Source organism: Phocoena sinus, chromosome 2 (assembly GCF_008692025.1).
Source record: "Phocoena sinus isolate mPhoSin1 chromosome 2, mPhoSin1.pri, whole genome shotgun sequence".
In the NCBI taxonomy this organism is placed as follows: Eukaryota; Metazoa; Chordata; class Mammalia; order Artiodactyla; family Phocoenidae; genus Phocoena; species Phocoena sinus.
This window is the reverse complement of record NC_045764.1, coordinates 89,285,174-89,357,262: the sequence shown is the minus strand read 5'-3', so window position 1 is coordinate 89,357,262 and position 72,089 is coordinate 89,285,174. Positions and strand designations below refer to the sequence as shown.

General features: G+C 39.5%; 1 protein-coding gene across 2 annotated transcripts; it reads right to left on the bottom strand.

Moving 5' to 3' along the window:
* Window positions 1-26,964: 26,964 nt before the first annotated feature.
* SLC30A4 (solute carrier family 30 member 4) lies at window positions 26,965-57,899 on the bottom strand. 2 transcript variants are annotated; one of them, XM_032621271.1, is made up of 8 exons: window positions 57,517-57,899; window positions 56,517-57,021; window positions 48,426-48,572; window positions 35,713-35,866; window positions 34,041-34,242; window positions 33,220-33,325; window positions 32,303-32,437; window positions 26,965-31,686 (listed from the first exon to the last, which is right to left on the bottom strand). In XM_032621271.1, the coding sequence occupies exons 2-8, from the start codon at window positions 56,905-56,907 to the stop codon at window positions 31,532-31,534; spliced, it is 1,290 nt and encodes a 429-aa protein (XP_032477162.1). In that variant the 5' UTR covers window positions 56,908-57,021; window positions 57,517-57,899; the 3' UTR covers window positions 26,965-31,531. The 2 variants fall into 2 exon arrangements, with proteins under 2 accessions (XP_032477162.1, XP_032477161.1); XM_032621270.1 differs by lacking the exon at window positions 57,517-57,899 and adding an exon at window positions 57,132-57,329.
* Between the last annotated feature and the right edge of the window lie 14,190 nt (window positions 57,900-72,089).

The window sequence follows — 72,089 nt, the reverse complement described above, 5'->3', positions numbered from 1 at the left end:
GATTTTGTAATTTAATTGTTAAAATAATGGCTGTCTTAACAACTGCTTTGCAAAATTCCTGAAAACTTAACAATTGGCTCTTGCAAGCAGTACAAACCAGCTCCAGCAAACCACTGAGTGCCACCTGGGCCAGGAGAAAAGGGGGAGATTCCAAGCCCCAAACTTCAGTGCACTCTTGCCTGGCATCCTCTCCCTGCCCAGGCCGTGTGGGTGGCATGTGACAGGTACCAAGCCTCTGAATCCCCAGTTAAAGTCAGACCCAGGAGGAGCAGAGCTGGGCCCTGGGCACCTCTCCCACCCACAGATGTGTGCTTTCTGTGCCCGCCCAGGCCCCAGCCTCTGGACACCCACCCTGGCAGCCCCCAGAGCCAGGAAGTTCGAGTGGCACAATTTCCTTCACCCTGAAAAGTGTGAAATCCTGTGAGGTTTGGAACTTCCATATTTCTCAGAAAGCAAGCTTGCCCAATCACCTGCAATGAAGAAAACAAAAGAAGACAAAGCCTCTCTTTCTGAGCCTCTCTTTATATCCATGGGCTGCAAGGCAGGTCATGCTGGGTCTGAACAGATGTGGGACAGAGAGAGCTTCGGGGGTGCAACTCAACCTTCGGGCATTTCTGAACAGTGAGAATGAAAACCACCAGAGACATGTTCTAAATGGGCCAGTCTTTGTTCCCCTTTGTGGGGACATCAGACGTGGTGACCCACTGTGGTGGAAACCTTGTGTTGGCTACTGCAGGAAGTAAGCTGAATCTCTGGTTTGATGTTCCTGTGTTCTTGCCAATCACCATTGTGAAAGTTGGAGAAAAGGGTTCACCTTCTCACCACACCCCAGATATGCCTCGGTCCTCGGTTTATGTCTTCCCGTAACTAAAGGTGCCTTCCCCTTGCTCATAATCACAGCCCACCACAAGTCAACCCATCGCACCCGCCCCCTCCAGCTCTTGGAGTTGCACCTCTATTTGTAGCGTTTCCACATTCTCCCTTGGGGTCCTCCTTTGAGTGTAGGTTTATGTGCTCTGATTTCTAAGCTCAGGAAAGCCAGGACCTTGTCATTCACTCACTCGTTCATTACTTCATTCAGTGGGGAGCAGGCATAGGGAGGAGGGAGGAGGACGGAAAGTCTGTCCACCTCTGAGTGGGGCGCAGCTCAGGGAAGCCTGCACCCTGAGTGGAGGCGGAAGGAGGGGCAGAGGGAGGCAGGAACTGAGACCAAACCCCTGTTCCCCTCTCAGACCTTGTGCTAGTGGGTACCTGCCTTTTGTAAACAGTAAAACAGTAAAATGCTAGGCGTGGCAGTTATTCGTTTTCTTCCGCCTGCAGGTTGCTCTCAGAAGGTGTTTCCATGGATTCCACTTGGTGCCCCGCCCATCACCGGACAGCCTCGCCAGTCTTTCCTGCCTTGTGGTAAAGACATTTTTATTCCTTTATTCAGAACAAAAAACATTAATGTATTGTTCCCACCAAAATACCCAGTTCCAGCTGTATTCCATCTAGCTGTATGATGGTTTAAAGTTTGATTTCTCGTTCTTTAATACTTGCTAAATTTTGGGAAATTTAGTTGAAAGTCAGGCACAGCCGGTGGAAGGCTCAGGAGCAAGGCTAGGGCGCCATCTACTGGTAACTTCTAAGTATGACAAAATGGAACTTGCATTGAGCCTCTTGCACAGGTGAAAATGAGTTATTTTTTATTTTATTTTTTAAATTGAAGTATAGTTGATTTACAATGTTGTGTTGGAAATGAGTTGATTTAAAGGTTTAAAACGGAAAAGGTGTGGGCAACAACACATGCAAATAACAAAGAGTTTGTGCCAGAATCTGTAAATAACTCTTACAAGTTAATATAAAAAAACCTCAATAGAAAAATGAGCATAAGACTTAAAGGGGCACTTTATAAAAGAGAATATCCAGTGCATGATGAATTTATGAAAGGTGGTCGACTTTTCATTCTTGGAGACTCTTGGAAGAGGAAGAGTGGTGAAGGAGGGCCTAGATATAGAGGAAGCCTGAATACTTAGACCAAAAAAACCCCAACTTCCCAGGTAATTCAGATTTTAACCACGAGGGGGCGTACTTTCACTTTAATTTAATCAGGGAAATGCAAATTGAAACCACAATGAGGTATCATCACCATTTACCCTCCAGAATGGCTAAAATTAAAAGACTAACAACGCCAAGCTGGCAAAAATGTGGGGCAATGGATATTCTCATACACTGCTATGGGGAGTGCAAACTGATACAATTTTGAAAAATTGTTCTGCATTATCTAAAAAAGTTGAACAATGGCTTACTCTGTAACCTAGCAACCTGACTCCTTGGTATACACCACAAAAAATGTGTGCCCATGTACACCAAGAAGCATACAGGATTGTTAACAGCATAACTGGTAATAGCCAAGAACTGGAAACAGTGCAAATGCCCATGAAAATAGGCTGGATAAATAAATCGTAGTATATTGATGCAATGGAATATCTAACAGCAAAACAAACAAAAGCAAATAAAAAACTGCAGCTACACACAGTAACAACATAAATAAATTTTACAAACATTATGTTGAGTAAAAGAAGTTAGAGATAAAACAATGCCTACTATGTGATAATCATTATACAAAAGTCAAACAGGCAAATCATTTTATAGTGTTAGGTGTCAGGATGATGGTGTGTGGAGGATGCAGCCACAAGCTGCCTGCACCACTTGACCTGGTGGTTATATGGGTGTGTTCACATTGTGATCATTTATCTTTGATTTGAGCACTTAAAAAATACACTTAACACTTCAGTTATAAAAATAAAAAATAAAAAAGTGAAACGTGGAAGGGTAGAGTGGGATTCCTAACCAGGAGAATATAGGCAAGAATAGGGAAGGAAGGTATAAGAAACTCAAGAAAGGGGAAAAGCAGGTGCTGACTACAAAAAATCTCCAGGTAATTTAGATTCATCCCACTGGGGGTCTGCCTTTCTGTCTTCCCCCCTGAGAATTCTTGCCCTATGCAAACATTTTGTTTGGGCTTTTTTTTTTTCTCTTGAATTATTTCCAGAGGGAAAATTTCCACGAGTAGAATAATTTGGTCAAAGGGTACGGCTATTTTAATGTTTTATAAACTTTGCCAGATTGTCCTCCAGAAAGACAGTACCAACCCATAGCAACTCAAGAATGCTTCAAAGTGTGTGTTTTCTAAAACAGGGTTTTAAGAGCTTATTGATTTAACATTTGCAAAATGGTATGGGGGCTTCCCTGGTGGCACAGTGATTAAGAATCCGCCTGCCAATGCAGGGGACACGGGGTTCAAGCCCTGGTCCGGGAAGACCCCACATGCCGCAGAGCAACTAAGCCCATGCACCACAACTACTGAGCCAGCGTGCTAGAGCCCGTGAGCCACAACGACTGAAGCCCCTGTGCCACAACTACTGAAGCCCACGTGCCACAACTACTGAAGCCCATGGTCCTAGAGCCTGTGCTCCGAAACAAAGAGGAGCCTCCACGATGAGAAGCCCCTGCCCGTAACCAAGAGTAGCCCCCACTCGCCACAACTAGAGAAAGCCCGCGCTTAGCAGTGAAGACCCAACACAACCAAAGATAAATAAATAAATAAATAAATAATTTTTAAAAAATGGTATGGAAGTGGACTAATTTACATTTCCTTAATTATTAGCGAAACTAAGCACTTTCCTTTAAAATGCTGATAATAATTCCCTCTTATACACACTGCCTGGTCAGTGTGTTCTCTACCTATTTAGGAGTTTGTATTCTTTATGGGTCTGTATTTAATCTTTTTTATGTTTTATTAGCAAATTTTTATCTGTCATAGTTGTCACAATTTCTCCAATTCTAATGGTTACTCTTAAACAAAAGAAAATAATTTACTTGAATGCTTCTGTTGTTACACCTGTCCATTTTTTCCTCGATTTTTTTTTATTACCTCAATAGTAAGTAATAAATATGTCACCAGCGGAAGGGCGATTTCCTCGGTTCTTGCCCTCTCGAGGGAAAGAATTCAGTTGAGAGACATAGAGGAGCTTTTAGGAGTTTTAAGAGTTTTATTCGGCAAAAGTGAAAAGTATACTCTTGAGAAAGGATGAGAGCATGCTGTCTGGAAACCAGAAGCAGCACTGCAGTAGAGTAGGGTTGGGTTTTTTAGATTGGTGGTCCCTCCCCGTGTCCTGCATCATTTGACTGACAAGTTGATTGACAGCTTTAGGTTATATAACTTTTCTCCCGGTGTGCAGGTGCTTACCCATAAGCACCCACTCGAAACCCATGGCGGGTGGAGGGGCAAAAACCGAAATGCTAATTTATTACAAATACGGCATAATGAACCCCTGGTTACCTTGAGCCACCTTTTAGGTCTTGGTGCGCCTGCACCAACCTGTGCTGGCAGTTTTTATCTTGTTTGGTCCTGATATAACTGGAAACCTAGCAGTGGTCCTTGGCGACAAGAGGGAGGATCTCTGGGTGTGTTCTGATACCAGTGTCCAGGTTGGGGAGGGAAAGATGACCCCTTCCAGGATGGGGTGTGGACCTGCTCATGTCTGACTAACTACCTAACGTATATATATTTCTTCCTAAATTCAGGTAAATTTCTTCTAAGCAGTGTTTCCCACGCCAGTTTCCTCTCTTTTTTTTTCTTTCTTTTTTTTTTGGCGGTACACGCGCCTCTCACTGTTGTGGCCTCTCCCATTGCGGAGCACAGGCTCCGGACGCGCAGGCTCAGCAGCCGTGGCTCACAGGCCCAGCCGCTCCGTGGCATGTGGGATCTTCCCGGACCGGGGCACGAACGCGTGTCCCCTGATTGGCAGGTGGACTCTCAACCACTGCGCCACCAGGGAAGCCCGCCAGCTTCCTATCTCTTTGCGTGTTAATGCATTTTCTCAAGGGGTTCTATAGTCAAATAATATTGGAAAATAATGAATTAGACAAAAACTAAACAGCTCCGTTATTATAGTACTTATCAGATCATAAATATGGTACTTTATTCATTGAGCAAAATATTTGTTGAGCATCTATTATGAGGCACTCTAGTGGCTGGGAATACAGCAGTGAACAACGAGACAAATGTATGTTGTGTATTTCCAGGAGAAGGACACAGTAGACAGATTTTCTCCAATGCATTTGAGCAACACTCTTTCTTACATCACCTATTAATCTTTTACATGATTCCACGGAATATCCTGATCTAGAATTTTTGTGGCATGAAATGAAAGACATGAATCAACTTTCATTTTTCCTAAGAGATTCATCCACATTACTTAGCAGAATTTGTTAAATGTGGTTCTTCTTTGTGTGTTTTTACTGTCCACTCACTGATTATAAATTTCCCATAATTTGGGGATTGTGACATAATTATTTTGTTTCATTGGTTCATATTTCTGAACTGTGTATTTATGACGAAGGCAATAACTGTATCCCAAAAAGGAGAAGAACTGTCACTTTTCCCACCTTTAATTGTTGCTAAGATGAAGTGGTGCCCTTGAGCCTCAGTTTCCCTAGGCATCTGCCAGCAAGAGCCTGGCATCTCTCAGCAGAAGCATGAGAGAAGAGGGTTGTAAAGTCCCTGGAGCCTCCCCAGCCCCTCTGGCCACCAGGATGGAGGAGTATTTGGGGGTTGGAGGGGGTGAGGAGTGGAGGAGAAATTGATAGTTATTGAGTGCTTACTATGTGCCAGTCACATTGCATTTAAGGAATATTTAAGGAGGAGGTGAGGAAGCCAGAGGAAGCATGAGAGAGGTGAAAGGAGAAAGAAAGGGAATAAAGTTTTGGACAGAGAAGTTAATTATAGGGACTATCCTGGCATGGCCAAAAATTTAAAAAAAAGAGGTTAATCATAAACTCAGCCAGGGAGCTCAGTTACTTTGTTTCACACACTGCCCAGGGGCTAAGGATGGTGCCGCACGAGGCTGGTGTGCATGTGAGGCCACAGGGGCAGTCCAGGATTTTTGGAGCAAATTTATGCTTTGGTGGAGAGTTGTACAGACGCCTTCTGAGGCCCTTGAAAATCTGGTTTTTCTTATTCTAGAGCAGCACTGTGCAATAGCCTTTCTACCATGATGGAAAAGTTCTGTATCTTTGCTGTCCAATATGATAGCCAGCAGCCACATGAAGCTACTGAGTGCTTGCAATGTAGTCAGAATGACTTAGGAACTGAATTTTAAATTCCACTGAATTTTTTTACTCTTGCTTTTTTTTGTTTTGTAAATTTTTGAATTTTATTTATTTTTTTATACAGCAGGTTCTTATTAGTCATCAATTTTATACACATCAGTGTATAAATCGCCCAATTCATCACCATCAACACCACCCCGCCCCCCGCTGCTTTCCCCACTTGGTGTCCATACGTTTGTTCTCTACATCTGTGTTTCAATTTCTGTCCTGCAAACTGGTTCATCTGTACCATTTTTCTAGGTTCCACATATATGCGTTAATATACGATATTTGTTTTTCTCTTTCTGACGTCCTTCACTCTGTATGACTGTCTCTAGATCCATCCACGTCTCCACAAACACAAATGACCCAATTTCGTTCCTTTTTATGGTTGAGTAATATTCCATTGTATGTATGTACCACATATTCTTTATCCATTCGTCTGTCGATGGGCATTTAGGTTGCTTCCATGACATGGTTATTGTAAATAGTGCTGCAATGAACATTGGGGTGCATGTGTCTTTCTGAATTATGGTTTTTTCTGGGTATATGGGCAGTAGTGGGATTGCTGGGTCATATGGTAGTTTTTTAAGGAACCTCCATACTGTTCTCCATAGTGGCTGTATCAATTTACATTCCCACCAACAGTGCAAGAGGGTTCCCTTTTCTCCACAACCTCTCCATCATTTGTTGTTTGTAGATTTTCTGATGATGCCCATTCTAACTGGTGTGAGGGGACACCTCATTGTAGTTTTGATTTGCATTTCTCTAATAATTAGTGATGTTGAGCGGCTTTTTGTGTGCTTCTTGGCAATCTGTATGTCTTCTTTGGAGAAATGTCTGTTTAGGTCCTGTGCCCATTTTTGGATTGGGTTGTTTGTTTTTTTTTAATATTGAGCTGCATGAGCTGATAATATATTTTGGAGATTAATCCTTTGTCAGTTGCTTCATTTGCAAATATTTTCTCCCATTCTGAGGGTTGTCTTTTCTTCTTGTTTACGGTTTCCTTTGTTATGCAAGAGCTTTGAAGTTTCATTAGGTCCCATTTGTTTATTTTTATTTCCATTACTCTAGGAGGTGGATTAAAACAGATCTTGCTGTGATTTATGTCAAAGAGTGTTCTTCCTATGTTTTCCTCTAAGAGTTTTATAGTGTCTGGTCTTACATTTAGGTCTCAAATCCATTTTGAGTTTATTTTTGTGTATGGTATTAGGAGTGTTCTAATTTCATTCTTTTACATGTAACTGTCCAGTTTTCCCAGCACCACTTATTGAAGAGACTGTCTTTTCTCCATTGTATATCCTTGCCCCCTTTGTCATAGATTAGTTGACCATAGGTGCGTGGGTTTATCTCTGGGCTTTCTATCTTGTTCCATTGATCTATGTTTCTGTTTTTGTGCCAGTACCATATTGTCTTGATTACTATAGCTTTGTAGTATAGTCTGAAGTCAGGGAGTCTGATTCCTCCAACTCCGTTTTTTTCCCTCAAGACTGCTTTGGCTATTCGGGGTCTTTTGTGTCTCCATATAAATTTTAAGGTTTTTTTGTTCTAGTTCCGTAAAAAATGCCATTGGTAATTTGATAGGGATTGCATTGAATCTGTAGATTGCTTTGGGTAGTAGAGTCATTTTCACAGTATTGATTTTTCCAATCTAAGAACATGGTATATCTCTCCATCTGTTGGTATCATCTTTAATTTCTTTCATCAGTGTCTTATAGTTTTCTGCATACAGGTCTTTTGTCTCCCTTTGTAGGTTTATTCCTAGGTATTTTATTCTTTTTGTTGCAATGGTAAGTGGGAGTGTTTCCTTAATTTCTCTTTCAGATTTTTCATCATTAGTGTATAGGAATTCAAGAGATTTCTGTGCATTAATTTTGTATCCTGCTACTTTACCAAATTCATTGATTAGCTCTAGTAGTTTTCTGGTGGCATCTTTAGGATTCTCTATGTATAGTATCATGTCATCTGCAAACAGTGACAGTTTTACTTCTTCTTTTCCAATTTGTATTCCTTTTATTTCTGTTTCTTCTCTGATTGCCCTGGCTAGGACTCCCAAAACTATGTTGAATAATAGTGGTGAGAGTGGACATCCTTGTATTGTTCCTGATCTTAGAGGAAATGCTTTCAGTTTTTCACCATTGAGAATGATGTTTGCTGTAGGTTTGTCATATATGGCCTTTATTATGTTGAGGTAGGTTCCCTCTATGCCCTTTATGGAGAGTTTTTATCATAAACGAATGTTGAATTTTGTCAAAAGCTTTTTCTGCATCTATTGAGATGATCATATGGTTTTTATTTTTCAATTTGTTAATATACTGTATCACATTGATTGATTTGCGTATATTGAAGAATCCTTGCATACCTGGGATAAATCCCACTTGATCATGGTGTATGATCCTTTTAATGTGTTGTTGGATTCTGTTTGCTCATATTTTGTTGAGGATTTTTGCATCTATATTCATCAGTGATATTGGTCTGTAATTTTCTTTTTTGTAGTATCTTTGTCTGGTTTTGGTATCAGGGTGATGGTGGCCTCATAAAATGAGTTTGGGAATGTCCCTTTCTCCGCAAGTTTTTGGAAGACTTTGAGAAGAATGGGTGTTAGCTCTCCTCTAAATGTTTGATAGAATTCACCTGTGAAGCCATCTGGTCCTGGACTTTTGTTTGTTAGAAGATTTTTAATCACAGTTTCAATTTCATTACTTGTGATTGGTCTGTTCATATTTTCTATTCCTTCCTGGTTCCGCCTTGGAAGGTATACCTTTCTAAGAATTTGTCCATTTCTTCCAGTTTGTCCATTTTATTAGCATAGAGTTGCTTGTAGTAGTCTCTTAGGATGCTTTGTATTTCTGTGGTGTCTGTTGTAACTTCTCCTTTTTCATTTCTAATTTTATTGATTTGAGTCCCCTCTCTCTTTTTCTTGATGAGTCTGTCTAGTGGTTTATCAATTTTGTTTATCTTCTCAAAGAACCAGCTTTTAGTTTTATTGAGCTTTGCTATTGTTTTCTTTGTTTCTATTGCATTTATTTCTGCTCTGATCTTTATGATTTCTTTCCTTCTGCTGACTTTGGGTTTTGTTTGTTCTTCTTTCTCTAGTTCCTTTAGGTGTAAGGTTAGATTGTTTATTTGAGATGTTTCTTGAGGTAAGCTTGTATAGCTATAAACTTCCCTCTTAGAACTGCTTTTGCTGCATCCCATAGGTTTTGGATCATCATGTTTTCATTGTCATTTGTCTCTAGGTATTTTTTGATTTCCTCTTTGATTTCTTCAGTGATCTCTTGGTTATTTAGTAGAGTATTGTTTAGCCTCCATGTGCTTGTGTTTTTCTACGTTTTTTCCCCTGTAATTCATTTCTAATCTCATAGCATTGTGGTCAGAAAAGATGCTTGATATGATTTCAGTTTTCTTAAATTTACTGAGGCTTGATTTGTGACCCAAGATGTGATCTATCTTGGAGAATGTTCTGTGCGCACTGGAGAAGAAAGTGTAATCTGCTGTTTTTGGATGGAATGTCTTATAAATATCAATTAAATCTATCTGGTCTATTGTGTCATTTAAAGCTTGTGTTTCCTTATTTATTTTCATTTTGGATAATCTGTCCATTGGTGTAAGTGAGATGTTAAAGTCCCCTACTATTATTGTGTTGCTGTCAATTTCCTCTTTTATAGCTATTAGCAGTTGCCTTATGTTGAGGTACTCCTATGTTGGGTGCATATATATTTATAATTGTTATATCTTCTTCTTGGATTGATCCCTTGATCGTTATGTAGTGTCCTTCCTTGTCTCTTGTAACATTCTTTATTTTAAAGTCTATTTTATCTGATATGAGTATTGCTACTCCAGCTTTCTTTTGATTTCCATTTGCATGGAATATCTTTTTCCATCCCCTCACTTTCAGTCTGTATGTGTCCCTAGGTCTGAAGTGGGTCTCTTGTAGACAGCATATAGATGGGTCTTGTTTTTGTATCCATTCAGCAAGCCTGTGTCTTTTGGTTGGAGCATTTAATCCATTCATGTTTAAGGCAATTATCAATATGTGTGTTCCTATGACCATTTTCTTAATTGTTTTCGGTTTGTTTTTGTAGGTCCTTTTCTTCTCTTGTGTTTTCCACTTAGAGAAGTTCCTTTAGCATTTGTTGTAGAGCTGGTTTGGTGGTGCTAAATTCTCTTAGCTTTTGCTTGTCTGTAAAGCTTTTGATTTCTCCATCGAATCTGAATGAGATCCTTGCAGGGTAGAGTAATCTTGGTTGTAGCTTCTTTCCTTTCATCACTTTAAGTATATTCATTCCACGCCCCTTCTGGCTTGTAGAGGTTTCTGCTGAGAAATCAGCTGTTAACCTTATGGGAGTTCCCTGTATGTCATTCTTCTCTTGCTGCTTTCAATAATTTTTCTTTGTCTTTGATCTTTTCCAATTTGATTACTGTGTGTGTTGGTGTGTTTCTCCTTGGGTTTATCCTGTATGGGACTTGCTGTGCTTCCTGAACTTGGGTGGCTATTTCCTTTGCCATGTTAAGGAAGTTTTTGACTATAATCTCTTCAAATATTTTCTTGGTTCCTTTCTCTCTCTCTTCTCCATCTGGGACCCTTATAATGTGAATGTTGTGGCGTTTAATGTTGTCCCAGAAGTCTCTTAGGCTGTCTTCATTTCTTTTCATTCTTTTTTCTTTATGCTGTTCCACAGCAGTGACTTCCACCATTCTGTCTTCCAGGTCACTTATCCGTTCTTCTGCCTCAGTTATTCTGCTATTGATTCCTTCTAGTGTAGTTTTCATTTCAGTTATTGTATTGTTCATCTCTGTTTGTTTGTTCTTTAATTCTTCTAAGTCTTTGTTAAATATTTCTTGCATCTTCTCGATCTTTGCCTCCATTCTTTTTCCAAGGTCTTGGATCATCTTCACTATCATTATTCCGAGTTGTTTTACTGGAAGGTTGCTCTTTGCCTCCATTCTTTTTCGGAGGTCCTGGATCATCTTCACTATCATTATTCTGATTTCTTTTTCTGGAAGGTTGCCTATCTCCACTTCATTTAGTTGTTTTTCTGGGATTTTATCTTGTTTCTTCAACTGGTACATAGCCCTCTGCCTTGTCATCTTGTCTATCTTTCTGTGAATGTGGTTTTTGTTCCATAGGCTGCAGGATTGTAGTTCTTGCTTCTGCTGTCTGCCCTCTGGTGGATTAGGCTATCTAAGAGGTTTGTGCAAATTTCCTGATGGGAGGGACTGGTGGTGGGTAGAGCTGACTGTTGCTCTGGTGGGCAGAGCTCAGTAAAACTTTAATCCGTTTGACTGCTGATGGGTAGGGCCAGGTACCCTCCCTGTTGGTTGTTTGGCCTGAGGCAACCCAACACTGGAGCCTACCTGGGCTCTTTGGTGGGGCTAATGGCACACTCTGGGAGGGCTCACACCAAGGAGTACTTCCCAGAACTTCTGCTGCCAGTGTCCTTGTCCCCACGGTGAGCCACAGCCATACCCCGCCTCTGCAGGAGACCCTCCAACACTAGCAGGTAGGTTTGGTTCAGTCTTCCCTAGGGTTACTGCTCCTTCCCCTGGGTCCCAATGCACACACTACTTTGTGTGTGCCCTCCAAGTGTGGAGTCTCTGTTTCCCCCAGTCCTGTCGAAATCCTGCAGTCAAATCCCACTAGCCTTCAATGTCTGATTCTCTAGGAATTCCTCCTCCTGTTGCCAGATCCCCAGGTTGGGAAGCCTGATGTGGGGCTCAGAGCCTTCACTCCAGTGGGTGGACTTCCGTGGTATAAGTGTTCTCCAGTTTGTGAGTCACCCACCCAGCATTTATGGGATTTGATTTTACTATGATTGCGCCCCTCCTACTGTCTCATTGTGGCTTCCCCTTTGTCTTTCGATGTGGGGTGTCTTTTTTGGTTAGTTCCATTGTCTTCCTGTTGATGATTGTCCAGCAGCTAGTTGTGATTCTGGTGTTCTCACAAGAGGGAGTGAGAGGACATCCTTGTACTCCGCGATCTTGGTTCAGGGCCTTTACTCTTGTTTTTGATTGAGATACAATAGACATACAATACCCTGCACATATTTAAAGGGTATAATTTTATAATATTTGTATATGTATATGCCTGTGAAACAGTCACCACCATCAAGATGGTAAACATATCCATCACCCCTAAAAGTTTCCTTGTGTGCCTTTGTAATCCCTCCCCTTCATGCTTCACTGACCCCACCCATCCCCAGACAACCACTGACCTACTTTCTGTCAGTATAGATTAGTTCAACTTTTATATAAATGGAATTATACAATATTTATTTTTGCCCACTTCTTTTGCTCAGCATAATTATTTTGAGACTCATCCACGTTGTTGTGTGTATGAATAGTTGATATACTTCTTGACTGCTCCTCCTTTGTTTCTGCGTCTCCTCCCTTCCCTGATTAGCAACTGTTTGAATTTTCCCTTTGGAACTCAGGGAAGATCAAGGAGGCTGAATGAAGCCTATTTCCCATAAACAAGAAACAGGGGACACAGAAAGGACCTGTACCCATGAGGGCCCCACAGGGTCCTGCTTGGTTTCAAGACTTCTGCTCCTTCTCTAAAATCTGAATTTAATCATTCATCATTTATTCAGCAAAGATCTTTTGAGATCGACTTTGTGCCACTCATCGTGCTGGACACTAAGGATGGGATGGGGCAAGATAGATGTGGACCCTGTCCTCAAGGCACTCACAGTCTAGTGGACTCAGTTTGGTTGGGCTATGGGTGTATTCAACATTGAAGTCCACTGAGGAAGGGGAGGAAGAATCCAATGTGATGATCAAGTAGAGTAGTTCAGGTCTGTTTAGATGCTCTTAACTTGGCCCCAGGAAGGGTGTGGGGTTAGGGTGAGGGATGGAGGCCCTCCCTGTCTTACTGATGAAATAAGTCCTACTGTCCTACTATGAAAATAAGAATGAGGGATAGGGACAGATGGTATGTTTGGAGGATGCGGGTATAGTTGGCGAACTTGATGTTTCAGGTAGGGGGATGTGTTGTTGGGGGGAGAGATGAGGACACATGCTGTCCTAGTACTAATTGCGCTTGTCTGAGGGACATGGTGGGGCACAGTAGGGGGACTCCCCATAATCTGAGCTCTCATTCTGTCACTAGGACATGATATACACACATCTCTACTTGGGTCTCCCTCTAGAGAAAAACTATTTTGGGTCCATGAGTTAGAAGGTGTGTGTTTGTTGAACCAAGAGGCTTCCTAAAAACTTTTATGTCCTTGTGTTCATGGCTTATCAGAGTCTGCTGTGGCTACTTCCCCCAGAAGCAGCCCTAAGCACAGGATTTTGGTGGAAGGAAGAGGAAGGGGCTGAGATATGTCATCCTTGACCTGACGGTGTGATCTGTGCTGGGATGGTTATGAGTGACTTCCTTGTGAAGCAGATCCTGCACCTTAATTGCATATTTAAGTCTGTGACTTTGAACCTGTTTTTAGGGTGTCAGGAAAGCTTCTGTGGGGCCAAGGAAGATCGGGAAACCAAAATAGGAATAATGAAAGCTGCAGCCTCCACTGAGTGAGCACGAAGCATTTGCATGCATCATCTCATTTAATTCTCACAACAGTCCTATGAGGTCAGGTAATATTATGACCACCACTTTACCAATGAAAAAACTGAGCCTGAAGTGGTCAAATAATTTACCTAAGGTCTCACTGAGTGAACCTGGATATAAAGTCAGAGTCAGTTTTGCCCCAGTTAGGAGAAGCTGGTATGTATGAAATGACCTGACATAAAACCTCTGATAACCGTTAGTTTCTTTCCATCTTTACATTGATCCCTTGATGAGAGAATCTGCCTGAGTTAGACTAAGTTGATTATATGTGTCCAGCAGGGACACTTGCAACTTCTCAACCCCGGAGCTGGGAGTGGAAGAAACAGATGGCATTTTACTGAGCATCAAGCACCATGTAGACGTTTTATGTACAGTGCTTTAGTTCATCCCTAAAGCAAGCCTGTGAGGCCCAGGGTGTTATCCTCTTGCACAGCTGAGACTTTTAGGCCCTTGCTAAGATCACATAGCTATTAAGTTCACAGAGCTGAATTTGAACTGACTGCAGGCTGGATCCAAACCCTCTCCTTTCCACTGCACCATGCTGTCTGTCCTTAGTGTCTCACCAACAAAGTATACAAGAGAAGAGGCAGTAAGAGCATAGCCCCTTGGGGTCTTTATTTGCAAAACGTGTTAGAAAGCCTCAGGCAATCCTGGGAGACATGGGGGCAGAGTTAAGGTAACCTGTCCATCCAGTTGGACAATCACTGATGAAGCAGGTACGTTCCTGCTGTGCCCCTCTTCACCCACATCCATCCCACCCACACAGCCGCCCACAGAGGCAGGTTCTTGCTGTGGCCCAGGGAGCCACCCAGGGCCCTCAGAGAGCATAGCACAATACTGTACTAGATAACCCATGAGGCCAGTCACAGCTCTAATCACATCATAAAGGGTAACAGCATGGACACTGGAGCCTGACCACCTGGATTTGAATCCCAGCTCAAGGTTACTAGTCAATCTTAGGTGAATTTCTTAACCTCTCTCTGCCTCAGTTTCCTCACCTGTAAAACTGGGGTTATGATAACTCATAGGACTATTTGGTAGGATTCTCAAAAACTTGAAAAGCTTTTAGAACTGTTAATTACTCCAAATGAAAAATCTTTTAGAACAATGCCTGGTGTGTACAGCATTAAGCACTCAATGTTTTAAAAAATAATAAGTATTATTATTAAGTATAATATAATAATTATTGTTAATAATAATAAGTATTATTAAGTATTAATAATAATAAGTATTGTTATTATTGGCTATGCCACGTGGCATGTGGGATCTTAGTTCCCCAGCCAGGGATCAAACCCCCCTCCCCTGCAGTGGAAGTGCAGAGTCCCAACCACTGGACCACCAGAGAAGTCCCCACTATTATTATTATTATTCAGAGAGCCAGACTGAGGCCCAGAAAAACAGAGTAACTTGTCCGATGAGACACACATAGCAAAGCTGGGATCAGAACCCGTTCTCTGGCCTCTTAATCCAGAGCAGTTGTGAATACTTGGCTACATGCTTTAACGCTAAGATTATTGATTTAAAATCCATCGATACTTTGAAAGTAGCCTGAACTGTTCCCCCATGTTGAAAATAATCACTATATTCATTCATCTTTCAAAAAGAAAGGGTCCTTTATAAAAACAAAGAAGCTGTCATCAAGAAGACTAGAACTGATAGGAACCAGCTCAGTCCTACCACTGGGCTCCAAGAGAGATCATCAGGCCCTGTAAGTGATAAAAACTGCTGGCTGTTAACACCAATTTAGTTGCAGTTAATTGCATACTTGTCTTGGGTGTTTCAGAAAAGTGTCTAATTTCTGTTGCAATCTTAAAAAGATAAAGAAAACCATAAATACTTGCATGGCTGCAGTATAATTACACATATCATAAGTAGAAAAAACCAATTTGTCATTGGGAGATGGCCAATCTGGAACATTTTTCCAGAAGAGTAATTTTACAATAGGGTTTCAGTTACATTGCAGGGAAGAGGTTAGAGCATTGACAGTGGGGGTTCTTAGAGCTCCTTAAAAACTTTCTGTGCATAAATAGATATTTAATGACTGTATAGTTTCCAACCATGGGAACATTCACCCAGCCCTCCTGTGTCTCTAACACTGGAAATTCAAAGAGCAGACCTAGGTTCCACCCCAGGGGCCTTGTGCATAATCAGACAGTGGTGGCTCTCCAGGGTGATGGAGACACAATTAGGGAAGTGAGCACAGAGGAGGGGCTCCTAATTCACTTAGGGAGGGCAAGGAAGGCTTCTTGGAGGAGGTGATGCCTGAGGAGAGTCTTTAAGGATGAGTTGGTTTCTGTGAGGTAAAGAAGTTGGGGAAAAGATCTTTCAGGTAAAGAAGAGGGCAAGGGAGAAGAGGATAAGAAAGTTTGTCTTGTTCTGGGAGCTGCAAGACTGGCAGTGCTCAGTTAGTGTTTTTTAAAAAATAAATAAAAGCGCATTTGTGAAGAAATTAACTTGTAGACGATAGTTGACATTTGAGCTTTGTGTATTCTTAATACTTTATGTGGTTCATTTAATCCTCGTAAAAGTCACATTAGGTAGAGACAATTATTATCCCCATTTTGCAAATGGAGAAACTGAGGCATAGAGAAGTTTAGTAACTTTCCGCAATTCTTAGGGTGAGAGAGCCAGGATGGAAATCTAGGCTGCCTGTCAGAGTCCCTGCCTCTGTGTGAGCTCACAATGAAAGCATCTATTTGGTTTGGAGCTACCTAGTAACTAACCCAGATATCAACTAGATTGTGTGCACTCCCAACCAAGATGAGATCAACTTTAACCCATAATTCCATGACTTGTGGGAAGTTCATTGTCTTCCTGGAAATTTCTATGAATTACCAGAGGCTTGTGTTTTCATTTGTTTTGTTTCCTGTGGGTTCACATTCTCTATGCAGCATTTCCAAGCTGTTTGTCTCTGTCCTGTCTTGGTGATGGCTGACTGGTGGGCACAGCCCCTTCTTAATTTAGTCTTCCTTCCCTCCCCCCAAACCATGCATGAATTGACTTAAGATTTGGGGGGCTGCTGTGACCAGTGGGTGCCATGGTATGTTGACTGTAACATGGATTGCCCCCACCCCCCTCACAAGACCAGGTGTGGACTGGGAAATGCAGTGTCCTGGCCTTAGAGGAGTGGCTGGCTACAGAGGGAAGGCCAGGAGGAGTCCAAGCCCTGTAGCTTGGATCCCAACCCTTCCCAGTCATGGCTGTGAGGGCTGAGGAATAAGGACAGGAAGGGCCAATGAAGGGAACATGCTGGGACCCTATTAAGTGCCATTCTCGTACCTCAAAAAACAAGAACTCAAGAAACAGAGTAAACTTTTGGCTACTTTTTTTGCCAATCATGCATGAACTTATATAAGGTTGAATGTTCCTAAACTATTATACTTCTATTACTTTTATACATCTATTATTAAAACTTGGTTGTGATTTTAACTACATTAGTCTACATTGCATCCCTTTTGTACTACATGTTTACTAGCTACAACTATATTAAAGAGTTGTCTGTGACTTCTATTCCTGCATTACTGCTCTACCTATAGGACCTTAGGCAAGTCACTTTAACTTTTCTGATCTCAGTTTCTTCATTTGCAAAATGAATATTATAATATTCTTCAAAGTACCATCACGAGGGTTAAATAATACATAAAAAATGCACGGCACAGTGTCTGAAGGGCAGTAAGGTCTCAATACATGTTAGCAATTATTTCCCCCATTAACCAAAAGTTGACTGTGGTTTGGTATGGCTGATGCATGGGAAGTAGGATGGCAGTCATGGAGAGGATGGAACTGTGGGTGGAGAAGTCAGCAGTCACCAATTAGAAGGATTTTGTGTGTTTTTACCAAGAGGATGGGCTTTATCCTTCAGGCCAGTTTCTCAAGCCATCCCTAATGGGGGCGTGATCTATCTATAGGGGTGACCGTATGGCTCAACATGCTCTCCAAAAACATAATATTGTTTAATTTCCTGTTTAATTTTAAAAATACGTAGGATAGGGCTTCCTTGGTGGTGCAGTGGTTGAGAGTCCACCTGCTGATGCAGGGGACACGGGTTCGTGCCCCAGTCCGGGAGGATCCTATATGCCACGGAGCGGCTGGGCCTGTGAGCCTTGGCTGCAGAGGCTGCGCGTCCGGAGCCTGTGCTCCGCAACGGAAGAGGCCACAACAGTGAGGGGCCCACGTACCGCAAAAAAAAAAAAAAAAAAAATACGTAGGAGTTTCGTGTTCTATTCCGTTAACATGTTCAGTGGTAGGGAGGTGACCTTCAAAGAGCAATTCTTAGTTGAATGCTTATAAAATCAGCATCTGGAAATAGTCTCAATCTACTCTAGAAAAAAAAAAATTTCCAACCAGTTGAACCAACTTTTTGAGATGTCCCGATTTCAATATCATTGTATCTTAAAGATGAGAATGCTTCTAAAACCAAATATATATCAATGGTTAAAACACTATAAATTCTGTAATACTTTGTCTCAGGGGATTTAAAAATATTCTGGGCTTTGGAAAATATTCTTATACAAAAAAGCAAAGAGAGGATGGAATAGGCTCATGTTCTAATAATACTGAAACTCTGGTCAAGCTGTAACTGATTTAAAACCTGTTGGAACTAGGATTTGCCTTGTAGCCTTCACAGTTGAATATGATAATTAGTAAATGGAAGTCCAGGAAACTCTTATCTTCACCCCAGTTCCGAAGTTTGAGGCCAAACATTCAATTAAATCACTGTTCAGAGGTAAATATTGCTGTTACCTTTATGCTGTTAGCAAGTTTCTTCTGGAAAGGAAGTAGGGGAAAGGTGATAGAAGGTGGGGACAGAGCCTCAACCCTAGGAAAGTCAAAGGAACAGAGGTGGTCTGTCTTGCTCTAGGGCTAGCCTTGTTTCATGAGGTCCCTAAAGGTTTCCTATTTAAAAAAATCCTACTCTCAACAAGAAATACCTCAATATATTTTGGAGAAAAACCTACCCATACTGTCAGCATTTTGTTAAAGTGAGCAAAAGTGTTAAAAAAAAAAAAATTGGTCCTGCCTACTGTCTGCCACACACAGTGGGGTGTTTCTCCAGGACCTTGCTTCAGACAGGGTGAGATGACACCGACCTTGGAGCCAGGTTTGCTGGGTTTGTACCCCCGCCCCTACATTTAAGAGCTCTGTGGCTTTGGGCAACTCAGGTAGCATGAATCTCATCAGCACAGAGAGAAAGCTTCACTGAAAACTCATTGCAGAGCAGCAGGGGAAGCCGGATTCCACGACGGCAGCAGCAGGGTTCGTGGCAAGAATCACGGCTTTCAGGCCGCCCCCGGCTGTCTCGTCTTCCTGCAGCTTGTAGATCCTCAGGCTTAGGAGCTGTTTCAAGCACACAACCTTGAGAGAGTAAGGTGTTCTTGAGACCTTCTGTACCGAATCCGTGACTGAACCTAGTGAAGACCTCTATATAAACGTTTAAGATTCTGGCCGCACATGCTGAGACCTACGCTTTTAGCCACCAGCTGCTGGAGACAGCCTCGTAGACAAAGTGCTACCAAGTCAGCCTGTTCTAGCTGAACAGCTATTGTAGACCCTCGTAATCTGACTTCATAATGGAGAACGCCACATTCACTACTGTGTGGCTGACAAGGTCTTGGTGCTCCGGCAGGGTGTCAGGCCTGAGCCTCTGAGGTGGGAGAGCCAAGTTCAGGACACTGGACAAACAGAGACCTCCTGGCCCCATGTAATATCAATTGGAGAAAGCTCTCCCAGATATCTCCGTCTCAACGCTAAGACCCAGCTCCACTCCACAACCAGCAAGCTACAGTGCTGGACACCCCATGCCAAACAACTAGCAAGACAGGAACACAACACCACCCATTAGCAGAGAGGCTGCCTAAAACCATACTAAGTTCACAGACATCCCAAAACACACCACCAGACATGGTCCTACCCACCAGAAAGACAAGATCCAGCCTCATCCACCAGAACACAGGCAGCAGTCCCCTCCACCAGGAAGCCTACACTAAATCAACCTTACCCACTGGGGGCAGACACCAAAAACAACGGAACTATGAATCTGCAACCTGTGAAAAGGAGACTCCAAACACAGTAAGTTAAACAAAATGAGAAGACAGAGAAATACGCAGCAGATGAAGGAACAAGGTAAAAACCCACCAGACCAAACAAATGAAGAGGAAATGGGCAGTCTACCTGAAAAAGAATTCAGAGTAATGGTAGTAAAGATGATCCAAAATCTTGTAAATAGAATGGAGAAAATACAAGAAACATTTAACAAGGACCTAGAAGAAGTAAAGAGCAAACAAACAATGATGAACAACATAATAAATGAAATTAAAAATTCTCTAGAAGGAATCAATAGCAGAATAACTGTGGCAGAAGAATGGATAAGTGATCTGGAAGATAAAATAGTGGAAATAACTACCGCAGAGAAGAATAAAGAAAAAAGAATGAAAAGAATTGAGGACAGTCTCAGGGACCTCTGGGACAACATTAAATGCACAAACATTCAAATTACAGGGGTCCCAGAAAAAGAAGAGAAAAGAAAGGGACTGAGAAAATATTTGAAGAGATTATGGTTGAAAACTTCCCTAATATGGGAAAGGAAATAGTTAATCAAGTCCAGGAAGCACAGAGAGGCCCATACAGGATAAATCCAAGGAGAAACACGCCAGACACATATTAATCAAAGTATAAAATATTAAATACAAAGGAAAAATATTGAAAGTAGCAAGGGAAAATCAACAAATAACATACAAGGGAATCCCATTAAGGTTAACAGCTGATCTTTCAGCAAAAATTCTGCAAGCCAGAAGGGAGTGGCAGGACATATTTAAAGTGATGAAAGGGAAAAACCTACAACCAAGATTACTCTACCCAGCAAGGATCTCATTCAGATTCAACGGAGAAATTAAAACCTTTACAGACGAGCAAAAGTTAAGAGAATTCAGCACCACCAAACTACCTTTACAACAAATGCTAAAGGAACTTCTCTAGGCAGGAAACACAAGAGAAGGAAAAGACCTACAAAAACAAACCCAAAACAATTAAGAAAATGATAATAGGAACATACATATCAATAATTACCTTAAATGTAAATGGATTAAATGCTCCACCCAAAAGACACAGACTGGCTGAATGGATACAAAAGCAAGACCTATATATATGCTGTCTACAAGAGACTCATTTCAGACCTAAGGAAACATACAGATTAAAAGTGAGAGGATAGAAAAAGGTATTCCATGCAAATGGAAACCAAAAGAAAGCTGGAGTAGCATTCTCCATGGAGTATGGAGTAACATTCTCATATCAGACAAAATAGACTTTAAAATAGAGACAAGAGACAAAGAAGGACGCTACATAATGATCAAGAGATCAATCCAGGAAAAAGATATAATAATTGTAAATATTTATGCACCCAACATAGGAGCACCTCAGTACATAAGGCAAATGCTAACAGCCATAAAAGGGGAAATCGAAAGTAACACAATCATAGTAGGGGACTTTAACACCCCACTTTCACCAATGGACAGATCATCCAGAATGAAAATAAATAAGGAAACACAAGCTTTAAATGAAACAAGATGGACTTAATTGATATTTATAGGACATTCCATCCAAAAACAACAGAATACACTTTTTCTCAAGTGCTCATGGAACATTCTCCAGGACAGAGCACATCTTGGGTCACAAATCAAGCCTTGGTAAATTAAAGAAAATTGAAATCGTATCAAGTATCTTTTCTGACTACAACGCTATGAGACTAGATATCAATTACAGGAAAAAAATCTGTAAAAAATACAAACACAGGGAGGCTAAACAATACACTACTAAATAACCAAGAGATCACTGAAGAAATCAAAGATAAAATCAAAAAATTCATAGAAACAAATGACTATGAAAATATGATGACCCCAAACCTATGGGATGCAGCAAAAGCAGCTCTACGAGGGAAGTTCATAGCAATAAAATCCTACCTCAAGAAACAAGAAACATCTCAAATAAACAACCTAACCTTACACCTAAAGCAATCAGAGAAAGAACAAAAAAACCCCAAAGTTAGCAGAAGGAAAGAAATCATAAAGATCAGATCAGAAAGAAATGAAAAAGAAATGAAGGAAACAATAGCAAAGAACAATAAAACTAAAAGCTGGTTCTTTGAGAAGATAAACAAAATTGATAAACCATTAGCCAGATTCATCAAGAAAAAAAGGCAGAAGACTCAAATCCACAGAATTAGAAATGAAAAAGAAGTAACAACTGACACTGCATAAATACAAAGGATCATGAGAGATTACTACGAGCAAGTATATGCCAATAAAATGGACAACCTAGGAGAAATGGACAAATTCTTAGAAAAGCACAAACTTCCGAGACTGAACCAGGAAGAAATAGAAAATATAAACAGACCAATCATAAGCACTGAAATTGAGACTGTGATTAAAAATCTTCCAGTAAACAAAAGCCCAGGACTAGATGGCTTCACAGGCAAATTCTATCAAGCATTTAGAGAAGAGCCAACACCTATCATTCTCAAACTCTTCCAAAATACAGCAGAGGGAGGAACACTCCCAAACTCATTCTTTGAGGCTACCATCACCCTGATACCAAAACCAGACAATGATGTTACAAAAAAAGAAAACTATAGGCCAATATCACTGATGAACATAGATGCAAGAATCCTCAACAAAATACTAGCAAACAGAATCCAGCAGCACATTAAAAGGATCATACACCATGATTAAGTGGGGTTTATCCCAGGAATGCAAGGATTCTTCGATATACACAAATAAATGAATGTCATACTCCGTATTAACAAACTGAAGGATTAAAAACCATATGATAATCTCAATAGATGCAGAAAAATCTTTTGACAAAATTCAACACCCATTTATGAAAAAACTCTCCAGAGGGCAGGCATAGAGGGAACTTACCTCAACATAGTAAAGGCCATATATGACAAACCCACAGCCAACATCATTCTCAATGGGAAATATTGAAACCATTTCCACTAAGATCAGGAACAAGACAAGGTGGCCTACACTCACCACTATTATTCAACACAGTTTTGGAAGTTTTAGCCATAGTAATCAGAGATGAAAAAGAAATAAAAGGAATACAAATCGGAAAAGAAGAAGTAAAACTGTCAGTTTGCAGATGACATGATACTATATATAGAAAATCCTAAAGATGCTACCAGAAAACTACTGGAGCTAATCAATGAATCTGGTAAAGTAGCAGGATACAAATTTAATGTATGCACAGAAGGAATGCACAGAAATCTCTTGCATTCCTATACACTAATGATGAAAAATCTGAAAGAGAAATTAAGGAAACACTCCCACTTACCATTGCAACAAAAAGAATAAAATACCTAGGAATAAACCTACAAAGGGAGACAAAAGACCTGTATGCAGAAAACTATAAGACACTGATGATACAAAGACAAGATGATACAAACAGATGGAGAGATATACCATGTTCTTGGACTGGAAGAATCAACATTGTGAAAATGACTCTACTACCCAAAGCAATCTACAGATTCAGTGCAATCCCTATCAAACTAACAATGGCATTTTTCACAGAATTAGAACAAAAATGTCACAATTTGTAGGGAAACACAAAAGACCCCGAATAGCCAAAACAATCTTGAGAAAGAAAAATGGAGCTGGCGGAATCAGAGATAAACTCACGCACATATGGTCACCTTAAATTTGATAAAGGAGCGAAGAATATACAATGGAGAAAAGACAGCATCTTCAATAAGTGGTGCTGGGAAAACTGGACAGCTACATGTAAAAGAATGAAATTAGAACACTCCTTAACACTGTACACAAAAATAAACTCATAATGGAATAAAGACCTAAATGTAAGGTCAGACACTATAAAACTCTTAGAGAAAAACATAGGCAGAACACTTTATGACATAAATCACAGCAAGATCCTTTTTGACCCACCTCCTAGAGAAATGGAAATAAAAACAAAAATAAACAAATGGGACCTAATGAAACGTAAAAGCTTTTGCACAGTAAAGGAAACAATAAACAAGACAAATAGACAACCCTCAGAATGGGAGAAAATATTTGCAAACGAAGCAATTGACAAAGGATTAATCTCCAAAATATACAAGCAGCTCTGCAGCTCAATATCAAAACAACAAGCAACCCAATGCAAAACTGGGCAGAAGACCTAAATAGACATTTCTCCAAAGAAGATATACAAATTGCCAACAAACACATGAAAAGATGCTCAACATCACTAATCATTAGAGAAATGCAAATCAAAAGTACAATGAGGTATCACCTCACACTGGTCAGAGTGGCCATCATCAAAAATCTACAAACAGTATATGCTGGAGAGGGGGTGGAGAAAAGGGAACCCTCTTGCACTGCTGGTGGGAATATAAATTGATACAGCCACTATGGAGAACAGTATGGAGGTTCCTTAAAAAACTAAAAATAGAACTACCACATGACCCAGCAATCCCACTCCTGGGCATATACCCTGAGAAAACCATAATTCAAAAAGAGTCATGTACCAAAATGTTCATTGCAGCACTATTTACAATAGCCAGGACATGGAAGCAACCTAAGTGTCCATCGACAGATGATTGGATAAAGAAGATGTGACACATATATACAATAGAATATTACTCAGCCATAAAAATAAATGAAATTGAGTTATTTGTAGTGAGGTGAATGGACCTAGAGACTGTCATACAGAGTAAAGTAAGGCAGAAAGAGAAAAACAAATAATGTATGCTAACACATATATATGGAATCTAAAAATAAAATAATGGTTCTGAAGAACCTAGGGGCAGGACAGGAATAAAGATGTAGACATAGAGAGTGGACCTGAGGACACGGGGAGGGGGCAGGGTAAGCTGAGACGAAGTGAGAGAGTGGCATGGATATATATATATATCACTACCAAATGTGAAATAGATAACTAGTGGGAAGCAGCTGCATAGTACAGGGAGATTAGCTTGGTGCTTTGTGACCACCTAGAAGGGTGGGATAGGGAGGGAGGGAGGAAGACACAAGAGGTAGGGGATATGGGGTTATGTGTATACGTATAGCTGATTCACTTTGTTATACAGCAGCAACAATGTAAAGCAATTATACTCCAATAAAGATGTTAAAAATAATTTAAAAAATTAAAAAAGAAAAAACAAAAACAACCCACAACAACAACCCACAAACCAATGTGCAGAAACGGGCAAGTGAAACACAGACAATAGGAATTTAAAATCAAACCAGAATAAGTCTTTGAAAAGTCCAGGACAGGAGACATCGAAGCTATCTGGTAACTTACAAAGTATCATCTTCATGTTTATTGGGTAATACCCACAGGCCAAACTTTACAGTTTACATTCTGTAAAAGTTACATGAGAGCCTTAAACCAGAGTGCTGCTTGAAAATGACATCTTTGGTTATATTTCACTGAACCTTATAATCTTAGGAGGTTTAAACATCTTAATCTTAAACACGATTCACATAGAGATGTCCTAAGGCTTCGTAATTCCTATTTATGCTTAGTTTATTTCACAGCTTATAGCAATTATAATAGATCATAGTTGGAACTGAATTATAATAAAAAATCTTATTCTAATATATTAAATAAAGCTGAAAGTTTAGCATAAAAAGAGTTTGTATGGCTGGTAGCCCAGATTAGGATTTGTTTTAGCATCTGACATGGACCCCAAAATATAACACATCAAAACCAAATAGAGCTAGGTATATAATCACAAAGAATATGTAACATATCAGTATTTACTAGTATAACTTATCTAAAACTGTATTTATTACTGTTTTCAAAAATAGTTGTCTTTTACTAGCTAGGTAACTGGAAAACTCTAAAGAACATACTCTTTTAAAAGACAGCCAATTTTCAATTTACTTAGCAGATAAAATGTTTTTTGTTTGTGAACTCCCAGTTGGCACCAACTACATAAGGTATTCAACATATATACATTTTTATTTCCTTCATTTTTTTGTCATAACTTAAGTGAGAAATTTAAAAATTCAGGTGAATAAGCTTTACGTTGAAAAAGTTTTTTAAGAAATACTTTATTTATTTATTTAGTCTGCATAGGGTCTTAGTTGCGGCATGTTTTCCGACCAGGGATCTAGTTTCCCGACCAGGGATCGAACCTGGGCCCCGTGCATTGGGAGCTCCGAGTCTTACCCACTGGACCACCGGGGAAGTCCCGAAGAATATTCTTAAATGATGCTGGTGATCATGGTGCTCTGGGTATAAAATGGCTTAGCTGCTGAACATTACATAGAACATATGGTACGTAGGTAATATTTGAAATCTTGCTACTCTTTCCCTATATTTCGGCCCCAAACTCCAAGGCGGATAAAGAAAAGAAAAAAGGTAAAGGGAGGAGAAGACCTTTTGGTGACTTGGGTAGCCGTCAGATCAACCAGTCACAGAAACTTCCAAGGGGGCTCTACAAGAGCTTGCTGCATCCATTTATGCTGTTATGGCCCTAAAATGGTACAATAGGGTACACCAGAGGCCAGCAAACTTTTTCTATAAAGGGACAGATAGTAAATATCTTATATTTGTCACAACTACTCAATTTTGCAGCATGAGAGAGCAGCCATGGTTGAATGCGTGTGGATGGGTTCAGTGAGTTTATTTACAGACACTGAAATTTAAAGTTTACATAATTTTCACCTCATGAAATATTATTATTCTGATTTTTTTAACCATTAAAAAAATGAGAAAACCACCCTCAGCTCTTTGGGCCATACAAACAGGCTGGCAGACGGGCCTGTGAGGCGTGCCGCCGACCCCTGGTCTGCACCGTTGGAGGCTCCTCAGGTCGCAACGCTCACACTTCCCGATGGTCCTCACCAAACTCACTCCCGCTAGGGCCTCTTTCTTTCCTGTCTGCCACTGTTGCTGGGGCTGCAGGGACATTAAAAGTGACTGATATAAAAAGTAAAGGTTCTTCTAATCTCTCTTTTATCCTATCTGGAAGATGTTATTTCTTAAACATCTAAAAGGCATTACAATCAGAGATTATGCAACTAGATAGGGGGAATTCCCTGGTGGCGCAGTGGTTAAGAATCCGCCTGCCAAGGTAGGGGACACGGGATCGAGCCCTGGTCTGGGAAGATCTCACATGCCGCGGAGCCACTAAGCCCGTGCGTCACAACTACTGAGCCCGCGTGCCAGAACTACTGAGCCCGCGTGCCAGAACTACTGAAGCCCGCGTGCCTAGAGCCCACGCTCCACAACAGAAGAAGCCACCGCGATGAGAAGCCCGTGCACCGCAACAAAGAGTAGCCCCTACTCGCCCCAACTAGAGAAAGCCCACGCGCAGCAATGAAGACCCAATGCAGCCAAAAAATTAATTAATTAAAAATAAATAAATAAAACTAGATAGGTTAAAATCTATTTTCCAATGCTTTTCTTTCTAAGAAGATTATCTTTTAAGGCCTATTATGATTATTTATTCAATTTAAAAAGCCTAGAAATTTAAGGCAACATACACTTTCATTTTTTAATAAACCACATGGCAAAACAATACTTTATTTAATAAATGTATAGGAAATTACAATTTGAAAATTGCAAATACAGTACATATACATATACTGTACTTCGATCTTAAATTACATGGACAAACTCCAGCTTCAAAATCTTTCTAAAATCAATCATTATGCAAAATACCTAGTTTCTGAAGGTGTATATGGAAAAGTATATACAATTTCTTAAACTGTGATATGGCTTACTTATTAACATACATTTATTTAGAGAAGCATAAGCTTTCCAAATATACATTATTTTTCAGGTGCAAAGCTGACATACTGGCACATTTCAATTTTGTGTTGCAGTTATTTCGTAGTATACTTAATCGCAATATTTAAATTGACACTGTCACAGGTTTAACTGGGAAAGTCTCCATAATGTTTTCCAATCTTACCAAAACTCAGAAAATGTTTGTTGGTCCTCACCACATGACTGGAAGAACGGGTTAAACCTTTTGTAAGCAAGAATTCAATGACAGGCTGGCCCGAATGTGTAACCCAGTTGCACACACACAATTCAACACCGAGGAACTCTCACAACAATTCTTCTCTCCAATTTGCGTGCTCCTATCAACATCATAATATCCCTGGCTAGCGATCTGTTAACATAAATCTGAAGCTCTGTCTGGTGGGATTCACAGGATAGATCTGTAGCCAGGGTTTGCAAATGGTATTTTGGTTATAGAGACATTAAGCTTAATCAGCAATTCGGGGATCAGGCTGGCCTCCCCTCAACACAGCATATAGCGAGGTGCCACTCTTCATTTGTGACTAATACCCAACAGGCTCAAAAGTGAAGTTTGGCTCAAAGACAAACTGAGCCCAATGAACTAATCTTGTATCTATGAACACATTCCTTTAAATTTACTGTATGTACGGTAGAGGCAACAGCAAAAGTGCCTAAAACCTTATTCCAAAGGGGCTCAAATTCTGTAAGAACGCCTTATTCATTACGGTGAACCAATTAATATAAACACATAAGAAGAAAATAAATTTAGCTAACTGTGCTTGTTTCAGAAGTGAATTCTTCTCTCTTCTTAAGTAGTAAGAGTGGTGGTTTGAGAAACACAACCCCGAGTCTTATCAGCAGTGGTCTTGGCTTGCTGTTTGTTGTATAGTGCATCCACTTCTACCACACTTACGCTATAGAGCCCAGCATGCAGAGAAATCTGGATCAGGAACAACCAGCTGTTTAAAACAAGGTTCTTCCCTACCCAGAAACACATTTATAAGTGGTGCTTTGTCTCTGAAAGATGGTTTTTCCTCACATTAAAATGAAAGGGAAGCTCAAGTATCTGATCCTGCCTGAGTCTATTCTGGGAAAATTCTACTAAAGACAAACACTGTCGGTGAGGACACCTGGGTTCAAGAGACAGAACCAGAACATTGAGACTCCTAAGAGCAGAAAACTAGTTTTAGAAAAATGGGAACAAAGCACCCAAACTTGAAAACAGTAAAATAAGAAATCCAGTGATTTGGCAAATAATACTGATGGGAGCTGCAAGTTGTGAAAATCTGGGCTCACATTACACAAGAAATAGCTAATGGAAAATGTAAATGGAGGAATTACAAGCACTACTGGTTCTGCATTTCAAAGCCTTCTGAAATATGCCTTACTCAATTGCATTCCCCACATTATATTTCTAAAGCAGCATGGTCATTAATGAAACAATAGGTCTTTTTCCTAAAATAAATCAAAATGCTGCATCTGGCCAGAGCTGTGAAACACAGGTTATATACACAAGTAACTCTGATTATTTGCAAATGTTAACTGAAATACATTGCAATGAAGAACTGCCCAGTTTTTATGTTGTGATGTTTTCCGTGCAAAATTAACAATGCTTGGTATTTATACAAACAGCCACTGCCTTTCCCAGGACAATGGAAAGCCCTTTCTGAGGGCTGGCTGAGGAGTGTAACTTAGGGCTGTAACTAAGCAGGTGAAGGACAGACCAGCTGTGCAGTTCCTGGTCGTATCTGCTAAGTTCACATCCCTCTCTGTGGGTCTTGTGAAGTTACAAAAAGTTAAATCTATCAATCCTCAAATCTTACAGACCCAGTGGAGTACAAGTACAAAGTCTATAGTCTTTGCTACAAAAAGTAAAGCACAGGAAACTTCATGTGTACCTCACTTTAAGGAGAACACTATAATTAAAATTTACACAAGTTTTCAGTGTTTCTGCATTTTACAAGAGGATCCTTTCAATCCTCAAATGGATTTTAGACTGTTTCATCAAATAACTTTCCAAGGAATGGGTCATTATGAAAAGTCATATATAGCTATTTAAGATAAAGGAAAGTTTACAAGAAACAAGCTCCATAGATATGAGGAACAATTAGCAAATATGGGAAAATCCATTAGCATAATTAGCATATATAATGCATATTCTTTTCATTTCTCTTGCTAGGTACTCAAAGTCCATAAATACCCAGATGTCCACTGAAATGCCTCTCATTTATTCTTACTTGCCCTCTGTATTTTAATTTTATATTTATTTTGATTTAAACAGTTTATATGCTACTGAAATTTTTGAAAAATTCAAAGCATTATTTTAAATAGATTCACAGTAAGAATCCCATAAAGTGAATTTTCAATTCAATTCAACAGACACTGGGTTTTATAAGGAGCCATTAATCCTCATCAACCCTTTTATTGGATACCATCAACTCAATAAATTTTAAGGTAAATCTAGGTTTTATCTTAGGTTTATCACATAGTGAGTTTCTTGGTAGGAAGATAAAATCTGTTTCCTATTCTTCATTTATATCAGAAGTCAACTGCATGCCCACCTGGGATTTCAGTTCACAACTTGTCTAGTACACTCTACTCTGGTTCTGAGGAGTCAAAGAACCATATCCATTCTTGGGATAAGAAACTGTTCTTCTTGAAAATGGATTTCTAATGTGCATAAAGATAATCTCAAAACCAACAGTTGCAAAATGAAACATGAATATTCACAGCTGCCTCTTTAACACAATTGTTACCAATTAGTTGCATTTGCTCTGAAAACTTTTATGCTTGGCCTCCCTACAACACAGATTTCATGTCCATCCCCATTCCCCTGCTTTAAAAAATACACACACAAGGTCAAAAACCCTTGAAAATTTTGTTTTCTCAGAGTAATATCTTGCCCCAATCCCTCTGGGAGTTTCTGTTAAGGTATTATTATTGGAAAAACTTCAAAATTACATCCTAGGGTTTCTGGATTCCATGGAGAATCCCTAATCCATATCATCCAGCCAAAATTCTCTGGAGGAATGTGGTTAATCTACACATGAGAGGTGAAGGGCACACTGAACCTTAGCTTCCCAGAGTTTTACCCTGAAAGGGCTCACACAGATTAACTGGTATGGAAGCAGGAAGGAAGCAAGGTACCAAGCAAACTTTCTGTACAAAAGGTAAAGCAGTTCTTAAAAGGACAGAGGATCGTTGTTTACCTTTTGCAGTCTCTTGCTGTTCTTAAAATAATTCCATGAACAACAAGTGATTTCGGGAAGACTTAAATCTGAAACTCCACACCCCATCCTCACTCCCATATTTTGTTTTAAATTATCATATAGTAATTTGAGTTTATGATTAACTTCTGCTATTCAGAATAATATTGAAAATATTTCCTAAACAATTTAATGACAGTGACCACAATATGTAAAGATTTGGTTCTGATAAGGTTACAAATAACCAAAAATGCTAACTTTGAGATTCAAAACCCTGTAACGTCTGGAAAAAGTTGATTACAAATTGTTAACAGTAAGATTAAGACTTATTTGTGAAATCAAACATTTCTGAAACTCTAGGAATACATGCTTATTCCACTCTCTGGATAATTAGTAGTACTTTCTGAAATCTGCTGAGAAATAATTTTGGTAAAAAGAGAGCTGGGTGTCAAATTCCAGAAGCTGGGTTCAAGATTACATAATAAAAAAATTCAGTTTTCCAGCACTGGCTTGATATAAAATGGCCTTTAAAAAGGATTTTTAAATGCAAATACTGAATTCTTGATGCTTCCTTTAAGACATGTACTGTCATAATTAATGAAGTACGGTCTCGGATTGTCTTCTATGAGGTATCTGTAGAGTCATGTCTCATTCTGTAAACAGTGTTTTAGAAACATCTTCATCTGAAAATCATGGTGAAGTCTCATTTTGCCATTAAACAGAAAGTAGCACTGTCAGGCTAGAGTGACTGTTTTGAGAGACCAGTGCTTGATACTGACACAGCTGTCAGGAATTCCATTTCTCATTTAGGTGTGCATTTATTGCTCTTACATCTGTGACTGCAGGATAAATAAGGCGGTAGTCTCCAAAATGTATACAATTAGGGACTGGAACTCTGACAGTTTGCACAAGTTCTGTCCACTTCTTGCCTATAACTCTGAAGCTGAATAGTACATTTATACATGCCAAACGTGTTCAATAATAAATGCTTTGCTTTGGACTGTACTTCCTCCCATTTAGATGAACTTCCAGGAACTGCAAGGTCAAGAAAATATCATTACTATTCATTGTATACAGTTACACATTAGTGAACAAGACAAAGGGCAAAAACAATCTTATTATACTGTGAACAGATTTTTATTAGTTTGATTTCTACCCTCTTGAAGCTATTCTGTTAGAGAAGTATTTCAGTTTACAAAGCCAGAATGACTTCTCATTATTCCAATCTCTCTATTCCACTCTCGGGTAGAGAAAAAATACTAGACATCAATTACAAGTCTTTCATCTTTTGTAGTTTTTAAAATAAACCATATGCATGTATTATTTTGATAAAAAAATAAAAAGCTGTGAAATGATTTAAAGAAATAAAAACATAGAGTTTAGCTTTTCTTATATAGAAAAAACATGGTAAATATACTTTGTGCCTTTTATCTGAAGGGAAAAAATCAATTTGTAATATCTCATCAAAGAGACAGAAAATTATTGCTCTGCCAACAATAAATTGACCTGCAACTCACGTTCTGAAGAGCCTCACCCTTCCCTTAAAACATATCTTTCCATCAGAAAAGTCTTCCTATTTAATCATAAGCACAGATGTTTAATTCCGAAGATAGAAGTCCACCAACCCCAGCATTCACCGTCAGCAACATACTTAGCTGTATGTGTACTATGGCAGTAGGTTTTCCTGAAGTGAGAGACCAGATATTTAAATCTTCCACTGAATATACATCTTCTATTTTCATCAAAGCTTCTTTGATATAGTCTACATTCAAATGGCTTGGTACACCTATTCAGAATGTATCATTTATAAGTAAAGGTTATTTTGAGAAAAAATTTATATATTACTAATAGGACATTTTTTAAAAAAAGAAACCAAATGGCTTTACCAAATTCAGTTTAAATGAACACTTTAAAATATATTAAAACTTTAAGATAAACTATGCACACATATAGCAGGATATATACAAGAGGTTAATAAATACTTAGAAAATGTTCATTCTCACTAAAAAGAAATGTCACTCAAACCAGATGACTTCATCTAATAAACAAGCTAGGATAGACAAAAAAGAAAAACGAACATACAATAAAGATAAACCTACTTCTGAGAACTTATAGTTAAATGCTTATACTTAATATCAGTAAGGCAGGGATGTTGGAAATAGAATAGCAAGTTAAATGGGAATTACAGACTTAATAAATAAATTATTAAACATAACTGTATTAAGGATCATGAGCTGCATTCTTGTCCTAGGTCCACAGTTTATTAGCAGCATGACCTTAATGAAGTTATGTTACCTCGCTGAGGCTCAATTTTCTTGTTGGTAAATGGGAATAATAATGTCTGCCTTGCCTACTTTTCTTGGCTATTATAAGGATCAAATGGATAATAGATGGGAGAGTGCATTGACTCTCACATGTTTTTTACATGTAAGGTGGTATTATAGACTAATAAGTATCAGTAAAAAGAAAGACATGGCTCCTACCCTGGAGTATTCCTGCCCCTCACCAACAGCCCCAATCTGATTTAGGGAAATAATAAACCCAGAGTGGGGATACTAGAGATCTTACCTTCTAGTATTATAACTACTGTGTCCCATATGATTCGAAAGGTTGTAAAAGCCACAAGTAATGAAAACACATATGTACAGATGGGATCAGCAATCTTGTATTCTGGCTGAAAAATGACAGATCAAAATTGCATGATTAAATACAGACAGTCATAAAACAGTCTGTAAAGCAAAGTAAGGCATACTCTGTCCCCTGTTCTTTAGCAGGACTGGAGCACATCTTTAAAACTTGGATAATGCCAATTGAGAAACGTCTTCACTCTTTCCTAGACTGTTTAAATGCCTTTCTTTGTGAAACCTATTGTATTTCCAGAAGTTTAGTCATTTGTTCCTCTGTTTTCCTCTGTGCTTTCTCTAAATCTTCCACCCAGAACCATAGACTATCAGAGCTGGAAGGAGTTTTAGCAGCCATCCATCTGGTCTAAGCCCCTCATATTAAAGAGGAGGGAACTCAAGTTTAGAGTTGAGGGACCTGCTCAAGGTCAAAGCATTAAAGGCAGAGCCAAGACTAGAACTCAGATCTCTGGATTTCCAGAGCACTCCAGTGCACATTCCAGTACCTAGCAGTTGAGTGACAAGGCTTAGAATTGAGTTCTTCAGTGAAGGCACCACCAAAGCCAACAGATAAGTTACCCCGTGAGGTTGATACTATTGTGTTTGGTGCTAATAAAAGAGATATACTGATAGTTCAAGTATGCTTGCATAATGCAAAATGAATAGGACTGGCACAGGTGTCTAGTATACTGATAAGACAGTCACCTTTAGTTTTAATGTTGAAATTAAATATATATTTTAAAATAAAAATACTAGCAATCATGTTACCTTGAATCGTATGATGTATGCAGCTATTAGCACACCAACACTCTGTACCAGATCCCCCAAGGCATGTACAAATGCAGCTCTCACTGCCAAGCTATCCTGCCCATGGTTCTGTCCACATCTAGAACCTGTGGTAGGAGAATTTGAAGGCAGGGAGTGGGAATGGGCATGATGGTGACCAGATTGGTTCAATAGCAACCCCATTCTGTTAAAAATAAAAGAAAAGATTATTATTCTTCCTAATATTATTGACAGAAATATTTGTTACTAATCAGACACTAATGAGGCAACATGGAACTCATTCATTTAATAAATATTTGAGCACCTATTATGCATCAGGTACTGTTCTAGGTGTTGGGGTCAAAACAGTGATAAGTCAGACATATCCCTATCCCTATGGAACTTATGTTCTAGTAGAGAGGGCAGAGAATTAACAAATAAATACATAATGTACTGGTGGGCAATGCGAATGCTTTGAAGAAAAGTAAAGCATTGCAAGGAGGTGGAGAGTGATGGGGAGTGATCAGAAAAGGCCTCACTAAGATTCTGAGTAGAGACTTGAATGAAGTCCGGAAGCAAATGGTGGTGGAAGAGTGTTCTAGGCAGAAGGAACACCAGGGCGAAGGCCCTAAGATGAAAATGTGCTGTATGTGTATGTGCTTAAAAAAGCAAGACAGCCATGGTGGCTAGAATAAAGTGAGCAAGAGTGTTGGGAGATGAGTTGGAAGGGTGGCTATGGTAAAAACTTTTGATTTTATTCTAAGTATTAATGGAGGCCACTAGCACAGGGATTGGCAAACCATGGTCTGTAGACCATAGTTGGCTCACTGCCTGTTTTTATAAGTAAAGTTTTTTTTTTTTTGTAAATAAAGTATTATTGGAACACAGCCATGCTCATTTGTTTACATACTGAATGTGGGTGCTTTTGTTCTGTAGCCGCAAAGTTAAGTAGCTGCCAAAGAGGCTGTATGGCTCTCAAAGCCTAAAATATTTATTATCTGACCCTTTACATAAAAAGTTTACTGACCCCTGGTCCAAATGATTAGGTATGTAACTTAAAGATTTTGTAGTTTTTAGGAAAAAAAGTTGGTAGTTACAAAAAAATCTTATTAAAATAAAAATATTATAAAAGTTAAAAAAAACTTTGTCCTACTTAAATTCCTGATTGTTAGGCAAACTTCAGTATACCTGAGCAAACCCATGAGAAATTTGTAATTCCAATAGTGTTTTATTAACATTTAGAGGAAAAATTAATGTACTACATAACTTTAAAATACATTAAAATATCACTGCAGGCTACTGAATGCATACATAATAGTCTCTAAGTTCACAGTACTTGAAAATATTAATGTGAAAACAATACAGAGTATATGATACTATAATGGTGGATACATGTCATTATAAATTTGTCCAAACTCATAGAATGAGTTTAACACCAAGAGAGAACCTTCAAGTGAACTACGGACTCTGTGCTATAATGATGTGTCAGTGTAGGCTCATGGTTTGTAACAACTGTACCACTCTGGTGGGGGATATGATAACCGGGGAGGGTATGCATGTGGCGGGGGCAGGGTATATATGGGAAAGCTCTGTGCCTTCCGCACAAGTTTGCTTTGAATCTAAAACTGCTTTAAAAAATAAAGCCTATTAAAATTTTTTTAAAAATAGAGCTTACATCATATTAACTGCAACTCCAACAGCTGCGGTAATGAGCATTATATCTCCATTTATTTCATATTTCATATGGATAGTTCTTTGGACAGCTTCATATAGGAGGAATCCCATAAGTATATACACCAACAGCACACTAATCATAGCTGACAATACCTCTGGAGGGAAAAATATAAAAAATAAATACATTTGCAGAATGGTCATTATACTTTATATATACGAAATACTGTACAATCTCTTACTTATATCTTCTTTCCTCTAAGGAGATAAAAGCACTACATTATTTTTGTCATATTATTCTTCCTACTTAAAATGTGATTAGTAGTTTGCTTTGGATCCTCCACTAATTCACTCCCACCACTCCCCGCCATCTCCTCATCTCTTTAGGGTCAAATTATGTATATTTACAGACTATACACATGATAAAAAAAATGAAAAAACTGAGAATAAAATTTGTAACATACTTGACCACAGGCTAATTTCCCCATAGACGAGTATACTTACAAATCAATAAAAAAGTGAACAACCCATAAGAAAAATGGGTAAAGGACACAAATAGTAATACACAGAAAATAAACAGAAATGGCCAATTTATCAAAATCAATCATAATACAAGAAATTCAAGTAAGAATTCCTTTTTGCCCCTTACTAAATTGGCAAAGATTAAAAAGTTTGATAACAGCCATAGTTAGCAAGGATATACTGGTGGAAGTATAAAACAGAACTATCTTTTTGGAGAGCAGTTAGTAAAACTAATAAAATTTTTAAATGCATATATTCCTTATATTCTAAAAATCTATCCAGTAGAAACACATCCAAATGTATGCAAAGGTATCTACAAGGTTTTTTACTGTAGCTTTGTCTGTAGTATAAAAAAAGATCTGGAGACATCTTAAATGCCCACCAATGAGGAACTTAATGGATAAATTATGGTATATACATATAATGGGATACAATAGAGTCATATATATAAATATGTATTTTTAAAAAATTAAAGTATAGTTGATTTACAATATCATGTTAGTTTCAGGTGTACAGTAGAGTGATATATATATATTCCTCTTCAGATTCTCTTCCCTTATAGGCTATTACAAAATACTGAGTATAGTTCCCTGTGCTATACAGTAGGTCCTTGTTGGTTCATTTATATTTAAAAAAAAGAAAAAAAATCAGGCAAATTGATAATCACAAGAAAGACAGACGAGAAAATGTTATACCTGAGAAGTGAGACTAAGAGTTTGGGGAATTTATTTTTCACTTTATTCTTTTTCGTAACGCTTGAAAAGTTTTAAGTTTTTACTATAAACACATTTACCTTTAGACTAAAGAAAAACAAACCCATATTTTAAGGCATGTATGAATGCACTTTGACTCAGGATTTCCTTTTCCAGGAGTGATATAGACACTCTTGCCAACTGAGCTGCACATGTGCAAAATGAGGTATGTTATGAAGCTATTTATCAAACATTGTATATAATAGCAAACAAGTGAAAACAATTAAAAAACAGTGATTAGTAGGGGCCTTGTAACATGGAATACTATGCAGCTTGGAAAAAACATTAGGCTGTTTATGTTCTGATAAGGAGTCATCTTCAAAATACAGTGTTATGTGAAAAAAGAAAAGTATACAACAGTATATATGGTATGTTAGCATTTGTGCAAAAAGAAGAAAGAGAATATATAAATAATGATCTGTACATGCAAACTCTGGAAGAATATACAAAATACTGATAAAAACCAATTATGAGGAAAATGGGTGGCTAGGAGACAGGGATGACTTTGCACTATATATGCTTTTATACCATGTGAGTTTTCTACCATGTGAGTATGAAGTAGAAATAATTTTATATCTTTTCAAAATAATAAAAATAGGGCAATGTACATTTAAAAATAATTACTATATAAAACTAGTGTTGACACTCAAAACAATAATAGCAAGAAAATACACAAATTTTTTTTCTTTAAAGAAACCAGATATTAAACTTTTAAGTGTTAAAAGTTAAAACAATCTGGAAAATTGTTATCTGGGTCAACTCATTGCTCAAAGGTTAAAGGCAGTTCAAGTATATTGGACTATGATCATTTTTATTCCACCTCATAAATTACAACACAGAAAAAACTATCTAGCAGTAAAAAGTTTTTTCCCAAAGACATTTCATTAATATAGCCAAAACCCTAATAAAATTCTGTGCATCAACAGGTACTGGAATAAGACAAAAAACATACAACTCCTATTCAAAACCATGATTCATGTATTCCTGACATACTAATTATCATACTTCATAGGAGACACAGGCTTGAAGAAGACAGAGAAAAAAACCCCAACTGAAATATACAAAGCTGTGGAGAGACTACCATATCAAGTCTAGACTCTAAGCCCCTAAGGATATAACCAAGTTACATTCCACATCACATTTACTGTAGCATTCAGCAGAAAGGCTGGCATGTAACATGTACTCATATATTTGTGGATGGATCTGTAGACTAACGCTGAGCAAGGGAAGAGAAAGGGGTATATATACAATTCAGAAGGTAAAGCTAAATATGAACAGTAATTATTTACTAAATCCCCCAAAACAAGAATAGGTTAAAAGAAAAGAATTAAACCAAATAGGGACTTCCCTGGTGGTGCGGTGGTTAAGAATCCGCCTGCCAATGCAGGAGACATGGGTTGGAGCCCTGGTTGGGGAAGATCCCAAATGCCGCGGAGCGACTAAGCCCATGTGCCACAACTGCTGAGCCTGCGATCTAGAGCCTGTGAACCACAACTACTGAGCCCACGTGCCACAACTACTGAGTCTGTGCGCCTAGTGCCTGTGCTCTGCAACAAAGAGAAACCACAGCAATGAGAAGCCCGCGCACCGCAACCAAGAGTAGCCCCCGCCTGAGGCAAATAGAGAAAGCCCGTGTGCAGTAACGAAGACACAACGCAGCCAAAAAAACCACATAAATAAATTAAAAAGAAAAAGAAGCCAAATATAAGACTGAAAACACATGGAATTTCTTGTCTTAAGTTATAACTGCTGATGGCAACATATACATATATAAATAATATAAAGAAAGAAGAAATAATTTAAAAATTTTGAGCTATAAAATCTCATGTACTAATGGTAGGCTCCTCATTTTACTCGTGAAGAAAGAGAACTTTAATTCTCTTTAATATTGGTATGTAAAAGATATCAATCCTTCTCAAACTCTTCTGAAAAAAAAAAGAAGAGAACTCTAACCCTGTGTCAAGCTTGAAGCTACCTAGCAGTTAGGACACCAAAGATTTAAAGGTGCCCTAATCAAATTTTTAATATGGAATTATAAAGCAATATACTTCATAAAGATTAACAGCTATACAAGTTAATGACAGAGAGATGTGATTGCTTATGAAAATCTAAAACCAATAATTAAAAATTTCAAAACCCCTTGTAATTAGGTTGGCCATACTTTCCAGTTTTCCCAGATAGTTCCAAGTTATGCCTGTTATCCTGGCATAATTGTTAAAAGTGTCCCATTTAACTCTCAAAAGTGTCCTAGTTTGGATGATAAGATATATTGTTACCCTAGTAGGTCTGCCAGATAACATAGCGGATGCCTAGTTAAATCTTCATTTCAGATAAACAACTAATTTTTTCCATATAAGTATGTCCCCTGCAATATTTCAGACATACTGTCATCCTGAGAGAGAGAGAGAGAGAGAGAGAGAGAGAGAGCAAGCTAAATCTGGCAACACCCACATCCCAGTGATAGTTTTCCTAAACACTGAAAATGATCTTTTTGTGAGCCCTCAGATAAGGCAAAACCACATTCAAAATAAAGTAAAATGAAAGTCAAACTAAAGCATAAACAAAGCTCTTGACAAGGAGGATTCCCACCCTTTGAAGGCCCTAGGTCCCTGCAGCTGAAAACTCAGTTTTCCACCACAGTTTTCACCCATGTAAGTAGCACAAAGGATCCTAATGCCTGCCCATAGTTAAGAGTGATGGAATTCAACTGATTCCTAGAAATTCCCAAAATGACACATTAGGATATTGTTTTCAAAGATATGCCTTATTCAGCAATTAATAGGAATATGCCTCATATCTAGTTTCCCTGGTGAAAAGCAAAGACATTCATCTGTTATTTTTTTATTCTAATGACCTGTCAAAATGTCTTCTAAACAGAATACTGATAAATGCAAAAGCAAAAAAACTCAAAATTTTAAGTACATTTTTAGGGCTGAGATTTATCATTGAGAAGTATAAGGCACAGTAATACCATATAGCTAAAATTCCTAATAGTAGTTGTATGATCATTCTGATAAAATGAACAAAAAGCTCTTTCACTGTGAATAAATTAAACTTTGGTGAAATATCATGAGTAGAACTAATTAGTGTTTGAATTTTTTTCATAGTATTTTAAATATGATGGAATGCAGATAAATATAGGCAGGATTTTTTTTCTCCCACAACATTTAAGAGAGAAGGAAGCTTTCAATCAACAACCAAATTATGACTTGCTCCAGTCTTCTCATTCTTGCCCTGTTGCCCTGGGCTGGTATCTGGTCACACAACGTACAGTAAAATTTTTCAAGATGAAAGGAGTGCACGACAGGTGGATTTTTCATTTTCTAAAGGAGACCCAGGAACTTTCATAAATGAAACGCTGGATTTCTGTGAAAGTTACTACCCTATTCATTTTGGACAAACTTGACTAAATGGAAATTTAGCATAAATGAAAAACTCTTGAAATAGATTTTTATGGAAATTCTAGAAACCTATTATTATAGTAGTTCTAACATATTTTGCTATTTTATTCTACACACAAATAATTATATCACTCCACCTGGCTGAACTGTAGCATTGGAGGATGGAGTAAGATGAATGAATAGGTGTTTTTTGTTATAACGTCACTTGGGTCTTTTTATTCAGCTGAAATATAAACAAATGTTTATAGTCAATGATATAATAAAGACCAAAATATACCGTGAATTTCGCATATAGAGAATAAACAGTTTTGATTTGAATGGCTAATAAATAGTAAGAGCAAAAATTAAATGGGAGAAAACACAGATGATTATCAAGTTTTGATAGGATAAAATATGAAAAATGTTTATTGCACATTTTAACACATCTATAAATTGCCAAAACTAGAGGTTTTCAAGGTTCACATGAAGGATATTGAGTCCTTCTCTGACATCCTGTTATTCTCCATCATAGTAACTTATTCTTTCTCTTCACAGCATTTAATACAATTTATGATTATGTTGTGCTTATGTACATATTTACTGCCTGCCTCCCCACCTTATAACATTACTCATTCATTCAACAGGTAACTTTTGAGCACCTACTCAGTGAATGGGTAACAATCTGCTTCAACTATGTAAAGCACACTCAACTCAAGCATATTTGCTTTCTTACGAGTGCTGCCTAGATGTACTGGCCTATCATAACTGTTATCTTTGCTAATGCTATGATGCCAATAATGTATATTTCCCTTAAATTATATTACACTTGTCTTTCTGTTGCCTCATAGTAAACATCTAAAGTTCAGGTCTCAGAGGCCTATAAAAATGAATAGGGAAGGAAAGTGGAGACATAGTCTCTCTTCTACTTTCTTTTTGCTATTTCTCTTTTCTACATTCTTCTAAAAGCAGATAGGAAGGAGAAAAGAAGGAAATCAGTGGGCTGTACTGGATTTGCCTAGGACCTCGAAACTATTGATAGTATTTTAATTTCACCTCATCCACAGATGAGGATGCACTCAGGATAAAGACATCATGTAGGATTTCAGGGGCCCACTGTTGCCACCAGAATGCTAAGCTAAACTGCAAACAAATTTGTCTTTGGATCCTCTCACCTCCTACTCTGAGTCACCTCCTGTTTCCTGCCTTCACACCATTCCCTATAGCCCACACCCAAGGTGCCCAGTGTGCTCAAGTTGACTTTTGGCTGTCCAGTGTTGACCACCTCACTCATGTCTTACTCCTGCCTCAGTAAAAATTCCCATTTCTAGCATGTACCTATTCTTTTCCTATAGATGTTCATGTGATATGAAATAACTCTAAGATGTGAATATAACTAATAGGAATAACTCTTGTCAGGGGTGGGAGGAAGTTGTTAAAATGAATCACTAGGGAGAAGCGTTGTGGGGCTTTTTTTTGCTGCACGTATGGGGGAAGAGATTTTTTAGCTGAATATTTTCTGTTCCTTTAGTAAGTATCAGGAGAAAAATAACAAACTACATAGAACTAGCATTATAACCATATACCTACCTCAGGACAACCATCATCTAGTCAGATCTGCCAAGGTCTTTGTGCAGTAGAATGACACACTGCTACTAAAGATCCCTGCACTGTCACTTCATTATTAACCTAGGCTGATGATTTTATTACCAAAGTAAATCTTGCTTTTTATTTCAAATACAGACAACTCTGCTTACTATGGTCCTTTCACATGGTCACTATCTTTATCTAATCCATGCAGTCTCTTCAGCCCAAGAACTGGAATAGTCATATAAGTAAAGTCAATTACACTCATAATCCACAGAGAAAGATAAAAGTAGAAAGCAAGCAAGGGATTGGGCTGTTCTCTTTAGAATAGCATGTCCCCTGAGACATAGGCTATTCTTCCTAAGGATTTGTGGGATTTCTCCTACAGTGTGGCTTCATGAAGTTCTAAGTTTTAGTAGCTTCCAGAATAAGACATACCCAAAGTCAAATAAATCCAGGCATTTAAAAATAACTCACATATAGTTCCTACCCTGCTCTCCCTCTTCCCACAAAAGAGCTGCCATTGTAGCTCAGTGTAGTGTAATAAAGAAAGAAGAAAAAGAAAAACCTTGAATGATTTTACACAATCTCTGAGTTCACATGAAGGAAAGAAAGTACCAACAGAATGGACCTGACTTCTGGGACAGCGAGTTTGGCTTACCCCTCAAATCTAAAACTACCTTTCTCTCACCTTGACTGAATGATTTTTGCTAAAATAAATTTTGTTATATTGTCCCAAATGTTACCAAAGACCTGAGTTAAAAAGCACATCTTTAAAAACTGTTATTTAATCATCAGGGTGAATCATCTTATTCTCCTCCTACCTAGCTGAGACAGTTTTGCTAAGAGGATAAGAATTCCGATTAGGGGGAGGGGGGAAGGCAGGTAGTTTTGGAGCATGGAGCATTTTGAGAGATATAAAAAGTCTGGGTAAGATGATAAACTGGCAGGTAGAAGAGGGAAGGAAAAGAAGACTGGAACTAAGTTTTACTGAGAATTTACTCTGTGCCAGGTACCATGTTAGGAACTTATACATTATCATCCGTATTTTACAGTAAAAACCCATACTTAGATTAAATCATTCTTCCAAAGCTCAGACAGCTAGTAAAAGTGCAGATCTCAGATGTGAACCAAAGACAATTTAACCACAAAACTCTAAAAGAGGTTAAGTACCAAAACAAATAGGATCAGCCCCTGACTGAGATATGGAAGAAGAAATTCCCTTCTGACTAGTTTCTTAATTAGTCCAAAGGACCTATAAGCCAGGCTATATAACCCAGCTATGTTACAGATCAAATAATTTTTTATAGTTTGTGAGCATAAACAGATTCAGAATTACAGATAAATGTTTTCAAGTCCCAAATATTTTTGTCCCAAAATTTCAAAAATACTCCTATTCTCAGTTTAGAAATTGGTTTAATTTAACCCAAACACAAATGATTTGTGGATCATGAGCTATACTAGATTATCTGTTTCAGTTTTCATAACCATATTTACTCAGCTTGAATATGCAACAATTTGATTAATGATATCTTATACAGCACTTATTAGTGCCAGACCCATGGAGTTTAATATTTTCTGTTCCTGTCCCTACTTAATTCATGGTCTAGGAGACATTGTTTCATAAAAATATCTATAAAAATGTGATAAATGCTATTAGGCATGTATAAAGTGTTATGAGAAAACAAAAAGAAAATTTAGGTACTACTATTTATTTATGGTACTACTACTATCTGACTCTCATTCACAGACACACACCTCCAGTATGCTGCCTTTGCATAAGAAAGGGTGGCAGGATATGAACATATATATGTATTTTCTTATACTTTCAAAAGGAAATGCTGGAAGGACAGGCCAGAAACTAATTAAAATGATTGCTAATTAGGAGTGGGGCAGGAGGATGGGCTGGAGGGGACAGAATGAAAGCGAGGCTTCTATGAGTAAATCTTTTCTTTTAAAAAATAATTTTTGACTTTTGTGACATGTTTTACATATTTACAAAATAAATCAACAAAGAAAAAACCAACTCCTGTCCTACCAACCATGCCATTAAAACAAAGCAAATTCAACAACACAGTAATAAACCAGAAGTTTCTTAGGGGGGATTCCTTCTGCAGTGTTCTTTAAGACCTGAATTCCCAAGTCTTGGTAGTAGAGGTCATAAGAGGCACACTGTCTAAATGTGTCCAATGTAAACAAACCTTTCCCTACAGAACTTAGAGAGATTACTCGTGAGGTGGTGGGATTTTACAGCACACAAGGACAGCCACTGCTTTGGTTTATAGCTTTATTCAATTCTACATATCTTTGTTGTCTTTTTAATCCTCCCCACATCATAAGTTTTTCTTCCATTACTTCAAAGAGCAGGATAAGTGAAATAAGTCTTATCTAGATATATCCTTATAAGCTTTTGTAATACAAAGAAGAAAAAGAAGATCCCAAAAAGGCCCTGCTAGTGTGAGGATGTGATTCCCTCCCTAGCTCTGGAAAATACCTGTCTATATCTTAACAATTCTCTTCCTTTTATTTTTTAGATGACTTAAAAAATTTTAGATAAAATTCAAATAACAAAATTCACCACTTTAACAATTTTGAAGTGGACAAATTCAGTGGCTTTTAGTATACGCACAGGCTGTGCAACAATTACCACTATCTAATTCTAGAACATGCTCATCACCCCCAAAAAGAAACCCTGTACCCCTTAAGCAGTCACTCCCTTTTATTTTGTAAGTCTCTTTTTCTGAGGTTCTTAATAATACAACTTTGGACCTCCCAGATTATTCTTTTATAGTTTTAAACTTTTTCTTCCTGTTTCTATTTTTTTGTTCTGTATTCTGGGAGACCTTTTTTTTTAACTATTTAAAAAAATTTATTGAAGTATAGTTGATTTACAATGTTGTGTTAATTTCTTCTGTAGAGCAAAGTGACTCAGTTATACATATTTATATGTTTTTTCATATTCTTTTCCATTATGGTTTGTCAGGATATTGAACATAGTATAGAGTAGGACCTTGTTTATCCATCCTATATATAATAGTTTGCCTCTGCTAATCCCAAACTCCCATTCCATCCCTCCCCTACCCCTCCTCCCCATTGGCAACCACAACTCTGTTCTCTATATCTGTAGGTGTGTTTTTGTTTTATGGATATGTTGATTTGTATCGTATTTTAGATTCCACATATAAGTGATATCATATGGTATTTGTCTTTCTGGGAGACTTTCTTTTTTTAAAAATAAATGTATTTATTTATTTATGGCTGCGTTGGGTCTTTGTTGCTGTGGGTGGGCTTTCTCTAATTGCGTTGAGCAGGGGCTACTCTTCATTGTGGTGCGCGGGCTTCTTATTGCGGTGGCTTCTCTTGTTATGGAACACAGGCTCTAGGTGCATGGGCTTCAGTAGTTGTGGCTCATGGGTTCAGTAGTTGTGGCTCACGGGCTTTAGAGCACAGGCTCAGTAGTTGTGGTGTACGGGCTTAGTTGCTCCGTGGAACGTGGGATCTTCCTGGACCAGGGCTCGAACCCGTGTTCCCTGCTGGCAGGTGAATTCTTAACCGCTGTGCCATCAGGGAAGTCTGAGACTTTCTTGATTATATTTTCTAGTCCTTCTATTGAAAAAACCTTTTTAAAAATTTTAGTAATATTTCAATTTCAAAGAGCTTTTTCTTTATGTTTCTTTTTCAAAACATTTTACTGTTTTATTATTCTGGGTATATTAATAAGATAATTGAAAACATTTTCTTCTGTTTCCTAAGTCACCTTTCTTTCCTGTACGACAAATTTTTGTTTGTCTGTTTGTTTGTTTTTTAACTTTCTTTCATGCTGCTGGTTTTTCCCATTTTCTGAAAGATCCTTGGGTGTCCGTTCACATTTAGGGTAATAGGATAGGGAAACTGTCCTTTGCAAAAGGGAAATGCTGGAAGGGTAAGCCATAACTATTTAAAATGGTTACTAATAAGGGGTGTAGAGCAGGGAAGACTAAGACAAGTGTATTACTTTAGTGTGAGTATGTGGGGAACCAAACTATAAGGCTGGAGAACCCTGAATTCTAGTATGAAAACGAATTATTTTGGAGCATCAACATTCACACTAAAAGCCTCAGCTTTCTCCAAACATTTGATTCAGTTTCCTTCTGGAAGAACTATGTGGTGTTTACATGGGGGAAAATGCGGACCGCCTGAGTGGAGGTGGCGGTGGGAGGAAGGTAGGGACACAGTGGACTAGTGGGAGCAGTCTCTCATTTGCAGTCATTCAGTGAGTCTTGTTTTCAGCCCCAATTCTCACTTCTGCCATCTCTGTCCCTGAGTCTTCTTTGGAGTTCTGTTGGGCTGGTCCAGTTCTACCCTAGTGTTCTCCAGGCTGTCGCTTCTTGGCTTGTTTCTTTCTTCAACCCACTCCCATCTACTTTCCAACTTCCAGAAATTTCTGAAAATGTCTTGTTGATTGGTGACTCAACCATTTGCTTCTCTGTGTTGGTTTGGTACTTTTTATTTCAATGGACTCTCAAATGCTGACCTCTAGTCCACCATGTTGAAGTAGTACTTTTAAGGAAAGGGAAAAATTTGACTTTCTATAGAAATGTACAGAAATACAATAGGACCAGTCAGTTCTATTTTCTTTCATCTTTTCATAGTACTTGTTATCTGTGACTACCTAGATAAACACTAAGTACTTCTCTGATATTTAATAGAATTTTCATGATTATGGGTTCTTAACTTATCATTTGTAGAACTTTCTATGTTCTGGTATTGCATGTTTCTGGGGGAGAATTCCACTGTTTTCATTAGAATTCCAAGGGGTCTATAACCTAAAATGAATGCACTCTCTCAAATAGTGTTAGAAGGTAAAAATCCCCATTCCACGATGCTATGTTTGAGTTTTGATCTTAAATTGCAGGTGTTTAAATCACACAAAAAAATTAAAGTTTAAGAATAATTTTGAAGTTTTTTAAAAACCCCAAGGCAATCAGTAAACAAATGGATGTATAATGTGTCAGCTAGAAGTGGGAGTTTTTTTTAGGAACACATCCAAATGCATTATGTGTTATTCAGTTGCTTAACAAATAACAGAAAGGCCTCACTCAGGGCTTTACTGCTCTTGTACAGCAGCTGAGGGTGCTGAGAAATGGGGCTGCCAGATAAGTTCCCAAACTTACGACCTGGATAGCTACTTGGAATACAGCCATTCAGGTAAAATGTCAAGTTTTACACTAGAAGACCCAGCTACTAAATTATAGGAGATCTAGATGTTGAGTTAAGATTAGGCTAAAAAGTAACAAAGAAGGGGAGGAACTGAATGAAATATTAGCCAAGAGTGTCATTGTCTACACAAAATAAAACTACAAGATGTTAATTCTGCTTCTTTAAGACAGGTTTTGCTGAAGCTGCCTAAATCAATTTTTGGGTTCTAAGCAAAAAATTGGTCATATGGCGCGTCATATACTAATGCAGGTAATTGTTTTATACGTATTTTGACAATAAGTAAAAATTTTAAAAACCACTAACATGGCAAGAAGAGTTGTGTGGATAACAATGTATGATTTTAACCTCTCTTAATTAAATACTAATATTTGTTCAAAATAGGAAAATATAAATATGTGTGCATTGTTAAAGAAAAAAAATTCAATGACACTTATTAAAACGTGGTAAAGAAGACTTTAATACAGTTGGGAGGAAGCTGTCAAGATTGGTATAGGGAAGCCTTGTTGAAAACAGGCCAGGGTGATGAGACATCACCTGGGAATAACCCATCAAATATTGAGAGTGGAGGTTCTGTTAAATTGGTTTGGCAGGGTTCTTCCTAAAACTAGATTTAACAAGGGAGTACAGAGATGGGCTTGGGAGACAGCTCAGGAGACTGACAAACGTTTGGTCAAGCAAAGGATCTTTGTTAGCATTTACAGTTAATGGCCACAATGAAGGTCAGCCATACAGTATGTTATACATATTATAGTAGTGCCTAAAACCTGGGCTAGAAGTCGCTTTGGTTGGAATACCTTAAGAGAAAGAAAAGCTAATGCTCATTGATGAATTAAATCCATGTGGTTTTGCTTGGCTCGATAAACTGAAGGTAAACTTTTTTTCTGTTCACACCTTCAGGACACAAGGAACAACATTTGAAGATTAATGATTACCATATAATTTTATTTTTTTGGCCACGCTATGCGGCATGTGGGATGTGAGGTCTTAGTTCCCCAACCAGGGATCGAACCCATGACTCCTGCAATGGAAGTGTGGAGTCTTAACTGTTGGATTGCCAGGAAAGTCCCTGATTACCATATAATTTTATATGTGTAAACTATTTAGCTGACTGAACTGAATGTACCCTGGAAGATATATATCTGAATGAATCTTATTTGTCTATTTTCATTTGCTTTGTTCAAACAGACTATCATCAGAAAGATTTCAGTTAATCAAAGGTTATAGTTCATTGTGGTTTTACTATAAAATTTTATAAACCAAAGAAACGCCCAATTACCTACCTAAGCGATGAAATCCAAAGGTGAATCTTTTGGTTGGTGATTTTGAAGATAGCCACAAAGCAAGCAGGGTCAGTATGATGGCACTTAGGTCAGTTAACATATGAAGTGCATCTGTCATGATTGCTAGGCTATTTGCAATGTATCCACCTTAGAGTAAGGGTGACAGGAAAGAAGGAATAAGTTAATTAAAATAATAAACATAAGCAATCAAACCAAAAATATGCAGCATCCTACAAAACATGAACTTCTAACTAAAGTTAACTAAATACTTATCCTATTGCAATTAAGTCAAGGTGTCCTGAAATTTTATGCAAAACATTAACTATGCATATTTTTCTAATGGTGAAGATGTCCATTTCCAGGAACAGATTCTCTGAGGAGTAAATGACCTTAAAAAATTTAAGAGCCATTAAATGGGGGCTGACACAAAGAGAAGTTTTGTGTTTTAGCAATACAGTTTTTACTCAACCTACTAATTCTACTATTAGACAGTGAAATTAATAACCACCATATCTAAATATTACAATAAAGCTGAATAAAAGGTAGGTATTCACTTGTTTGGGAGGGTTTGAACATAAACTGAAGAAATTCACAAAATGTTCATTAGTTCAAAACAAAAGATAAAAATTAACTGATTCTCTTAGGTATAAACAGCAATGTCTCCTAATAGAGGGATAAAAGATGGTATTTAGAATACAATTTTTATATTAGCTTTCCAGTATTATGTATTATTATACATAATAATAATGTGTATATTTCATATATGTGGGTGTGTATATGTATGTATTTTATATATGTGTGTATATATATATACATAATAATATATATATATAATGTGTACATATATACATATATATACTTATTTATGACCATTATGGTCAACCAATTTTCCTAGCACCATAGAATAAGTTTTTATAATATAATACAGGGTATTCAAACTTTTATGTATATCAGAATCACCTGGAAGTTTTGTTAAACTATAGACTTCTTGACCCCACTCCCAGAATTTCTAATTCAGTAGGTCTAGATGGGGCCTGAGAATTTACATTTCTAACATGTTCCCAGGTGATGTTGATGCTTCTGGTCTTGTAACCACACTGAGAAATACTGTTATAATGTATAGCAGAACTTCATGATCAGGATGTTGTGACACATAAGTGTGCTGAGATGTCGATTCCCCTATTCCTGGGATGTGTATGCAGAGTCAAGAGCAGCAGGAGAACTGGGGCTGGTGATCTTGTAGTCACATCCATTTACTCCAGCCAGTGTGCTCTATAGATATATCATTTTTTATGTATTCCCTTACATGAAAAAGCTGGAACCACTGACAGAAAATACAGCTTGGCAGTTAATAACATGGGGCTTTGAAATCTCAGAGACTGAGCAAGTTACTTACCATTTTTGAGGTTCAGTTTACTCATCTATAAAATAAGGATAATACCCTAAAGCCACATTGTGCAATAACACTGAGATGATGGAAATGTTCTATCTGCGCTGGCCAGTAGAGCAGCAACGAGTCACAGGTGGCTTTTGAGTATTTGAAATACGGCTAGTGCAACTAAGGAATTGAATTTATTAAATTTTTGTTAACCTAAAGAGCCACATGTGATGATCACCAGCAAAAACAGCAGAGTAAGGACCTATGAAAATCACCTCCTCCATAAAAGCCATAAGAACATGGGCAAAAATTGTCCAAATCAGCATTCTGAAAACTATGGAAATTAAAGGCTGATACAGGTAGCATTTATTCAAGGAAAAAGGCTGAATCTTGGTAAGAAGCTCACTAGCTCTGTGGCACTTTAACTTGCCTTATACCCAATCTCCCCCTCTTCAGTTCTATGGTAGCCTTGAAAACTAACAAGAGCAGCAACCACAGTGAAAACCTCAGCCTGGAAGCCACTGCAAGGAATAGGATGGCGTTAGAGCTCCTTAAAAGCCCCATTGCAGGCTTCCCTGGTGGTGCAGTGGTTGAGAGTCTGCCTGCCGATGCAGGGGACATGGGGTTCGTGCCCTGGTCTGGGAAGATCCCACATGCTGCGGAGCAGCTGGGCCCGTGAGCCACGGCCACTGAGCCTGCATGTCCAGAGCCTGTGCTCTGCAACGGGAGAGGCCACAACAGTGAGAGGCCCGCGTACAGCAAAAAAAAAAAAAAAAGCTCCATTGCCAGGAAATTGTCATTATTTGACCTGTCTGGTGGTTCCGTGGGAGACTATACTTGCAAGGCTCTTTTTATTTGACTTGACTTGGAGCTTGGCCCTGGTGCAAACCCTCTGTCAGTGTTTGTCAAAAACAATCAGAGGCAATTGTTTAACACAGCAGCTGCCTGAAGCAATAATAAGTGTGTATCATGTGTTCTGAAATTTTACAATGATGTACCTGGTGTGGGATTATTTTTATCCAATTTGGGCTTTTATTGACTCTTTTTAAAAAATTTATTTATTTTATTTATTTTTTGGCCGCATTGGGTCTGCGTTGCTGCACGCGGGCTTTCTCTAGATGCAGAGTGGGGGCTACGCTTCGTTGTAGTGCACAGGCTTCTCATTGAGGTGGCTTCTCTTGATGCAGAGCACAGGCTCTAGGTGTGCAGGCTTCAGTTGTGGTGAACAGGCTCAGTAGTTGTGGCTTGTGGGCTCTAGAGCACAGGCTCAACAGTTGTGGTGCACGGGTTTTGTTGCTCTGTGGCATGTGGGATCTTCCCAGACCAGGGCTCAAACCTGTGTCCCTGGCATTGGCAGGTGGATTCTTAACCACTGCGCCACCGGGGAAGCCCTATTGACTCTTTCTATCTGGAATTGTATACCCTTCAGTTCTGGGGAAATTTCTTTTTTTTATTTGGAAAGGATTCTCCTTTTTTTTTTTTTTTGTGGTAAGGATTCTCCTTTTTTTAAAAAAAATACTTGGTTGCGCTAGGTCTTAGTTGCAGCAGGCGGACTCCTTAGTTGCGGCATGTGGGCTTCTTAGTTGTGGCATGCGAACTCTTAGTTGCAACATGCATGTGGGATCTAGTTCCCTGACCAGGGATCAAACCTGGGGCCCTTCATTGGGAGCGTGGAGTCTTAACCACTGTGCAACCAGGGAAGTCCCTGGGGAAATTTCTTAAACTGTGTTGTTGATAATTTCTTTCCTTCTGCTTTCTCTATTCCCCAGACTCCTATTATTTGGAATTTGAACTAATATACTAATTTTCTTGCCTTTTTTCTCCCATTATCTTCTCTTTTTGTTATATTCTGGGAGAGGTGACCTTAATTCACCTTCTAATTTGTTTGGAGTTAAAAATTTTTTTTAATGTTTGTATTAGGGCTTCCCTGGTGGCGCAGTGGTTGAGAGTCTGCCTGCCGATGCAGGGGACACGAGTTCGTGCCCCGGTCCGGGAAGATCCCACATGCTGCAGAGCGGCTGAGCCCGTGAGCCACGGCCGCTGAGCCTGCGGGTCCGGAGCCTGTGCTCCACAACGGGAGAGGCCACAACAGTGAGAGGCCCGCGTACCGCAAAAAAAAAAAAAAAACAGTTTGTATTATTCAAAAGCTCTATTTTCTACTCTGAATTTCTTTTAAAAAGTAGCCTATTCTACTTTCATGGATTCATGATCTTATTTTATCTCTGTGGATACTTATTGTATTATTATACTATTATATCTGACTGGCTCTTAAACAGGTTTTAATGAACTTTCCTTATTTTAGCCTTCCTCTTTAACCACACTTATAGGGGTACCTGGTACAACCAATTCTGGGCCTGCTTAGGATTCTCTAGTGTAGTTCTCAAGTGTAGTCCTCAGGGTCTGCAGTATCAGCATCTCCTGGGAACTTGTTAGAAAATCCTCAGGCCCTACCCTACCCCAGACCTACTTAATTAGAAACTCTGGTCCAGCAATTTGTTTTTTTAATAAGTTGTCTAGGTGTTTCTGATGCATTAGTGTAAACTAGATTGGTTCTTGGCTTTCCCCACTGCTTGTTTAGGAGTTGGCTTTCTTGGGTCAAGTCAGTTACCTCTTTTACCTGATTCCTTTCTCGTTTGTGTTGCTAGAGTCTCCTCTCCAGTTCTCCCCACCTGTGTGGAGATATATATATATATATATATATATTCCATATATATATGTGGATATATATTTACATGTATATGTATATATATGTGTGTGTATGTGTGTGTGTGTGTGTGTGTATTTTAAATCCTTTTATTGTAGTTTAAGAGAGTACAACTAGATGCATGAGTTCATTTGCCATCTTTACCTGGAAGTCTATTTGCATTCATTCTTTAAGTTTTTTCATTCCCAATAAAATGCAGCTGTTAAAACAATCAATAACTGTTACTAAATCCAAAGGATATTTTAGTTCTCATCTTATCAGGCCTCTCAGCAGCTTATTCCATTTTGAAATACTCTTTTCTTCAGTTCTGGGATACCCATTTGCCTTCTGCCTGACTTCTAAAGTTGTAGTTCCTCAAAACTGGGGCTCTCTAGATAATTTTTTCTATTGCTATGGCATTACATACTGTTTCTCTCTCTACCTTGACCTCCCTTGTGAATGACAGACTTATATATAACAGATCACTAGACATCTTTACTTGTCTGACATTTCACATATATATGATACTTAACATGCCTAAAACAACCCTTGAGCCCATGCTTAAATCCTGCTCTGTATTTTCTCCCTGGTTCATAACTGACATACATTCCCATATGCTCAGCTGCTTAGGTAAGAAATTTCAGAATCATTCCTGATTCTGCTCTCCCATCAACTCTCACATTCAAACCATTAGCCATTTTGCCATTGTTACCTCTAGAATGTTTCTCAGTCAGTACATTTTTCTCCATCCACTCTAGTTCAAGCCATAATCATTTCTTGTCTGGACCTCTGCAAAAGTATACTTGCTTCCACTCTTGTACCCTCCAATCTACTCTCCATATGAGTCAGGGTAATCTTTTAAAAAGATAAATCCCATCATGTCAATCTCCACTCCAAAGCAGTCACTGGCTCCCCATTGTACTTAGAATTAATTAATTAACCTCATTTAATATGGTCTCTCATGACCTCCCTGGTCTGGTACCCCTGTCTTACTACATTCTGGCCAAACTGGTCTTCTTTTTAGATCCTCTTAAAGAATTGAAGGTTTTAGGAGTTTTGAACTTGCTGTTCTCTTTGGTCGAAAAAATCTTCCTCCATTCCCTTTGCTCAAATAACTCCTAATATTCTTTTTTTTTGTTTAACTGTATGTGGCTCATACATAAACCATGTCCTGCTGGACATGTCTAAACTATGTCTTATAGTATCTTGTTCTTTTTCTTCACAGTACTTAAGGCCATTTGAATTTTAAATTTATTTGTGTTTATTAATACCTGTGTCCTCTACTACAGGAAGATATAATGTCCTCCAAACATTAGATTAAGTGTTTTAGATAGTAGGGAGCATAAGTTTTGTTCTCCATTGTATATAGCAAGTACTTAAAAAATACTTGCAGAATGGAAAGAATTGACCTTGCCTAAGGTCTCAGAGTAAATCCAAGATTCAAAATCAAGTTTCCCCTTTCAGATCTTTAAAATACTTTATTTTAAAAATTACTCCATACTTCCTACATAAGATGCTTTATTTCTAAGTGCTTTCGACACACTTTAATAAATGCTCTACTGTATACAATTTAATTCTATGAAACATTCTGAATAATATTGTTAATATCTATTCTAAGTACTAGCATCTCTACAGTGTTTAACAAAAGATTTTCATATTTGAAAATAAAGTTAGTATTTGAAAGGAAATACTTATTGTAGCTTTCACAAATCATTTACCAAGTAAGAGATTTAAATAATGCTAAGTCAGGACAATTATATATTAGTAATTTTTATAGGTGTAAACTCTAATTTTAAGGGGGAGATTGTGATTAATATGATTTTAACTTCAAATATTAACTTCAAGAATCACTAAGTCTGAATGACTCAATATTCTAACTGGGAATTTGGGCAAGTCATTGACTCTTTTTTTAAAAAAATAGATTTAGTTATTTATTTTTGGCTGCATTGGGTCTTCGTTGCTGCATGTGGGCTTTCTCTAGTTGTGGCGAGAGGGCTTCTCATTGCGGTGGCTTCTCTTGTTGCGGAGCACAGGCCCTAGGCGCAGGGGCTTCAGTAGTTGTGGCTCACGGGCTCTAGAGCGCAGGCTCAGTAGTCGTGGCGCACGGGCTTAGCTGCTCGGCAGCATGTGGGATCTTCCCGGACCAGGGCTTGAACCCATGTTCCCTGCATTATCAGGCGGATTCCCAACCACTGAGCCACCAGAAAGCCCCAAGTCATTGACTCTTAATCTGCTGACCATGCCTTATCTGATCTGTTTCACTTATGTCTTAAATTTCTTCATAGCTTAAACATTTATAATTCTCTAACAGCAATTATTAATTAATTACACAAAATTTTATTGAGTGTTTACTCTGTGCTAGTCATTGTGCTAGGTGCTGGTAATTCAGCTTATATTTCAGTGGACACTGATATTAAACAAGTGAATATACAAACAAGATAATCTCAGGTGCTGAGGGCTTTTAAAGCTGGGGAAGGAACAGGGGAGAAGAGAGGTTGACTTTAGGCAGTTGGAAAGGTCTCTAAGAGGTATCTTTTGTGATGAGACATGAATGACAAGAAGGCAGCCAAGAGAAGATTTGGGAAAAGGCAGTCCATACAAAGCAGTGCTTTTCAAAATGCAGGCCGTGACCCATTTGTAGACCATGAAATCAATTAAGTGGGCTGGGACCATAATTGAAAAAACGGTAGAACACAGCACATGAAGTAAAATTTTTGTTTTAGTTATTCATATATTTATACAAATGTATATGTGTGTGTACATACATACATACGTATGCATGCATGCTTACACGGGTCACAATGTTAAGTGTATTTCTTACTATAGTGAACTCAAAAAAGTTTGAAAGCCAGAGGGAGAGAGACCACTCAGTCTGAAGGTCTTATGGGCAGGAAAACAGCTTTGTGAGTCATAGGGAGAAAGAAGGCCAGCATGGCTGAAGTGAGCACTGGCGAGAAGTGGTATGAAAAGAGGTAGGAAATGTATATAATTTTCCTGCACAAACCTCCAGCCAGCTTCTTAAATCTGGACTGCCACCTTTGTTCTTGTCATGGTTCATCATTAAGAGAACACAGGAGGGAATTCCCTGGCGGTCCAGTGGTTAGGACTCTGCATTTTCACTGCTGAGGAGCCGGGTTCAGTCCCTGATCCGGGAACTAGGATCCCAGAAGCCACACGGTGTGGCCAAAAGAAAAAAAAAAAAGAACACAGGAGAATAATCTCCCTGCTTTAATGTCACTTTATCAATTGTCACTAAAAGAAGTTAGCAGTTACACTAATGTGACTCTGAAATTAATATCTAAACTGAGCATGTATTTTATAGTAAGATTGCATTACTTGAATAATTAAAAATGAAAAATAAAACCAAGTTCTATAAAACCCAGGGGAGCCTTCTGGCCTTCAGATCTTCCTTATAATGAAAAACGGTGAGGTCAGTTAGCATTATTTAGCTTTGCAAATTTCTTGAATATAAATACAAAAGGAAATAGTAAGAGACCACTTAATTCAAATGTAGAGGGAAAAAAATCAAGACAATGGGACTGTAGATGTAGCTTTTCAATTACCCACTTAAGTGTCCTCATAATTTATTAATATTTAACTTCTGGGTCAAAAAAGAAAAAGGTGGAGCAGGTGTTCAGTAAGGTCCCTTCATACTGTAAAATTTTATGATTCTAAAAAATTGTAGAATCATTTACTATTTTAAGTGTTTCAAAAATTAACCTGGTGTTTTATCAGATTTTTTTTTTAAAGAGGAAGTTACAATGATATATAATGAAGATAATGTCCTTAACTTTACAGTAGGTGACACAGTGTTTGGAGAATCAGAAGAAAAGGTCAGAGTTATCTTTGGAAGTTTGTTGTACCTAGGTTGATCTGCACTTTGGAACCGTGAGGCCTTTTCACATCAGTATATTGATAAATAACAAGCTTCCTAAAAAGAAAGTTTAAACGCCAAGTTATGTGTAACTACAGCTTGACAAAGACCCTCCAAGGCAAGGTAAATGGAAAGTGAGTTGGCAACACAACTCACCTACAAGTTCTCCAATCATGAAAAGCAAGTAAAGAACGGCAGCAATGGTCAATCTGGTTTTCACCTTTCTCTGCGTCAGCAACTCTCTCTGTTTGCTGCAGTTGTCACAGGGGTCCACCTTCAAACTCAGCTGACTGTTGGTCAAAGGTAAGTCCTGGTCCAGCAAGGAATCATCGTTGGCCTGGAGGGCCGGGTGCGCCCCGTTAACAGGCCTTTCCGGGGTTTCAGAACCATCGTCGGCCACCACAACTCGAAGTTTGTTAAACCGAGAAAGCCCCTCATCCCCCACCTCGTCCGAGAAGTCAAAGGCGCTGGTGTCATTTAAAAACAGCGGCGCATCATCCTTCCTCAGCAGAGATTTGAGGCGCTTCCACACGCCGGATCCGGCCATGGCAGAGGCTGTGCGGCCGCGGCGCCGAACGGCTCGGTGCAGGCGGACAGCCGGCGGCTCCTACTTCACCCGAGTGCCAGTTCCCGATGGCACTGCCGCGCGTCCCTCCCCATCCTGTAGAAAACGAAACTCATTATAAATTAAAAGCGCCCCAACAAAGCCCACAAGTTCCGAAGCCCGGGGCGGCGGGGGAGCCGGGGCTCCGAAAGGGGGGAGCGCTCTACCTGGGGAGCCGCCGCGGTGCCGCCGCTCATCTCCCCGCCCCCGATCGGCTCGGCGAGGCCGGCACGCACAGCTCGGCCCGGGGCTGCGGGGGAGCGGGGCCGTCCTCGCGCCTGCGGCGCCCACAACTCCAGGCCGGCTCCCCGGGTCTGGTCTGACAGGTTCGAGGTCGGACGCCCGCGGCCGCCGCCCCTCCCCGCCCTGCGCGAGGCCGCGCGCGTGCGCCGGAGCAGCCGCGGGCGAGGCGCGCGAGGGAGGAGTCGGCACGAGGACACGCAGGCCCTGCGCGCTCAGCAGGGGCGCCCGCGAAGGAAGGGGCAGGGGCGCCCCTCGTCCCGCTCCTGGATGCGGATCCCGCGGGCCCGCCTCTGCCCGGGGGACACTCACAGGCGAAGCCTCAGTCTCCCGTGCGGCCCTTCCACTTCCCGAGGCTGAGAGGTATGAGCGGATGGAGCTGGAGTCCGCGGGATAAGTGGGTAGATTCGAGCGGTCCCGCCCACCCGGGGCTGGGCGTTGCTGTCGGGAGTTCGCTCCACCAAAGGAGGGCCTAGAGAATCCTGGGCTGGGATTTGGGTTTCTGATGCTCGACAGAAAACGAATTTAGCGTTTGCTTTTAAGTGGGTTGCTGAGCCGCTTTTGTCTCCTCGAATTGCTGCCTCTCTGGCAAATTGGCAGAATTTGCTGCACAGTGAGGTCAGCTTGGAGAGGGCAAGGCTTGTGGTTGTAAGCAGTTCTGTGTCTTGCGTTATATTTACTGTTTTTTTTTTTTTTTTTTCAGCAAATGTGTGTTGTCCTCTGTGTGGTCACCGCCAGGTTCCTTTTGCCTCCAAGGTACTTACAGTATGGACTAAACCCCAGCACAGAAAATCTAGTAGAGGTATCTGTACTGGCCGCTGGTTTTGTTTAACAACAAGATTTTAAAAGAATTAAGTTTTTAGTAGTAGCTTCTAATTTAGATCTACATTCTAAGGACAAAATGAAGTGACAATAAGCCCCGCCTCCCGCTTCTCCAGCGATTCCCTGGATGGGTCTTAGGGGATTCGGAGGCCTTAAAATTATGTGCAAAATTTTGTGGGTATATGTGTTTTCTTGAGTAAGTCCCTTAGCTTTCATCATATTCTCAAATGGGCACTCAAGATTTAAAACAACAACACTGTTAGAAGAACTCATAGATCAAGCCTCTAGCTTCTACTTGGAGTTGAATTACAGTGCAAACTCCCATTTATCCAATGTTTATAAATGTATTTTGACAACAGTCCACATGAAATACCAAATTTCAAGTTACAAAAAATACAATAGAGAGTCATATGAAACATCATTTTCCTCTGAAGATCCCGATGATACTTTAGAATCTTGCATGTCTCTGGTGCAAGAGCAGCAACTGTTTTTGGAATCCAGGGCAGTCCATCACTTTTGAATGCCCGCAGTATGCCTGCAGAGCTGCAGTCATGGGGGTCAGGTCTAGGGAACTGGGGGTCAGAGATCCCCTAGTTCCCTAGACCCAGAATACTCAATAACCAGGGGACCCAGGTCATTATCAACAGAAGGGAGAAAGTTTCCTGAAGGTTGCTTTCTTAATTCCAAATATCTTAATCCACCCAGATTGGGAGTAGTTTATTTGTTGTTTTTACTTTTAGTTTGTTATATTGCCTGACATTCTACTAATGAGAGATACAAATGAATAGAGCAAGTATTTCAGGAATGTGATCACTCTTTAGTATACATTTTGCAAATGAGATTCCATTTAAGGAATGGGAATAGATGTTTTTAAAGCAAGATGAGGCAAGAGCAAGGATTTTGGGGGGTATTTACAGTAAACTTTGTTGGGAAGGGCTGAAGCTCTGCACCCCAGTTTATTTTTACTATTTTGTGTACTGAGTACCTAGAGAGAGTAATGAGAGGACAACAAAAACTATAGGGTATTTTGAGGTATGTCCACAAATTCTGTGACATGCTTCCCATCAATAGGTAGAGCTTAATTCCCCTTCCCACTGAGTGTGGGCTGCTCTTAATGTATAACTTGTGGCTCATTATGAACAGAATATGGGTGAAGTGACAGTGTGTGGCTTATAAGACTAGGTCATAAAAGGCATTGCAGCTACCTTCTTGTTCGCACTCTTGGATCACTTGTACCTAGGGAAGCCAGAGCTATCATGTCATGAGGAACTCAAGCAGCCCTGTGGAAAGGCTCACATGATGAGGAACTGAGGCCTCCTGCCAACAGCCATATGAGTGAGCCATATTGGAAGTGGATCCTGCAGCCCCAGTAAAGCCTTCAGGTGGCTGTAGCTTGGGTGATGCTGACTGAAACCTCATGAGAGATCCTGAGCAGAATCACCCAGATAAGCCACTCTCAGATGACCCACAGAGACTATGAGATGATAAATGTTTATTGTTTTAATATGGTAAGTTTTGGAGTAGTTCGTTATACAACAATAGATGACTAATATAGTCTATATCAACTTTCCTCTGTACCAGGAAAGATACCTATCTTAGTCTTTTATCACACATGGGCTCTTGTTCCTAGGCCTGCCTTGGGCTAGTGGCATGGTTTCTATCATTGAACTTTAAAATGGGCTAAATAAATAGACTTCTGTGAATAGTCTTGGAATGTAACTACCATTTTCAAACTTATGTCTATGTATTCAGAGTTTATAACAGTAGACAAACCAACTTTTGAAACAACCCATTTATAAGCTGAGTACTGCCTGCAATTCTGCTAGCTCTTGTTCAGTATGCCATTCTTTTATAAGAGACTTAATACTTCTTTTTAGTATGAAGAGCTTTTCTGCATGGGCAAATGGAAAAAGTTGTCAACGATTTAGGCTATCTCTTAACCAGGTAACCCATAATACACAGATTGTTTAGTTAACAGCAGAGGCCTGTCATTTTAACTGCAGGACACATATCTTGGGGCAGTTAACTGGAATAGATGCAAAATACCCTATGTCAAAACCTGTTTTCTGGCCTAGATATCTCTTAGAACAAATGGCAATGCTGAAAATAATACTACAGCTAACGTTTACTTAAGGCTTGTTTATGTGCCAGGCACTATGCAGGGGACCTGATTTACCTGAGCTCATTTAATCCTTACAACATCACTATGAAGAAGGTATTGATTCAAAGCATGGGTCTTGGAGTCAGACTGCTTGTGTTAAAATCCTGGCTTTACATCTTAGGGTCCTATAATTTCTGGCAAACTATTTAACCTCTTCGTGCTTCAAGTTTCTTACCTATGAAGTGGGGATGATAAGGGTACCTGCTTCACAGGGCCGCGATGAGGGTTAATGGATGTAAAGCATGTAAAACTTAGCATACCTAGTTCCTAGCACATAGTAAGTGCTGAATCAATGCCAGCTATTACTATTCTTTTAAGTAGGTGGAGACATGGAACCTCAGGGAGATTAAGTAACTTGGCCACAGTCGTGAAGCTAGCAAACAGAGCAGGAACTCAGTTCCCGATCAGTTTGGTTTCAGAGCTCAAGCTCTTAACCATCACTCTACACGGTCCCTCTCGGTTTCTTTCTGCATAAAAATGGAATGATCTGCAAAAAAGCATCTAGACTTCTTGCGGTATGTTAGAGATCCCTCTTTCATATATGAAAGATTTGCCAGCACCTGGAGACCTCTGCATCGTCCGGTGAAATCCCTCTTGGGAATGGAGGGGAAAAAAGTGGAAAAGTTTTTTTAAAACTGAAATGTGGAAAAGGTGCTTCATCTACTTAGTTGACAGGTTCAAATGCTGCATATTCCCCATCATGAGAACTCCTTTCTCCATTGGAGTATGTGGCGATAGGAGGTTCCCATAGGATGTTTTTGGAATGTGTTCCCTTATCTATTTCAGGAGGGGATGAAAGCTGTTGGGTGGGCATGAACAAGGGTTAGTGATGTGATACACCACTACGGTGAAGGGTGAACGTAATCATTTCTTCTTTCTGTGGGTTACTCTAGTAACAGAAAGGCTGGAGATTCAGTTTAACCCCTCCTCCAAGGAAGAAGAAGAAATACCAGAAATAGATTGCCTGAGGACAGGCAGTTGCCTTCTTGGATGGGGAGGAGATAAATGAGAAGATCTCTGGCCCTTGAGACCATCTACCCTGTCACCAACCTGTGAGCCAAAACCTACGCTTAGTCAAGTTCATTGTTTTCATATCTTTGTTTTTGTCTTTGCTTATTGCTTAAATTAAACATTGCTATGGATTTCTCTAACCATGTCTGGCTGAAATGAGAGGGAATAACGAGGTCCCAGCTGGGACGGTAATTTGAGAACTACGCTCGCCAGTCTTGGAATCTGGAGGTGGTGGCTGGGCTGAGGGAGCTTGAAGGTGAGGGTGGAACTTGTAGAACCTGGTTCAGCTTCTAATTTTGCCATCCATTCACTATGATCTCTAGCAGTGTACTATTGCTGAGCTTATTTTCTTGTGTGTTAACAGTGGAAAATAATAGTTGTCCTACCTATTTCATAGGGACACTGGAAGAATGCAATGAGATTCTGTATGTGAAAGCGTCCCCTTACCTACTTCACTAGTGAGAACTATTAAAGACCATGCCATCTGAGCCAAATTGCAAAGCAAGGGTACAGACAAATGCTGGTCATGAAATATCTTCCACTTGTGCCTGTCCCTTCTAAGGACTGCTACACTCCATCCTTGGTTTATTAATAACATGTTTTGGCTCACTTAGACCTCTAGGTCACCACCACATATGTTTCACTGTTAAAATTCCTTTATTTCTCTCCTAGGCTCTGTTTGTGTCCATAGCACCTAACATCGTGCTCAGAGCAGGAACCCTGTAAATACACGTGGATTAATAGATGAAAATATTCTGCTTATAGAGAGCTCATCCATGACTTTAAATTCCCCTCTAACAAACATTTCTATTTCTTTAAGCTGGTGTGTAAAGTCATTTGTAAGAAATTCTTATTGGTGAGGTCAATGTGTCACATAATGATTAGAGATTATTGATACACTAGTAGTCAGTTTGTGTTTATACTAGACTTATTTCAAAGAACATTATAACGTTTATGAATTAAGCTGGGACAGAGAAGCAACTGCAGACAAAGTGACTCTTTTGTGGCCTCTGACAACTGGTGGCTTTAAACAATGAAGGCCATTGTATAAGAACTCCCTCCCGGGGTTATTGTGAGGATTAATTAGATTAAAATCTACAAAATGCTTTGACTTTTTCCCAGAATTCTTTTATAAATAAAGATGGTTTTAATTTTTTAAAAATTTTTTTAAAAGTATCTTTATATTGGTCCTCCTAGAATCAAATGAAACAAGTTCACCTACTGTTTAACTCTCTGTATTCCCTGAAGCAAAAAGCCAGACTAAGCCAGACTAACCTAAATTACCTTTAATGGTTTTAAGCGGGCTACCAGTGCACACATGACTGAGCAGAATTTAGTACGCTAATCACAAAGATCTTGGTGTATGATTTACATGACACAATAATGCCTTGTAATCACTATGCTACATGGTCATTAGATATTAGTTACTGTAATTATTACAGCTGTTTTATACTGAGCAACAAAGTTTTACTGTCCTCTTTGTTATTTATATTTTAATAACTCACATTCTGCTCATTTACAAATAGGGTTTCAGGCAGCCTTCCCTTATAGTAGTTCCTCCCTATCTTCAAACATTGCAAATGTTGAAAATTTTCCCTGATACCGGGTACTGTTCGATCCTCATTGTTTACACAGAAACACAGACACCAGATAAAAGACAGGAGTCCTAGATCCAATTCTCCAACAGTTGAGGTTCCTTGGGAACCCCTTTAACTCAGTTTCTTGGTCTCCTTTGTCCCCAGTGACCCACCTGGCCCATGCAGTCCCTTCCCCTGACCCAGAAGGAGCCACTCTGCACATTCTGGTTGACGGGCTGGAGGCAGCAGATTCTCTGGAATAGGCCCCCATGAGGTCTGGGGAACAGTAGGAGAGGCCTGTTGGGGGGCTTCCCTGGAGGTCCAGTGGTTAAAACGCCGAGCTCCCAATGCAGGGGGCGCGTCTTCCATCCCTGGTCGGGGAACTAAGATCCCATGTGCCACATGGCGAGGCCAAAAAAAAAAAAAAAAAGAGGCCTGTTAGGTAGACCAAAGTGCGCCTCAGTGGCATATTATTTATTTTGAATTAAATTTATGGCCAACAGAAGAAGGGACACTCTGAATCTTCTGTCTTCCTGAAAGCAGAAAATAAATCTCTCATGTGAAAGGTGCACTGTGTCTGGAGATAGGACACCTTTATCGCCAAAGGTAGGGAATTTGGGCTGAGAAGACTATATAAACAAATCTTACTACTTCTTTAGCTTACTACCCTAAGCCCAAACTCTGTTTTGATTCTTCACTAATTGGGTGTCAGATCTTTCCACTCTGACCCCCAGAACCTAAGTGTCTTTGTCCTGTCAATTCCTTACAAATTTGTTTGTCTAAAAAGTATAAAAGCTTCCTGCTTTGGCTACTTCTTAGGTCTCATTTCTATGGGTCCTCCATGGACGTGAATTAAAATTTGTTCCTTTTTCTCTGTTAATTTTATTATTAATCCAGCCACACGAATTCAAGAGGGATAGAGAGGGAAATTTCCCCCTCCCCAATAGACCCATTGTAAATGAGGAACCCGTCTGGCAGGTGCCCAACTGTCCTGGTTTGCTTGGGACGGGGGGATTCCCCGGGCATGGGGCTTTCGGTTTACCGGGATGAGTTTACCTCTCAGCGAGAACAGATTCCGGAACCCTGAATATTTAGATTCCTGAATGCTGGCTGTGTCTTTGCTGGGCCAGGAGAGTATCTTACTTGAGAAAGACACCTTATTCCTTTGGGCCCGCAGCACACTGGGCTGGGTGTTCTCAGGGAACTCTGTGGATGTGACTCCTGTTACATTGAAATGGAAGAGATCAGAGGTGTCCAAGAGGGAGGCCAGCCACACCAGGTAGCGCCCCCAGTGACCCTGTTAGAGCCTCCAAGGTCCCAGGTCAGTTCGGTAAGCTTTGCAGCTGTGGAAACTACCCCTAAGGATCAGGCTGAAGAAATCGGTGTACGCCCTACTGCTCAGAGAGACTGAGGAAATTACCGTGTGGCTGATGACTTAATTATCCTGAAGGATACACCTCTCCTGTTGCCCTGGATGCCCCCTTCACAGGACCAGTGATATGGGAAATCAAGTTACCTTAGAGCTAGAGCAAAGGTGACAGGGGGTTTTATGTGATATTATTTCCAGGCCTCTTGGGCTCTCCTGGCCTCTTAAATGCTCCTGTTTTCCTGCTGGGCTGTTCTTCCTCATCCTCGGTGGCTGGCTAACTCCTGTTCAGCCTTCAAACCCTGTAGGTTTTGCCCAGTTTCCTCCTTCTTTCCCTCCTTTCTCTCCCTCCCTCCCTCCCTCCCTCCCTCCTTCTCTTCTTCCTTTTCTTCTTTCCTCTTATTCAATAAATATTATTTGAATGCTTATCATACGCCAGTAATTAAACTATAAAGTTGAACAAGACAAAGTCTAGCTGATAACCCATCCCGCAGTAGTCCTGTATACACACCACACATTGTAAATCTTTATCACTAATTTTTCCCGAGATTACGTGCAGACTGTTGATATCTATATCTAAGTGTAACAGTTAAGTGAAAGTTCAAAATAATATAGCCTTTCTTCTCAGTTGAATTTTAGTTTAGTTTTACTGAGATCATTCCCCGGGCCCCCATCCAGGGAAGTCGTCAGATAACCAACTCCATCCATTGTGTACTGATTCTTATAGTCTGGGGCAGGAAATTCACACAATATTACCCTAGCTGCCTTCAGTCCTTGCCATTGTGCTTAGTTCTGAGTTGTGACCTCACAGCTCAGAGCCCTGTCTTCATTTTATAAATAGTTTGGGTATTTTTATCCCAAAGTACATTACTTTGCACTTGTTCCTACTAAAGCTCATTTGTCATTTGTCTGAACACATGCTCATATTTATAGGCGCTTCTGACTAGCCCAAGGACTGGAGAACTTATTCTGTAAAGGGCCAGATAATAAATAAGTTTAGCTTTGCGGCAATACCCCAGTGTCGGTGGCACAGCTCTGCCGCTGTGTCGTGAAAGCAGCCATGGAGGATAGTAAACGAATGAGCAGGGCTGTGTTCCCATAAAACTTTATTTATGGACACCGAAATGTGAATTTCATATAGTTTTCATGCGTCACAAAGTATTAGTCTTCTTTTGATTTTTCCCAACCATTTAAAAACCATTCTTAGCTTGTGGGCTGCACAGAAATAGATGCTGGCTCGATTTGGCTCTTGGACTGTAGTTTGCTGACCCTGATCTAGACCAATCGCTAGTTAGAAGTGTTGTTAGGGATTTTACTGCATACTCCCTCCACTTGATCACATACACGTTATCAATGAGCCCCTTCCTAACACATGTGCTGGAGGATTCAGGCTGTTTACTTGGGTCCATCAATCCCTGCTTCCCAACATTCTATTAAGGCAGCCTAACTGTCCTCATATAGGTGGGGTGCAGCTGGGGTCCCAGAACCCGCCAGAGTGCTCTGCTTGTGGCTGCCCAAGCCTCCCAGTGACTCTTGTGAAAATGCATTGAACTTTTCAGAATGGAAATCTGACTGTGTCTCCACCGTTGTCTCACCCCCAGTTGAGTCACTCTATAAATGGAATCCGCACTGAACTTGCGTTGTTTGAGGCTTTGACCACAGCCCTTGTAAGTGCAGCTGCCTTATTTGGAATGCTTTTCTTCACCGCTCCTTTTCCTAATCAATTCTAGGTAGACTCTGGGGCCACTCTCCCCCATGGCACCCATGGCACCCCAGGTCTAGAGGAGTCCATCTGTTACATGAGCTAATGCCTCACTTTGTACTTTTATTTCCATTAGTGGCGTTACTTGACTAAGAGCTGCCTCCGACTCCCTTGTTAGACTCTGCTCTATGAGAGGGGGGCTGTCTGTTTTTGCTCACTACTGTATCTCCTGCATCTGGCCCTCTGCCTGGCACATAGTAGGTGTTCAACAAGCATTTGTTGAACACAGGCGCCAGAACCCCAGTAGACCTCAGCCTATTGGCTGGGGTGTTGTTGTCTATGACAGCCCCCCCCCCCTCACCAGCAGAGCGAACTGGCATGAATTACAAGATCTCTTTGAGCCTCAGTTTCCTCCTCTGTAAAATGGAGGTAATAACTATTATCATCAGGTTGTGGTGACTTAAAGAGATAATGTGCCTGGCATATGGCCTGCCCCAGTTATGGTGAGATTAATGTTAGTCCCCCTCCCCACTTCCTCTCATGGATGTCAACTCCATGGTTGCCTGACGCCTAAACTATCTCTTGCCCAGATTCCTCAAGCGCACAGGACTCCACCTTCCTGAAGAGGTGTTTCCTCTGAGAAGTCCAGAATTAGAAATGTGACTACCACACCCTTCACACATCTGCTGCCTTTCCAGGAGCTGCCACTTGGACCCTCAAGTTCCCTCCCGCTACTGGAATCAACAGCGCCCCCCCCCCCATTGTTTTTGCTGCTGAGCTAGTTCTTTATTGCCTCACAAAACATTCCAATCTCAGGCGACTTTTATTTCAGCCTCTCCTTTGGAAACCTGTCAGAGGTTTTCTTAAGGTCTCAAAGTGGATGATATTATGCAATTCCCTTTTATCACATGCTATTTACTCCTTAAAAATTAACTAAATTTGTCAAGTTTTACCCTTCTTGCCATTCTTCTCTGAAGTTAATTTTAAGTGTTTAGCCTGCCTATTTCACAAGGAAACCATAACTTCCCAGGTTCCCTCCAAGATTTCTTAACGATAATGAATTTTTTTTTTTTTTTTCGGTCGTGCTGCGTGGCATGCGGGATCTTAGTTCCCCCGACCGGAGATCAAATTCACTCCCCCTGCATTGGAATCATGGAGTCTTAACCACTGGACCACCAGGGAAGTCCCAATGATAATGAATATTATCATGTAATAAAACTTATAATATCTTACCTGCTGTATAAAAATATTAAAAAAATAAAATTCAAAAAATAAATTACCATATTTTGAGCCCAGTACATGACAACCACTGTGCTAGGGACCTTACATACATCATTTAATTTAATCCTTATAACAACTGTACATAGTGGACACTATTATCCCCATTTTTGTACGTGGAATGAAATTTATTCCACGTAAAAAATGAAATAATGGAATAAATGAAATTTATTAGCTTCACAACTAGGAAATGGTGGAGTCAAGATTTGTCCCAGCCAAGTGTCCATCATCTTTCCAATCTGACATTTTCCTCCCTTCTTATGCTTGGTGGTTGGTGATGGTGGTGGGAAGGTGTGTATGTAACATTCTCACTTATATAATCTTTTGGGGGAGCAGCCACTTGTTACGACTGGTTACCCATTTTGGCGAATGGTCCTTCAGTGTCACGGTAGAGTTCCATCAAAGCTCATGTAGGTCTTGAAGTATTACCCTTTGATTTAAACCGCTCATCATCCGTCTGTCCAGCCTATATTTCTTAACAGGTTAGCTTAGTCTGTTTGGACTATTATAACAAAATACCACAAATCAAATGGCATATAAACAACAGAATTTTATTTCTCACATTCCTGGAGGCTTAGAAGTCCAAGATCAAGGTACCAGCATGGGTTGTGTTCTGGTGAGGACCCTCTTCCTGGTTCATGGCTGGCCCTTCTTGGCTGTGTCCTCATATCGTAGAAGGGGCTAGGGAGCTCAGTGGGCTCTCCTTTATAAGAACACTAATCCTTTATGAGATCCATACTGAAGTAAGTGGGGATGAAATGACTTTGGTCTAGCATTTGCTTTAAAATATTTTCTTTTTTTAAGATTTTTTTTTGAAGTGGACCATTTTTAAAGTCTTTATTGAATTTGTTACAAGCTTCTGTATTATGTTTTGGTTTTTTGGCCACAAGTCATGTGGTGGGATCTTAGCTCCCTGACGAGGGTTCAAACCCGCACCCCCTGCATTGGAAGGTGAAGTCTTAACCACTGGACTGCCAGGGAAGTCCCTTTTTTTTTTTTTTCTCTTTTTAAAAAATATTTTAGTTTTAAAAAGTACAGAAAAGTGAAGCAAGTATAGGATTCGATAATGATTTAACTTGGTTAATGAGTATTCTACATTATTCATTATACATTATATAATGTTATACATATTCATTATACTATTTTTTCTGCTGCTTTGTGTTGGAAATTTTCTTAATATAAAATTTAAAAATATAAAGAAAATGACAATAATTTACAGAGAGAAGTAAAATAAGCTACCTGGATGTTCAAGTTACCTTCACCAAGAATACAACATGGAAAGCTAATTTGATTTAAGACTGCTGGGTGCACCTGCAGTCCTAGCAAGGGGCGTTAGCGGGAGGATCCAAGCTAATGGCTCCATGCTCTGGGGTCATTTCCACCAAGGAGAGTCACCCACTGTGGGGGCCTGGCAGGACTCCCATCCCTCAGACTTGCTTGAAAAGTTACTGGCTTTCTCTGAGCTGCCCTAGGCCAGATAGAAGCTCAGTCTTCTGGCTGGCTTGTAGGATTCTATCTGTGTCTAAATCCAGAACATCACCTCACTACTGTATTGCTGTGATTTCTGTTATTTTTGTAACATGACAATGTGTACCACAAAAGACGATTGCCCTGTTAACCATATGAGATGACTGAACCATCCTTTCTGTTTTCCACATCTTCCTCCAAAGACAATTCTGTTTACTAAATTACAACTCCAGTATGGTCCCATCTCCCTAAGAATACAACCAGAGCATCTTTGAGTGCCCCCGAACTCTCTGCTTACGCATTCACAGCTTCCTACTCTACTCCAACAGACAACTGATCCTCTCCTTTGTGTTTAACTTTTTAGAGGATGGCTTAGTCTCTCATTTCAAGTCTTGAGGGGCACCTCACGGTTGTTCCCTCCCATCCCAGCCATGTCTCCGATGGAGCTGTCCATTATCCATCACAGTTAAAGCCTAATCAGCTCAAGACCAGCAGGAACAAGCCTGTAGTCTGATAAAATCAGCAAATCAGCCTCACGGCAAGGGGGTGCACTACAGAGCTGTGATGTGCTGCCCTCCACAAAGGACCTCTAGCAGCTGTATTCTGGTTTCTTTTCACTGAAACATTCTTTTTCTTTTCTTTTTTAATTGAATGTAAGATTCTTTAAATTCTATAGTGCTTTACAATTTTCAAAAGTTTCACATGTGATTTCATAGAATCCCATAATAATCTCTTTTTCCTATCCCCTGCCCTTATGTTGTCCCTCCCCCGCTTCCCTCTTCCCATTGGTAACCACTAGTTTGTTCTCTATATCTGTGAGTTAGCAGCTGTATTCTTATGGGATGTTTAGATTAATTACAGAATGAACTTTCCTCACATGTCTGCAGATGAATTAGCACCAGAGAGATCATTTTTACAGAATGACAGCTTGCTTCAAGAGCACAGAGTGAGGGCTCCAGAGGCCTCTGGGTCTGAGCTCTCCTGTTTGACCCCTGTACCCTGGGACTGTGATGGTCACTCAGGCAATGACATTGACCCATCTGTGGCCAGGAGCTCTTGTCTCCCCTTCTGCTCTTCTGTCCCAAGGTAAGTTCCAGGGACTGTCTCAAGACTTAGACATCTGATGTCTACATCCATCCCACTCCCCATCCCCATGTCAGGCACTTAAATCCTGTTCCAGGCTGAGGGGGTGGGTGCCTCTATTGCTGCCACCAGTGGCAGCAGGGATCTGTTTCTCCTGCTTCCAGCTTCTGGTTTTGCTTTAAGACCTCATATTCTTGGGATATATGACAGACCCTGCTAACTCAACTGCTGGTTCAGCTTCTGTTCCTGCTGGCAGCTCCATTCCATCAGATGTCTTAGGGGCTGAAACCTGAGAAGCGAAGGGCAAGGTGAGGATTCTTGGCCTTGCAGCCTGACCTGTCTGCCCAACTCTCTGCCTTGTTTGCCCTTCACCAGCTCCAGGAGTGACAGAGGTGGCTAAAGAGGCGCTAATGCTACCCCCATGGTTTACAGTGCATTTTCACAGGCATGATTTAATTTGATCCTCTTTCAGACCTGTGAGATAGTTATTCCTATTTAAAGAGATAAGAAGTTAGGGCACCATGAGGTTAAGTAATGTGTTTACAGTCACAGAGTTAATTGGCAGCAGGACCATGATGTGAAGTGAAGTATTCTGTCTCCTGGGGGAGCTTTTCTATATCTAAATCCAATTTATTACTAAACCACTATATTTCTATAATTAAAATATTATTTGTAGCAACCAAGTTATATTACCATAGAAGATGACTCATTATCAGTAGCAGGCTGAGATTGTTCCAGTAGCCAAATGCCATATTTCATTTTCATCCATGTGGTGAATGTACTATTTTTTCCTAATTTTTCATCAGGAGGAGTCAATAGATAATATATATAGTTGATAAATCAAGAAAAAGAGGTATAAATATATTACATACAGTTTCAGTGGTAATCAACAGTAGAACTTAAGACAGAAAGTACTAATAAAACCTTTGAGTAATGGGCGTGGGAGCGGTGGGGTTGGTGGGGATGGGTGGTGGGAGGTTTTTGTTTCGCATTTTAGGCACATCTGTACAGTCTGAGTTTTTAGAACATGTGCGAGTATTATTTTTTTTTAATAGATCTTTATTGGAGTATAATTGCTTCACAATACTGTGTGTAGTTTCTGTTGTACAACAAAGTGAATCAGCCATATGCATACATATGTCCCCACATCCCCTCCCTTTTGGATTGGAAGAATCAATGTTGTGAAAGTGACTATACTACCCAAAGCAATCTACAGATTCAGTGCAATCCCTATCAAACAACCAATGGCATTCTTCACAGAATTAGAACAAAAAATTTTACAATTCGTATGAAAACACAAAAGACCCTGAATACCCAAAGCAATCTTGAGAAAGAAAAATAGAGCTGGAGGAATCAGGCTCCCCAACTTCAAACTATACCACAAAGCTACAGTAATCAATACAGTATGGTACTGGCACAAAAACAGAAATATAGATCAATGGTACAGGATAGAATGCCCAGAGATAAACCCATGCACATATGGGCGCCTAATTTACGACAGAGGAGACAAGAACATACAATGGAGAAAAGACAGCCTCTTCAATAAGTGGTGCTGGGAAAACTGGACAGCTACATGTAAAAGAATGAAATTAGAACACTCCCTAACACCAAACACAAAAATAAACTCCAAATGGATTAAAGACTTAAAGGTGAGTATTACTTTTAAATAAAAATTTTAAAAATAGGAAAAAGAAATGAAATAAAATAAAAAGTATGGCATCAGTGAGGGATTGTTTAGTCATACGTAATACTAGGCAGCCAGTAGAAAAACCAAGGTCCATCTATACAAATTTTAAGTAAGAAAAACAAACTGCAGAGTGGTGTGGTTAGGATAATATCATTTATTTCGAATATTGTGTGTGTGCATATGCATGTGAGTGTACCTGCACACCAAGCTGGGAGGATATATATCAAAGTGATAGCAAAGTATGGGGATACATGGCAAAGTGGGGAGGAGAGAATAGACTTTTTAAATATTCTACACTTTTATATACTGTTTTAAAAATTTTTTATTTTATATTGGAGTATAGTTGATTTACAATGTTGCTATGCTGTTTGTTTTTTCAAGGAGCATGCATTGAATATGAATGTATGGAACGTTCTGCAGGTTCAAAGCTAAAGTGATTCTGAGTGTGTCCCTTTTCCTTTTTGCTATGGAAGAACCAAGCGTCACGGTACTGTGTTAGGTACGAGGGTGAGGATATTACACTGACCTGTAGGGAGGAAATTCACGGGTTCTCTGCTCCTTAGTATTGTTCCCAAAGGGAAGTTTGTGAATTGAATCATTCCACTGTCATGCCTTACTGTCACCACAGAGGTGACCAAAAGTCCGATTCGTGTTTCTTTTTATATAGTTCTGTTTCCTTCCTCTGCTCGGTTTTGAGCAAATGTCACCAAGGGTGTGTGGGATTCAAATCT

Bases quoted from the DNA above. Each gene is read 5' to 3' on its own strand.
- SLC30A4 (XM_032621271.1), bottom strand. From the start codon at position 56,907: ATGGCCGGATCCGGCGTGTGGAAGCGCCTCAAATCTCTGCTGAGGAAG. The intron at 48,573-56,516 runs GTGAGTTGTGTT...CCTTACTCTAAG, and splicing joins CATGATTGGAGAACTTGTAG to GTGGATACATTGCAAATAGC. The intron at 31,687-32,302 runs GTATGTTGCTGA...TTGACCTTGCAG, and splicing joins CATAGTACACATACAGCTAA to TTCCTGGAAGTTCATCTAAA.